Here is a 69294-nt window from a genome sequence, read left to right on the forward strand (position 1 = left end):
CTCTCCGGCGTCGAGGCTTGTCACCGTAGTTCCATCGTCCACCGCGATTTGAAGCCTGGAAATTTACTCGTCGCCGATGACGGTACTCTCAAGCTCGCTGATTTCGGCCAGGTAAAATTAAAAAAAAAAACCGAAAACCTAAATCCAAACAACGAACAATCAAACGATGTAATGAATGATTTCTTTTAAAAAAATAAAAATCGAAGGCGAGGATGCTATCGGATCCGATCGAAGCTCCGACGGCTCCGCCGAGAGAATCAGCGGAGGATCACGGAGGCATTCTGAGCAAGGCGGAGGAGTACCTGAGAGTGTTGGACGAGGTCAAAGCCAGAGACGGAGAAGCCGGAGACGGATCTTGCGCGGCGACATGCACGGCGAGCGAGGCGGCGGCGGAAGACGACCGGATTCCGGAGGAGGAGTACGGCGGCGAGAGCCAGGGTTTGTGCCTGACGTCGTGCGTGGGAACACGGTGGTTCAGAGCGCCGGAGCTTCTGTTCGGATCGACAAACTACGGGACGGAGATCGACCTGTGGTCCGTGGGGTGTATCTTTGCGGAGCTAATGACTCTGGAGCCTCTCTTCCCGGGGAGTGCTGACGTGGACCAGCTGGCGAGGATCATCAGCGTCCTCGGGGACGTGACGGAGGAAGCCTGGCCGGGCTGCACGGCCCTCCCAGACTACCGAATCATCTCCTTCGCCCACATCGAGTCCCCGCTCGGCCTCGGGGCCCGCCTCGTGGGCCGATCCCCGGAGGAGGTCTCCATCGTCCACAGCCTCGTTCGGTACCATCCATCTGCCAGGGCTTCGCCCGCTCAGCTCATGGGGGACGAGTATTTTTGCAGCGAGCCTCTTCCGGTCCAGCTCTCCGAGCTCAGCGTTCCTCTTGCTAGGATCCAAGACGACTCCACCGCAAGGTATGACTGCCACGACGACGATACCTCCGATGATGATTTTGGTGCCTTCCAGTTTTCCTGAGGAGTTTCCGCTTCTCTTGTTGTAATTTCCAAAGGTGGTATTTATTTCTTTATTTATTTACTCTCAACGAAAACTAAAGGCATAAAATTAGTTAAAACACTTTTTTTTTTCTTTCCTTTCTTTGAAACACTTGTACATCTGTCTTGTCTTCGAAAGACTTTTACTCTGGTCCAATTGCCATACTATAGGACAATTCACTCTTTACAACATAATAGCAAATGGGAATCTAAGAAGTAAGAACTGCTATCCGCATTTTCCCAAAATATTATTCTACATTTTGGTATAATCCTGAAAATTTCTTGCAAATGACACCCTGCTGGTACCAAAAGAGAGAATCAGCCACACCACAAGCCGAAACAAAATTCTTGCACATATCTTCAACAACGGCGGTGTTGCCAACTGCCGTGTATCACTACTATTCCTGTGGAAGAAGAGCGATCTCGATCTCTTGAAGCGATTTCCCTTTGGTTTCAACCACGTTTCTCTTCACAAAAACCACCGCCAGCGCGCAGAAGGTAGCGAATATGGAGTACAAGAGCTGTGGCCCGAGTTGCTCCAGCAAGCGCAGGAACAGCAACCCGACAAAGAAATTTACGACCTGAAGAGAGCAACAGTGTGGCGTGAAATGCAAGTAAAAGTAAGTCCTGGTGTTAAGGTAAAGAGGAGAGTGGTGACCATTACCCAATGCACAGACATACAAATGGCCATTGCTTTTGCTCTTATTCGGTTGGGGAAAATTTCTGGGAGGAGGAGACCCGGTACTGGACCAGCTCCTAGAGCAAATGTAAACACAAACCTGTGGAACATTGTTCAATACACGAAATTATAGATTGCAGATCAGGTTTACTAATAACTGTTGAGATTAGCTGCTTATATTTCTAATGAGGGTATAGCACAATCACAATTCACAAAGATCGCTACAAAATTTTGCCTTATTATTGTTAAGTATTTTTGGCAAGAGAGAGTAACGTCAGTCCTTTTTGTTATTACTTTTTTTCTCCACGTTTCAAGTTTTGACTTTAAATTCCAGGAAGAGTTTTAAACAAATTGCTTGAGTGGAAGTAGAACTCACATGAGCATACCACCAACTGATAAGAACAATGATCCAGCTTCTGATGCGTAAGAACTTGCACCTGAGACTTGAAGGGCCATTGATGCGGACTGAAATATTCACACATGGGTCAATATATGCGCACATATTTATAAATTCATTAGAAAAGCAAGCAGCTTAATTTAGCTGGTAGGGCTACGCAACGTAGTTTCGATATCAAAATTTAGAACTGAAATGCTCCAACCCGGTCCCATAGAACTAAAGAACAAGGTATAGAGAATGGAGATGATACCATGCCAAGGAAGCTCCATTGAAGGAGCACTTTCCTTCCTAGCCTATCCATCAAAGCTGTGGCAATTACTGATCCTGAAGACAAACAAACACCCACTAGGAGGTCAAGATACAGGCTGAATGAGTCCAACACAAGACACAAATCAATTTGGGAGCAAATGTCACCTGTTAAGTTTGCAATTCCTATGAAGGTGTTTGCAAGTGTTGATGGCACCCCCGCTCTCTTAAAAACAGCCGAAGAGAAATAAAAAACAGCATTTATACCAGATAGCTGTTGTAAAGCAAACAGGGTTGATCCAATAAAAACAACTGCAAAAGGAAAACGTGAATACAAAAGAAACAACAACAAAAAATACAGAGCTAAGAACAACGAAGCAGACGTTGATCATTGTTTACAAACATGTTGATTGAAGAATTCATGAGTTCCATCAATAAATCCAAAATCAACCTCTAAAATGTTGACCATAGATCAATTCGGAATACTTGACGGAATCCGGGTCATCTCCCCTATCCCCCTTGGATAGTTCTGCCATTGCAGTTTTAACGTGTGATGCTCCTAGGAGCTTTTCAAATTCGATTTCTGCCTCGGCCGTTTTTCCTTGCTATTGATTATAAGATTAAAAAACAGATGGAAAAAGCATGAGAACGTGACATTGACTTCAGCAGAACCACGAACGTATAAAAGAACCCAAAAAATACAGTTGACTGGACGTTAACTTCGATTTTGTGGTTCAATATATTGGGATACAAATATAGTGATCAATATACCTTGTAGAGCCAGTGGGGACTCTCTGCACAGAAAAACATGGAAACAGCAAGTATAGTTGCTGGAATTGTAGAAACCCAGAAACAAATGCGCCACCTGCATGAAGAAACCAAGATGTAGTTTAAAATGACAAAAAAAGCAGCGATTGTTGAACCTTGAGTCCTCTCTTACCAACCAGCGATTTCCTTAACAGGGATTCCAATTAAAAGAGACCCCATGATCCCAAGGCACGTGGCGATTTGGATCAAGCTTCCATAAGTACCCCTAACAAAAGCGGGTGAAACCTGACCACGATAATGGAGAAACCGGCATGAGATTGACATACAGGTTTGAAACAAGAATGTGAAAAGCGATGCACGCTTAGTCGAAGAGAGCTGTGTACCTCTGTTACGTATAGTGAAGCAACAGGAGGTCCCAGACCCATACCAGCCCCAACAAATAATCTCCCTACAAGCATACCAGCTATGGTTTTGCTTGTTGCGCTGAAAGTGCAGATTGATTTTTAGAGTGTAAGTACTCGATTTGGAGTTTTGTTATTCAGAAAGGTTAATACTGAAACATACATATGGAGCGGCTCCTACGTTTATGTTACAGTACAGTACTTTGGCCTCCCCAATGTGACAAATAGAAACGCCCTTCCTCAACTAACTAATGTGACGACCCTTGTAAAACATAAAAATTTAAATCAAGGAACTTCTTGAGGGCATTGCTATATTACCTGATAACAGCGCCAATAATCATTGGCAGTGCACAAAGCTGAAATGCCCTTCGACGCCCAAGCCCATCAGCAATTGAACCGCTGAATAACGATCCGATAAAGGCACCACCAAGACATGTACTCACAACCAGACCTGCATTTCATGTACATAATAGAACATTATGAAACTGGAAGTACCCAAAATTAGAGGTCGGTTCAAAAACACAAACGCAGACGACATATATTCTAACCTTCTGCCAATGTATTGCCACTAAAACCAAGATCAACAGATATGCTTTCTAGCGGCTCGTTTACTACTCTGTAATAAGATTCAATCGTCTCAAAAGAGTGAGCATCTTGAATTGGGTTTTTCGTGAACCAAAAAGTAAATGGAGGCAGAAGATAGAAACCAACCCCAGATGATAGCCAAATAGGAACGAAGATATTGTTGCCACCACAACATGTGGGAGTGAAAGCCTCCACGAAGGATTTGAAGTTTCTAAACTTGCGCTGCCCAGTAAAAAATCTGTAACCGCAAGGCAGGTGTAAACCCAACATTCAGTCACATATATACGAATACAATGATAATTAACATAGACAACCAACCATACTCAGTTTAAAGAGCAAGTGCAATGCAAGGCGTCAATCATAAAACAAACGAATTCAGGTCTAGCCAGAGAACTCCCATGTTAAACGACAGCGAATGCACTCAATAAAGACAAGGGACTACATTACCAGATTTTTCTTCCAGAGCGGTATTCACATAATCTCTTGGAATCGATTCCACATCATCAGAGTCCGAGTAATCTCTAGAAAGCATTCGCTTGTACATTGCTGCAACTTCACGCTGGCGCGGCCTCATACCCACCAGGGCCGTATTAGTTTTTTTTTTTTTTTTTGCTTCTGAATGCCAAAAAACGGAAAGTATATAGGACTATGGAAACAATACGTTACATTCTTTGCAAGTGAGCTATCAAACTATGAAGAACTTGGGACTAACATTTAGTTCAAATATCAGATTTCCAATGCACACCAAACAGTACAAGAATTCCAATCATCAACCCATAGAGAAACACTGAGAACCCGAGAAACACTGATCCTCGAGATTCACCTATAAATTTGCAGACTCTTACCAAAGAGTTGCGATCATTTTATCACATAAAAAAAGGGAAGGATATTGTCAATAACTCTTATTTTATTTCTTCGATTTCTAAATTCTATTTCATCACTAGTAAGCTTCAAAGCACTCTGCTCTAATCTCAACTTCTAACCACATACACAAACAGCTAAATGTCTAAACAATGTAGACTCACCAAAATACTTAGACCTAGCCTGGTGATTTTCCGATACATAAACTCTACAGATATCAAGGTTTCTCTCATCCTCGAAACAACTATACACAAAAACTCGGTTTCGCGAACATTTCCCCGCTTTTCTCACCAGCCAACCAGGTTCAACAAAACAGAGCAACCAACAACCAGAAGGACAAAAAAAAAAAAAAAAAAAAAAAAAAAAAAAAAGCTAAACACAGCAATAACGGATCAGGAACAACCATGAATAAACTAAAAGAATCGACGATTATATGACATACCTTTCCGAAAGCTTCGATCATCCAACAGATCTCGATTCTCGGGAACTTTCTGTCTTGCCAAACACACAAAAGAAAAGCTCTCGAGAAATAAAATAGCTCTTCGAAGTAGTTTAGAAGGAAACTAGAAACTAAAAATTCCAGTGCAACTATTCTCTTGAGAAGAAGCGAAACAGAAAAAACCGTACGGATTCTATTTTCCGCTCCAACAAAAAACAAGGGAAAACGACGATATTAAATTAAATTAATAATACTATAAAGATTAGTCGGTAGAGAAAAGACACGTGTATGAGCGTCGCAGCAGATTGCAGCGACCTTTCTAGGATGCTGTCGGGTCACAGTTCGTGAAATCTCCACGTGTCGTCTCATTTCACTAGAAACGTGGTTGTCTCTGATTTAATGACATGGGAAAACGACGATATTAAATTAAAGGTTTCATAACATCCTCTCAGACCCACTTTACAATTGATCTGACAAAATAAAATTGAATATGCTTCAATCAATTATATTTCTCAATTTATTATAAAGTCAGTAAATAAAAAAAAAAAACTCAAAATATGAAGTTTTATTATTTATAATACTCTAAAATGAGTGGAATTTTAATATTATTTAAGTAATTTAATTCATTATAAAACGACCCCAAAATTTGTTATATTTTAGTATTTATTATGTAATTAAATTGATTCATCACCAAATCATTTTATGTTACACTAACTTAATGTTCGAACATTGATCAAAAGTAGTAATTAAATTACATGGCATATATACAAATTAAAACTCTAAAAAATAATATCCAACGAAATTTCACACGCTCAAATTAAGTTACACAAAATAAAAACAATAGTGTGTAGTATGTACTAAAAATATATAGAACTAAATATGTTATTATAATTGGCCCCTGAATATGGCAGTTTCAATGTCTTGCATGCACGTGTGTAATATATGCTATATGCAAATAATATAGAACTAAAATATATGTTGTTATAATCATACATTTTAAATCCAAATCTAAGAAGACTCAATTTGTTTATTTAAAAAAAAAAAAAAAATAGTAGTTCACATACAAATTCCATGGCCAGCTTGTTATACTCGGCGTGAACTAAAATTCGATGTTCTTATTATTTTTTATAGTGCAAATTTGACTTGGGTTTCATTACCTAATTCTAAGCAAGGAAATGTTGTTTTCATTGCCGTTTCGAGCCTCCTGATTTACGGAAAATCGTCATGTCGATGGAAAACCGAACGGAAAAATTGTGAAAAATGACAAGTGAAATACCGTTTTCAAATGTCGTTTTCGATGGAAAACCGACGTGCTAACGGAAAACCGAACGGAAATAATGTGACGAAACAAACACATACATATATATATATATATATATATATATATATATATATTTAAATGTAATTCAATTTAAAACACTTCAAATCATACATATCTAGCATAAATGTTCCATAATTAATGAAATACAATGAAATTGTTCATGAAATAAATATGTTTTACAAACATATAGTTACAACATAAAATAAAATGTATCAATAGAATCCCGATGGACGTCTCGGTTGGATAAAACTCGGTTGGTTTTCTTGAAGCTCGCAATACTGAGACCAAGTGAAATTCTCCTGGTACGATTGTCGAAAGTTTTGAACATGCCTGTCGTAGTCGGCTTGATCGTACCCCACAGCTTCACTTATTAGTGGACATCCTGGTGCACATGCTATAACGTGCTCGGCACGGAACCGATCTACGCGTACACCGAACATACGACGTCCACGTCCTTGCGGATCACTTGTGGCTGTGGCACTCCTATCGGATTAGGATAACGATAAGAATGACAAGTATACGAACCGTCAATCTGTGTGTCTGACGTAGTGAATGACATTGTGACGAACTGAGACATCAAGTGATCGACGCTGTATTCACTGCTAGATGACATGTACGCTCCATATTCTTGTTGGAAGTCACCGCCGTAATCACTAACAGAAGACATGTATTGCATGGGCGCTCTTTGTGTTCCACCACCGTAATACGATCCGGTCTCAAAGTCAAAGTACTCTCTGGGTCTCTTAAACATGTAATATATTACTTTTCATATTCATCTTACGTACATTGTTTGCGAACTCCGACATGAATAGATGCGAATACACTAACATGTCAGATCTTTGACGTCGTGACCCGTGATCAGAATCTTGCGTGGCTTAATAACCTTGCTCCATAGTCCACGGATCGTAATATTGGCTACCACCACCACCAAGGTCTTGACTCGCTGGATAACCTCCAAGTCACCACCGTCTCCACCATCATCACCGTCATTAAGACCACGTCCATCGTTTGATGATCCATGCGAACTGTGACCGACGTCTTTGCTCAATACGGTGTCGACATCAACACCTTCCGCCCGGGCCTGTAAGGCGACGCGTGGGTCGGGGTTCCGGTCTTCATCGTCGAGGTAAACTGGGCGGATCCATTGTAGGAGTTCATCATCGTCGACGTTGTCGCCCATTACCTCCATTGATCTTTGGATCATATCCAACGGATCCTTCCTATCGACGGCGTCGCTTTCGATATCTTGTAATTGCAGCTTCATGTTGTAGCTACAAAAGACGAGTTCCTCCAGTCTCTTATACACCAGTCGATTTCGTTGCTTAGTGTGGACAAGTGCAAACGTGCTCCAATTTCGTTCGCACGCCGATGATGATGCGGTCTGAGAAAGGATTCTCATTGCCAACTTTCTCAACGTGGGGGTTTGGATTCCAAACATCGCCCACCATTCTCCTAAGAAAATGAAGAAACTCCGTAAATATGAAACTATGATATATTAAAAACTCGGGAATAAGAAATAGTTCTTACCGGAAGCCATCTTCGTCCTTCCCGCTACTGCGGATTTATTACCGAACATGCCTTTCGCATCGCGGAATGCTAGAAGTTTGTTCCCGATGTTGTCGCAGTCATCGTTAGGAATAGCCGCTCAAACACTTATGTAACCGCCGTAAGATGCTCGGGTTGCTTGACGATCTCCGGATTATATTGAAATTTTGGATTTAGATAGTAAACTACAAGATAAATAATCATAGATATAAATTAAAAATTATACAACGACGTTCACAAAGAATAAGTTAATTGAGTAATACCTGCTTGGTGTAACGGATGATCAAGTTGTCTATTCCATCTCTCAACCGCAATGTCAACCATCCACTGCTTGTTTGGGATGCTTTCCAACTTCTTTTTCATTAAATCGAAGACGTGGTACATCAAACCCATCGTTGGAATAACTTCTGTATCAACGAGACGCAAAGCAGAGTACATAGGCTCGAACACCTTGCACACGCTATCAATAATGGAACCAAAAGTTGTTGTCCAATATTTTTTACTCCATAAATTGCCCAGCTGCAGTTTGACGGAGGGAACATCGGTCCCACAAATCCAACGTGAACATCTTCTTCAACCCCGGTCGATTGCTCCTGAGACTCGTTAGGGTCAAGAAGTTCGTGGCGAATCTCGTCGCATATGGACGGATTAGCTCTCCTTGTCCCTCTTCTCGCATCTTCGAGAGGACTATCCCATGATTGTAGATCAACTTCGTCACTTCTCTACAATTCTTAACAACCTCGGCGATAATCGCTCGTTTTTCCACGTCCTCGAGCATCAAGTCTATACAATGTGCGGCGCACGGAGTCCAATACAGATTATATCGACGAGCGAGTTTCATTCCGGCTTTCTTGTAAGCTGAACCATTACCAGTAATAATCTGAACAACATTGTGTTCTCCGACTTCTTTCACAACGGGCGACGGAATCTTATAGATGTACAAATAATTCTTGATATCATCTGACGCATCAACTGACTTCAAAAAAACAGTCTTACCCGCCGAGTACACCATAGCATTTATGATGCTCAAATGTGTTGGTCCCGTCCATCCGTCCGACATTATGGTGCATCCATATTCCTTCCACACTTCCCGTTGCTGGTCAATGTACTTCTTGACGGACGCAACCTCGTCTCTCAAATAGGTGTTATAAATCTCGTACGGAGTCGGAAGCGGGATACCTGGACATGTGAAGTTTGAAAATGAAAGTACAATTAGACACGATAATACTTGTCAAATTAAAATCGGTACTTCAAAATTCAAATACATGAGTCTTACCAACTGTCACGGCTTCATTGATCATGTGTCGAAAGTGCGGCGACTTTACTTTGTTCGCTGGTATGTTCTCATGGATGACGTAGCTACTAACGGCTCGTCCTAGACGTTGATTCAATTTAGGATTTGTGATTTCCGGAATAGTAGGTTGTCGTCCACTATCTGGCCGAAAATGAGGTGGTGATGGTGAAATCCTGGAACCCCCACTAGGTCCAGATCTCCAAGCATCCGGCTGTGTCTCTCGACGGCTTCTTTTAAGAGCTTGTATCATATCACGTTCGTATTGTTGGTCGGGGTCAAACTCTATGTGAGTCGGTCCGAAGCGTCCGGCCAAGTGCTCGTCTACGGTTTCATCAAGGACGGCCTTGCTTTTCTTCTTCTAGAGAGTCGCCGCTTGTAACGCTAACATCTCTTTGCGTACTTCTGTAGGAACACTCGGACATTTCTTCACGTTTTTCTTCGGATCGTTTCCACTTAAGTGTAACTTCATCCGTGTGATTCTTGTTGGGGAATCGAGCGCGCATCAGACACGAACAATCGCTCTGATGCGACTCGTTTGAGATGATTCCACCATATAACCATATTAATGCGGAAAAATAATTAATTACGCTGATCATAAGCTAATTAAATTATGGTTATAATTAACAAGATCTAGTTATGTTTAATTAATTTAATTCACGAGAGCATATTTATCAAGCAACCGATTTGAACGTAAAACGAATACTTACATTGATTTTCGGTTCAGCTACAGAACGCTCCAAACCAATCGCGTACTCCTTGCGTTGTCTTGATGAAGAACTCGAGGATGACACCTTAATCTTCCAAAACGTAATCTCCGAGACGAATAAGAAAGATGAGTGGGCACAGTCTTTATCTCACTAGATCACGAAACTAGGTGTTTCGAGATCTCGCGCTTATTTTACTAAGAATGGAAACAAATTTCCGAGGGAAAGAGAAGCAGAAGTGCACGGCCAAGGAAGGCTAGGATGCACGAAATTTTTCACAAAAATTGCTTATTTTTGCCTTCTCATGAACCCCTATTTATAGTAGTAAAATGAGATATTCATGGAATCTTCCATAATATTTTATTTTATTTTATTGTGTTCACACTGGTGGATTAAATCTAGGCCATTGGATCTCAACAAGTGAATCATACTTTTTCTCTCATCCATCAGATCAATATCTATGGGATATTATTCTCTATTTAAATAGAGAATATTTTATTTAGTGACATAATAAAGGAGAATATATTATTTCCCTTTAAATATATTATCATATATTCTCCTAAATACTTTCCTTTAAATAAGGAGAAAATATAGGACAATATCTTATATTATTATCTCTCCTTTATTTAAACAACTAAAGAGAAAATATTGGTAAATACCAATATCATGAAATTCGGATTTGATGGAACACGGCCAAGGGGATCTGCGCAACACCCTAGTGCCAAAACCCTAAATCCGATTTTCATATTTTGTGCAAGGCCCAATTGCTTAAAACCCAATTAATTATTTATTTACTTGGTCCAACAATAAACAAATAATTACTAATTGTTTATTTACTTGATCAAACAATAAATAAACAATTCTACCATAAATATTTATTTAATTCTGCGAATACCCGTTTTCCAGAATTAATGTTGTCAATCACAATTACAGCAAGTGAGATTAATAATGATAAACATTATTATACAAAAGTTCTTATCCGCCTTTATCAGAACCGAATCGGGACTATGGACCTAGTAATAGAAGCTTAACAAATCCGATGAAAAAGACGAAATAGTCCTTTCTCTTTTTCCATCGATTCGTCTAATCTTGGTCAAATACTCCACCTTGTAAGCCAAGACTGAACTCTCCTTTATACTAGAATTATATTTACTCATCGTGACGAGTGTCCACAGATATAGTCAGTACGTGATCAAGATCCTCCATGTTCAACCTGTGTCAAGAGAAGTCAATTTTTCCGTTATACTTCTCTTGATACATATCAGCCCTAAGCATTGTTGTTTCCCCAGCGAAAGATTCTTTCGAACGTTACTTACTTCGAAAGTGCTAGCAATCTATCGGTTCTGGAATCAACCCTTAGGTGAGTGAACATTAACCTTCTTTCAGGAAGGCTGGATTCCGTATCTGTAAATCATTTCCCACTCGAATTATGCTCTGAGAAAACTCCCAAGACATGAGCTGTGATTAGCATGAATAGACTTTTAGCGAATGAGTCAAAGAACTCAGTAACATAACCCAGTGTCCATGATCACTTCAGGATTTAGATCAAGTCTCACTGTGACCATCATAGTGGCCTCGGTTAGTGTGTCGTAACGGTCCTTAAACGACACATCTACAACCAAGACCTGTCCAAGTCGTACACTTACCACAAGTGTAGAATGCTTCCACATAGTGATCAGCCTTCACCTATGTGTTCCACATATATGACTTTAGATATAGCTTTCCAGGCGTATATCAGTCATCGACCTCGTTTTAGCTCCCCGCCCGAACTCAGGTGCCCAGCACGTGACTCAGTTTAATACGGAGGCTATGGAAGATAGTTGTTATTGATTCTAATTGTTTAGAACTCAACTCACTAATCATATAATGCTAATAAAGTAATCTTATTATCGAATTTAGTAATCATTTATTCATTATCTTCAAGTGGGCAATATTCCTAACAATTCTCCCCCATCCCCCCCCCGTAACGTGCCCACAATAATTGCACGTGAAGTGGTTTGAGTTTGTTGCAGCTGGGGTGCAATGCTTATGAACTCCTTCCTCGCTCATCTTCGATATACCTGCATATTGAATTCAACATTTCAATCCAATTTCAACTTGTCAAAAAATTCTAATCAAACTACTTTCATTTCAATATGTCAACAAATTTATTTCAACATATTAATAAATTATAGTCAAACTACTTTCATTTCAATTCAAAACGTAACAATTTCATTTCATAATCAAACTAATTTAATTTAAACATGTCAACAAATTTATTTCAACATGTCAATAAATTCAATTCTCACTACTTTCATTTCAGTTAAAAACGTAACAATTTCATTTCATAATCTAATTTAAACATGTCAACAAATTTATTTCAACATATCAATACATTCTAGTCAAACTACTTTCATTTCAATTCAAAACGTAACAATTTCATTTCATAATCAAACTAATTTAATTTAAAAATGTCAACAAATTTATTTCAACATGTCAATAAATTCAATTCTCACTACTTTCATTTCAATTCAAAACGTAACAATTTCATTTCATAATCTAATTTAAACATGTCAACAAATTTATTTCAACATATCAATTAATTCTATTCAATATCTCAACATGTGAATAAATTTTCATTTCTAACATAAACATGATAACTAAATTTCAATTCAAACGTTTCTACGCCTAACAAAATAAAATGTAATTAAAAATTTAAACACATAATATTACTTAAAAAAAGAGAAATAAAAACTTGAAATTCTGTTTTTTCAGTTACTGGAAAAATTCAATGTTCGCCGGAAAAAATGGTGTTTCGCTGGAAAAATTCAAGGCCACCGAAAGTTCTCCAAAAAATCTGAAAAAATATATATGATAGATCGTCACATTACAAATAACATTCATGAAGACGATTATATGAAAAAAAAATCAAATTACTCAGTAAATTGAAGATACAACTTTCAGAATCTAGGGTTTAAAAAAGAAATCAAATTTCCTTCAGATCCGAGGAATTTCGTCGAACAAATGTTGATTTTTTACTTCACCGTGACGAAACGAAAGGATATTCGCCGATTGTCCTGAAAATTCGCCGGCGAATGAGTCGTCTTCTTCTCCTCTTCGCTTAGTCGAAAGTCATTTTTTTTTCTTTTCCTTCGATTTTCGTGGAAATAAAGGAGTTTTAATACACAAAACTGAACGACAAACGACGGCTTTTGACGACCAAAACGGCATGTCGTTTTCTTGAATTTCGAACGACAAAAAACGAGAAAACGATATACAACGCTGTCGCTCGTCGTTGACTCACCGACAAGGAATTTCCAGCCGAAATTCCAGGAAATTCGGCGACATTTTAAACAATGACGAGGAACGCATTTTTGCTATGCTACTAATACTTGCTCCGGTATTTTGCCCCGCCTGGCTGAGGAAGAATTTCGGGGCGTAAAACAAAAAAAATATGACGGGTGGCATACTATATTTTTTGGTTCTAAGCAACTGGTTTGATTGGTTTTTTTTTTCAATACCCCATGTGGCCGTGTTTCACAATTGGGGAATTGACACAAATAATACCATCTCAATGTCACTTACAATATTTAGCCCAAAACCAAAAAATTGACAAAAGTAATACCAAAGTTTAGTGAGAGAAATAAATGTTGACCCAACTATCCCCAACCCTATTCTCAACCCCTAGAACTTCTCACGCTAAAAACTTAGACTCATTTGTTTTCCTTCTTCTTCCTCACGCCCAACAAAACTGAGACCCATTTATTTTCCTTCTTCTTCCTCACGCCCAACAAAACTGAGATGATATTTTTTGTTTTCCTTCTTCTTCTTCTGAAACCCATTTGAAACCCAACGTTTTTCTTCTTCTTCCTCGCCGAAATCTGCACACGTTGTCGCCGGAATCTCTTCTTCTTCCTCTGAAACCCATTTGAAACCCAACTCTCAATGTAATAATGATAAACTTATCTAAAACCCGAGCTTGAAGTTTGTTTTCTGAAAATCAAAAGTGGTTGTTCAATATTAAAGATCCAAGCTCATCTTCGTTCAAATCAAAGATCCAAAATTCTTCAAACAAATTTTGGTAAGTTCTTCCTATCTTTAACATACAAGAACATGTTTAATTGTTTTGATTCATGTTGAAATAGGTTCCATTGTGTTTGAGTGTGATTTGTTTGTCAAAATGGTGTTTTTTGTTGAATTCCCGATTTTTCTAGGGTGTCACGAAGTGGATCCAGTTCGTGACACTTCCCGATTTTTCCAGGGTGTCACGAAGTGAATCCAGTTCGTGACACTTCCCGATTTTTCCAAGGTGTCACGAACTGGATTCACTTCGTGACACTAGTGTCACGAACTGGATGTTTTTCCATGTTAATAACCATTTTTTAATACTCATATCTAATACGAGTGAACGTATACAGCTATGGCGGAAATATGTTTATATGCTAAGCATAGCGGGAAGTGGGTAAAATCGGGCGTATATCAAGAGGGTGGTTTTCTTACGCTTTTACTTCCTACCAATTTGAATTACCAAAGTTTGATGCAAACATTGTATGCTCGGTTGAACGTGACCCCTGCAACGCATTCAATCAACGTCAAACATGAAGCTGACGGGCTCATCCGGCGGGTAGACCTAAGAAGAGAAGGATTCCCTCTCTTGAAGAATCTGATGCCCCGCTTCATAAATGTTCCCGTTGTGGAGGTGTAGGTCACAATAGAGCTACGTGTCGCAACCCAATTCCACCAGAAATGAGGGCTTCGGGGATGTGTCATTGGTTTGGTTTGTAATTCGACACGTTTTATCCTTGAATATCTAGAACTTCCTTGGTGTTTTGCTATGTATTACATTTTGAATGTTTTGAACTTTATTGGTATTGAGTTTATTGTTAAAAATGGTTTATAAAACAATCTCATGTTGACTCGAAGTGATCTCAGTCCGTGACACTAAGGTCACGAAGTGATCTCAGTCCGTGACACGTCTGTCACGAAATGAGGTCAGTTTGTGATACATAAATTGATTTCGAAACAATACATAAAATTCTAAGATGTCAAGACAATACATAAAGTTCTAAGAATACATATATACAGTTATAAACACATGCGTACAATCATAAACACATAATTTTAAGTTGCCTCAACATTAACATTTCCACGCGTGTGTAGTTTTAGCGCTCCGTGTCGGTATAATTCGGTGGTCATCTTCTGTCGATACATGATCATGTCCTCCTGTTTCAAATCAGATAATGGAAGGTCGTGCGCCAAAAACTCGATAGTCTTCATCATAAACATGCCACAATCATTTCTGAAGGAACAAAAAACGCATGCTTTAATTAAAATGTGTTATTAAGAATGTAAAATTAAGAATTAAAAGATTTACCCATTGTCTTGTTGTGGCATTTGATCGTAGTGGACGACCTAAAATATTTCTCCATTGGAGAGTAGAACGCCGGCGACATGCAGAACATATGGCAAAATGGTAGTACTGATATAGTTCATCAATCTGTGACACACCTGTCACGAAGTCAGCGAGTTCGTGACACATCTGTCACGAACCAGGATCCAAATGAGTTTGTGACACTCACCTTTCGGGAAATAACAGTGGTAGGACTCTCCGAGGAGGCCGCAACGCCCGAGGACTCAGTCTTATTTTTTGCCTATATCAAACACAAAACAAAATCAAATAACCATACATTGCTCTAATTAAGTCACTTAATTTTTATTATACCTTCTTTATCTTTGGTGGTGCGACGATGAACGCGTCGTCTTCGTCGGAACGCTTGGACGGAGAAATTATTTTCCTTTTCGAAGCCGTCCTAGTACTTCTTCGTACACTTTTTGAGGCCTCCTCGACCTTGGTTCCTTTAGACTTCGTCATTGAAGATAAATCCTAAAACAAATCAAGTCACCAATTTTCAACAACTTCAAGACCAAATACAATCCGAGAACACAAAATACATCAATAATTCAAGACCAAAAGACTTCAATAATTCAAGGAATAATTCATGCAATAACACAGAAATACACACAAACACACACTCGCCCAAACACATACAAGTTAATTAACACAACAAGGTAAACTAGAAAAAGACTCTTAACACAACAAGTTAATTAATCTCACACACAAACAAACACATACAAAAATTAATCCGGAAACAAATTAAGCCGGCAACAAATTCAATAATCCCAACAATACCGAAATGGGTCGTCGAAACAAACATGCAACTCAACAATCCGGCGACCCATTTCGGATCAACAATCATACCCAATCTCAACAATTCGGCGACCCAAATCAAACACATACCAAAATTCTGGTCGCCAAAATCACAATCAAGGTCATACCTAATCTCCGACCTAAATCAAACCCAAACCAAAATGTTGGTCGCCCGCCCAAATCAAACCCATACCTAATCTTCGACCCATAACAAACCCAAATCAAAATGTTGGTCGCCCGCCCAAATCAAACCCATACCTAATCTTCGACCCATAACAAACCCAAACCAAAATGTTGGTCGCCCGCCCAAATCAAACCCATACCTAATCTCCGACCCAAATCAAACCCAAACCAAAATGTTGGTCGCCCGCCCACATCAAACCCAAATCAAAATCAAAACTAAATGTTGAGCCAAGATCAAACACACACAAACAAAGTCATACCTAAATGTTGGGTTGCGCCTAGGTTGAGTTCGCGTGGGTTGTGCCTTCGCCCGAGATCTGTGTTGCGTGTTTTGTTGAGTTCGCGTGGGTTGTGCCTGCACCCGAGATCTGTGTTGCGTGTGGGTTGAGTTGCACCTTCGTCGAGAGCTGGGTCGCCAACGGAAGAGAGAGAGAGAGTGAAGAGGATGGGTTCCGCGTTTTTCACCGAGAAAGAAAGAGAAAGAGAGGGAGAGAAAGAAAGAAATATGTGACCGACTGAGAAGAAGATGAAGAGAGAGCGAAATCGTGGGTTGGGTTGAGCGAAATCGTGGGTTTGGTTGAGTGAAATCGTGGATTGGGTTGAGCGTGGAGGTTGAACGACCGAGTGAGAAGAAGAAGATGAAGATGAAGATGAAGATGAAGAGGTGTGCGTGGGATGTTTTGAGAAAAAAGAGGGAATTGGTTTTGGGATGGTTTTTTTTCGTTTAAATGAATTTTGAGTAGAGATGGCAACGGGTACGGGTAAAGCCGGGTACACCTATTCCGTTACCCGTACCCGCTATAATTTTTTACCCGTTACCCGGACCCATTTACTCGGATTTTAAGACGGGCCGGGTAACGGGGATACCCGCCGGGTAAGCGGGTTAAAAATATTAGACCCGTTACCCGTTTACCCGGTTTAAAAAAAGGTAGCGGGTCGGATAGACCCACTCACCCGTTTACCCGTTTATAAAATAAAAATCTATCAACAATATAAAGTTTAAAAATAATAAAATTTAGGTGAAAAATATCTAAGTGCTACTACAAATTGATTATCTTCATTGTAATTTTGGTCATCTTCATTGCAACATATAAAAATTTATTATCTTTTTAAATATTTAAAAGTTAACGGGTCGGGTCCCGGGTGACCGGGTATGGATGACTATTCCGTTACCCGTACCCGGATCCGTTAAAACCGTAACGAGTATTACCCGTTTACCCAAAAAGAACGGGTATTACCCGGGGTAACGGGCCGGAACTCGGGTAGCGGGTCAAATTGTCATCCCTAATTTTGAGGGTATAATAGTCTTTACCCATTGGTCTAGGTACTACATCTGTCAAATTTTTCATTTTGAGCTATATTTAGTAAGTGACATTCATTTAGTATTATTAGTGTCAATTTCACTTCACAATTTTAAAAAGTGAGAGTTTTATTTTGCATCGTCTAAAAAGGGATTCGAGTCATTCTCTTTGACTATGCTTTAGTGCTTTACAAGCTCTACGATGGAAGTGTAAGGGTATAATTGGCAGAAGAAACAAAATGAGAGTATTATATTGAAGTTTACTTGTATATGACATAAAGGTCTTGCCCATTTCCGTAATTTCACAAAATGAAATGGCCTCGGACACGGTACGTATACTCTGTAACGAGAAGTCGGAAAGTTAATAGTCTAGTGGTCTCGTCTTAACGCCAAACCCTCTCTCACTGAATATCTTCGGCGATTCTTTCAGACCGGACAAAGGAAAAATGAGTTCGAGAGAAAAGCGCACGACCGAAACCACGCCTCAACTCAGCAGCGTCATCGTACGCCCACCGGCCAACGATATCGGCGACGGAGACGACTCCGGCGAGACCCGCCGCTACCGTCACTCCAGATCCGAGCGGCGCTCCGGCGAGTCTGGTTCGTCTTTTTGACTCGTTCTTTTCGTGTTCGAGCTTTGATCGAGCAAATTGCTAGCCTATTATATGGAGTTCGGAATTTATATTAAATGTAGTTGCTGAAGATTTTAAGTTCAGAGCTGTGTTTGGGAGGTTAAGTTTACTCTCTGGATTGTTAATTTGCATCAGGTTTGAGTTGAATTTTGGTACATTTTTTAAGCATTTTTGTCATTGTTGAAATCATTGTGGTTTGCCATTGAGGACTATATAATGCAGGTATAGGCGTCTTAGCATGCAATCTGATGTTTTACACGCCTTTTGTTCTTGGAGAGTGTTTTGGCTTTGTAAATTACAATTCTCAGGTCGAACTTTAGTTGCAGTTTAGAGTTTAGAGTGTCGAACTTTAAATAAATTTTGGTGTTTATGTGTTTACAACTTTGGTTGTTTGCCTGATAGAAATCGAATCTGGAAGAAGGCATGTCGATTTTGGTGTTAGTGCAGTCTTGGATCATGCTTTTAAGGAACGCTTTATTACATGATTTTTTAAGACATTAACTGAATAATGGTATCAATAATTTGGGTCGTGTGCTTAATAAGCCATATCGGAGTAGAAGTTTGCAAAAAATAGTTCATTAATGAAAATTTCTGTAGTATCACGTAGTCAATGTTGAATTCTAAAGTTGCGTGATCTATTCAGTGAGAAATCTGTCACGTTTTGTTTCGTCTTTGTTTGGTTGGTCAAGTGCTGGGAATTTGGTGCTTATGCTACCCGGTTGTGACATTTGATCATTGAATATGTTTGTTGGTTATCTACAAAGAACAATGGTTTAGTTTGTATTTTTTTTCCTGGTTAGCCGTGGGATTTTCAGTTATCTGTTTTCCTCTGGCTGTTAAGTAGTTTTGGTTCGGTTTCTTATCAGTATTTGAGCATTTAAATTCCCATGACCTCAGGAAATTTCAGCAGCGAATGTATTTATCACACTGTGTGTGGTGATTGGTATAGAAAGCAGCGATTGTACTCTTAGGACTGTTTGTCGGATGATGTTCCATCCCTTCATGAACAAAGTTTTCTTTTAATATATATATAACAAAGTTGAATCAAGTAACTTGTTGATTAATTTTTTTTTTTTAACTTGTTGATTAACATTGGTCTTTGTTGGCTGTGCTTTATTTCCATTTTGTTTTATTTTGTTATTGCTACATATGGGTTGTAGCAATATGCATAAAAATCTGTTTTACCCATGATGCGCCTTCATTTGCATATTGCAGATCTTGCTTAAGATATTATTTTCTTAGTACTATTTGAGAGATATTTCAAGTTGTGGTTACTCCTGAAAGATGGTGAGAGGTTGGTTTTGTGTATAACATATCTTTAAAATGCGAGGCAAGTGACAATGGTAGATGTATGTGGCTGTTGAATATAGGATTCTGAAATGGGCTGGTTTGGAAGCAAAAAAAGGCTACTATAAAGTACCATGTGAACTTCATGATCTGTTCCCTTTACTTTAATTTTGATAAGAGAATTTGTACGTTATTTGAATTGGCAATTTGGGACCCCCCAGGACCGGAAAACTCCATCTTCTATAAGTAGATCATATTATTCAATTTTCTTCCAAGTTTAGTTACCTATCTTTAGATTTTACGGCCTCGTTTCCAGGGCGTAAAGTACGCGCAGCTTCTAATTCTCCTGGACGGCAAAAAAGATGCGCGGATCGCCGTCACAATCATGAATTCGACCGTTCACGCAGCCGCGAGGCCGGCGGCTCGAGGAGCGCCGGAAGATTCTATGGTCGGGAAAGAGGCGGTGACAGGCCATTCCGCAGAGGCCCTGCTCGTCCGGACCTTAGAGGCGAGCCCATAAGCAGAAGCAATCTGAGCGTGCGGCCACAGGGAGGCAATTGGTATTGCCCGGACCCCTTGTAAGTCCATAATTCTCGTGATATATATTTGTCAATGTTTTTTATTTATTTATGATCTACGTTATTTAAAACAAAAACAATGGTTTCTGCAGAATGTGTCATAAGATGTTACGCTGCCATAGTAGATATTAATTTGGGACACTTCACCGTTTACCAAAAAAAAAAGAGGCGTCAACACCCTCCATTTCATTTATAATAATAATAATAATAATACAAATAATTAATAAATAAAAACATTACCAAGCAATGCCATAGATTTCTTTGACTCTGCTTGATCGTCAACTTTCTCCATCAAACTTTAGATGCAGGCACTTGAACTTTCCGAGACGAGATATCTGCCAAGCCTGCCAATTTCCTAGGAGGAGTTACCCGCCGCTCCCGGAACCCCTCCCACAGCGGTTTCGCAGCCCTCCGCGGCCCCTGAATCGCTTCCCCAGGTCGCCTTCTCGCGTGTTCTTCAGAGACGCCCCCAGAGAGTTCGGAGACGACATTCTTCCGCCTCCTCCGAGGCACGATGACGACAGGTTCGCCGATCACTATCTGCACAGAGACAGACCGGAGTATCTGTACGATCATCACTACAGAGGAACGCGTTTCGGGTTCGAAAGGCCAATATCGATGTCTCCGCCGCCGCTTTTGCTTTCGGATCACGGGCGGCCGTGGTGGGGACGTGACGTTGTCTGGCACCACCCCGGGAACGCTTACGTGGATCGAGACCGAGATCGCTTAGCCTATCGATGAGCGTCAGAATATATATATATATATATATATATATATATATATATATATATTTGCCTTCTGTTTAAATGAGACTTTTGAAACAGTTTTAAGTTTTAGATAATCGGATGTGCGAGGACGAGAACATAGCTTTGAGACAGACTGGCTGTCTTCTGAGTTTTTTTGTTTTGGGTCCTCTATGCACATTAAATTTTGTACATTTGCTAGTTTGAGAGCAGGTTATAAAGGTATGTCCTTTTTTTTTCTTTAAATATATATATATATATATATATATATATATATATACATATATATATATATATATACACACACGAAATTCCTTTGGCCGGATTGTTTTCTTATTCAATTTATTTTGTTTCATAATGTTCATATTCTATATTTGATATTGTTACCACTCCATCTCTTCTCTATTGATTTTTTTTTCTTCCATTTATTGCGAAATAGACATCTATCATTAATTGTAATAGTAAAGATTAACCATATACTCTTTTTTTTTTTTTTTGAAAACCCAAGTATCAGGTGAATTCATTAAGGCAAATCTGCCAAAGCTAAAACAAGCAGCTCAGGGGGAACAACCTCCTCCCAAACCAGGTTCGAGTCTAGGCTTAGAGCCTTTTTAGCTAGAGAATGAGCGACACCATTACATAAGCGGGAATGAAAAACAACATTACATAGATCAAACTGATTAGCTAGGTGGTGTGCAGCATCTATGAGAAGACCCTCCTCTGTAGATTGGCGTTTCTTCGTGTGAAAGAGGGCCACCGCAGCGGCGCAATCTGTTTGCACCAGGATTCTTCTGTAGCCTCTGTCCAGAGCGAACTTCAGCCCCTTGATTACTGCGTACAGCTCAGCCATGAGTGGAGAGAAGGGGCGAGCGCAGGGGAAAGAGAAAGCTCCTCGAACACGTCCCGTCTCCGTCCTGAGAATACCACCGAATCCACACCTAGCATGTGTCTCGAGTGTGGCTGCGTCTACCGATATCGCAGTCACTCCTGGGTCTGGTGGCGCCCATTTTTGGCTACGGTTATGGGTACCTACTTCCTTTGCCTCCGGACGGTTGGCCATCCGGAACTCGTCAAGGTAGTGAGTGGACCAATTTATGAGCTCCATCAGATTGCCCCCTTTACCATTGTGAAGGGTGTCGTTACGACGATTCCACGCGCTCCACATCAGGGTCACAAAGACCTCGAAATTTTCCGTCGAAAGGCAGCTATGTATGTGCATCAGCAGGCTGATAATATCTTCTCCGAAGCAGCCTTTTATGTCCCCCCACCAACCTGTAGCTTTCCACATCGGCTTGATCTCGCGGCAGCTCCATATTGCGTGGAAAACCATCTCCGAGGTGATCTTACAGCGGGGGCACCTGGTGTCCACCTGGATACCTCTCTTGGCCAGACTGGAATTCGTCGGGATCCATCCTCTCGCCACCCTCCAAACGAACATCCGGATTTTCATGGGAACACTAAGCTTCCAGACTCCTTTCCACCAAGTCGTTGTCGGCCCTGGATTCGAAGAGCTCCCTCCCTCGTGTAGATCGTTCAAGAGCCTGTACCCACTCTTAACTGAATAGTCTCCGTCCTGGGTAAAATGCCAGCAAAGTTCATCCCTTCCCTGTAACTCTCCATCAGGGATTTTTAAAATTTCAAGAACATCTTCGCCGAACACCAATCTCGGAGAAGCTCCAGGTTCCACGAACCGTCTTGAAGCTTGAGGTCTGCAACAGTAACACCCACTGGAATTCGGTTGTCGAAGCGGACTATAAAATCCCCCGATCTCGGGATCCATCTTCCCGAGCGAGCCTCAATCGAATCTCCGGAACCAATTCTCCACCTTGTTCCTCGTTCGACAACTCTTCGGTCCCACAGTAGTCCCATCCAGATGCTAGAGGCATGAGAAGATTCCGGAGCAAGAAGGATAGTCGTGTCGGGGAAGTAGCATGCCTTGAAGATCCTGGTTGCCAAAGAGGAGGGTGTCTTCAGCAAACGCCAAAAACTCTTCGCCAGAAGAGCTTGATTGAACCACAGCAAGTTCCGGAACCCGAGCCCCCCGGCCTCTTTCCGAAAACACAATTTCTCCCAGCTACCCCAGTGCATCTTTCTTTTTTCCTCACTGCTGCCCCACCAGAAATTAGCATCCATCCGATGGAGGTCCGAGATGATGCTAGCCGGGAGCTTAAAACAATGCATAACATAACTGGATATAGCTTGGAGAACAACCTTTATGATTACCTCTTTCCTGGCCAAAGAAAAATAGTTGCTCTTCCATCCCTTCACCTTATTCCATACTCTCTCTTTGATGTACCGGAAGAGTTCTGCCTTGCTCCTTCCCGTCGTCATTGGAAGACCAAGGTACCTCTCATGGCCGGGAGAGATCTTCATTCCCATAACCCGGGCTACCTCCTCGCTCTGCTCTTTAGACACCTTCTTGCCAAACCACACGTCCGACTTCTCGTAGTTGATCACTTGTCCGGGGGCTTCGGCGTAAAGTTCGAGGCCGTGTTTAACTGCCAGACCCTCCCGAACCAAGGCTTTGAAGAAGATCAAACTGTCGTCGGCGAAGAAGAGGTGGGAAACATGAATCCCCGGTCACCCAAACTTCACGCCCGTGATTGCTCCCTCGTTCTCCGCTTTCCGAAAGATGGCCGAAAGACCCTCGGAACATATTAGGAAAAGAAATGGTGAGAGAGGATCTCCTTGTCGGAGCCCTCGATGCGGCTTAATGTCTCCTTTCAACTCCCCATTAAGCACAAATGAGAACCTCACCGACCGCACGCAGCTCATAACGAGGGAGACCCATCTATGCTCATAACTCATCCTGATCATCATCGCTTCCAAAAAGCTCCACTCGACTCGATCGTATGCTTTTGACATATCGAGCTTAAGGGCACCAAAGAAGCCAATCCCGAATCTTCCTCTTCTCATCGTGTGCATACCCTCGAATCCGATCATAACATTATCGAAAATTTGTCTCCCGCTCACGAATGCACTTTGGTTCTCTGAAATAATCGCATCCATGGTAGGCTTCAGGCGGTTTACTAGACACTTCGATATAACTTTATACATCACGTTGCACAAGCTAATTGGTCTGAAATCTTGGATGCGTCTCGGTTCCTTACACTTAGGAATTAAAGTGATTGATGTCTCATTCAAGGATCCGAGCTCACGACCCTCGTTGAGAATTTCCAAACACACCCGAGTATACTCTTATCTGATTGAGTTTTTCACCTCTAAGAAAAGCCAAAATTGCTATATTATGACCTGTACAATTTCAATGGGATCGCAGATCGTCCTTGTGATAGGTCATGCCTGTATCCGAAAGCTTCAACTTTTTTTTAATCTGATCGCTTTACGAAGTTTTTTATTTGAATTTTTTTTTCAAAACTACTGATCATGATTTGTATTATTCGTGCATACAAGTCTTTGATGTAATGTCGTATATTTTGAAACTAATAATGTCATTATTTCGTATAAGTCGCTTGAGCCATCAATTTGCCGCTAATTGGGTACAAAGCCTCGCCATTATAGAAATATTATCATAGAACAATGTCAAAAGTAATCTTCGATGATGAATAATCAGTACTATACATGTGTGATTTAAATCATCATTTGATTTAAAATATCGCTTACCGCAGCGTGCCGCACTTCTGATTTTACTGGTAATCTATATATGGCGTACAATATATGGCTTACCGTATATATACCACAATTTTTCAACATACCGCAACTATTATACATAATATATATATATATATATATATATTACATATAAATATAAAAATAAAATATTTGCTATATTTAAGATAAATGCACGGTATTTGATGAAAATTTTAGTTTAAAAATGTGTAGTATGTGCGGTATTTTGCTAAATATGAGTGATATTTACGATATTTGGGAAATTTATGCAATTTTTGCTTAATATTGCAGAAAACTACCCACATCGCGAGATATTAACCTTCGATCTCACGTACGTGCGGGTAACAACAACTCGCGCGAGAAACCCCATCGCGAGATTTAAAACTTGGTTTGATTATCATGTCTTTTAGCAAAACAATCTCTTAAATCTATTCCATAAGGCAACTCAAGACTAACTCATAAACAAAGATAACCAACCAAACGCAAAGATGAATCCTAAGCCCCACACACACAAAAAACCCCTAAAATGATATAATTTTTTTTCTCTCTTTTTTCTAATTGGAATTTTTAGACCTTTTGAAGACATGTATGAAGTTTGATCTCGGCTTCAAGCGATGTACGCCTAAACTCACCATCTTCTTCAACACCTCACATCCATCGCATAAAAAAAGCTCGACGGCCATCCACTCAAGGGTAGTCGATGTCAAAAGCAGGAATTTGATCAAATTCATTTGAACTTTTATTCCAGTGACATAAAAACATTGTGACAAATTTAATATTTGACAATGGCTGCTCCACGATGTCATTAGTGTCCTACTCCACATCTCAATGTTTAATAATACGACATTTTTGTAAAAAAAAAAAACTGCATTTGAAACTCATCAAAATGAATATCATATGCTTATAACATTTTTTAGCCTATGTTGTTTGCATTTCACGCGACGTTCAGCCTATGTTCATGATTGCAGGCATGATTGTCGAGTTGAAGCTTTCACAAAGATTGTTGAGAAGCATATCATATCACACATCAACTCCGAAATGTGAGTTTTCTTCAAGGTCTTTCGTCAACAACCATAGATATGCTTTATTGTCCTCACATCCTTTAGCTCATTCATTCTCTATGTAAACTACGCAAGTGTAGTTGCTATTGTACACGCCCACAGTATTATTTGAGAAGCAAACCACTATGCTCTTTCTCGGATTTGGCTTGAAGATGTCACTACTACGAATATGACCTTTAGAAGCGGGCATCTTTTAGAAGTGACAAGTCACATATAACTAGAACCGACTTATCACTTCTATTTCTTCTTAATAGATTACATATAGTTAAAAAGTGACTTGACGTTTCTAAAGTCACTTCTACATTATGTAATGTTTTGAACAGTTTTAATTGCCCCCTTTTTTATTGAGAAATTGCTTAATTTGCCACCAATTTTATAATATTTTCTCATTTTCCACCAAAACGCTAATTTTTCCCAAAATGCCACCATCTATGTCAACAATGTTGACATCTATGTTTGCTCTACACTATTAGATGTCAACATTGTTGACATAGATGTCTACATTGTTGACATAGATGGTGACATTTTGGGAAAAATTAACATTTTGGTGGAAAATGGGAAAATGTTATAAAATTAGTGGCAAATTAGGCAATTTCTCTTTTTTATTTTGAAAGTCATTAGAAACAACTAGTCGCTTCTAACGTCGATGAGACATTTTTTAGCTAGTGACTTTGTATTATTTAAAGTCGTTGAAAAGAGACATTAGAGCTGGCTTGTCAATTATAAACAAAATAATCGACTATCAAATTTAAAAGCGACATTTGTTGCTTCTAAATGATACTAGAAGTAGCATTTGTGGCAAATGTCACTTCTTAAAAAGTATTTATTGTAGTGTGTTTTTACTTAGAATATGACTTCAAGTCTTCAACCCATAGAGAAAGTATGTCAATGTTTTTTCTAACCTTTTTTTTTTTTTTTGCATGCATCATGGTAAAAAAATTTGGGTTAGACATACAGATCTGCACGAAGAAACTTTTATAATTCATGTCCAAGTTATCGTATTTTGCATCTCAGCCATTGCAAAATACCACCGGATATTAAGAGAAGTTTGAGTTAATATATCAATAGCAGCTAATTACATCCCTTTTGATACCTTTCCAAGAAGCAACCATCAATCCTAACAATGGTCTGCAACCCTTGCTGAAACTATCCTTATACCCTTTCAAACATATATAAAGACTCTCAAACACTATTTTCCATTGAAGAGAGAGGTTTAAAGGAGAGCAATGGAACTTGGGTTTGTTGTTGTCAATTGCTTGCAGTAGTCATCGAGAATAGCATTATGATCCTTCTTCACTGATCCCTCTAAAGTCTCTCCTAGCTTTTTTTTTCTTGGTCTTGTATAACATGGTCTTTGACCTATTACTAAAATTCGTGAGTTGTACTCTCTCGAACTCTTCTTCCCTGATTGCTCATCCTCGTCATTACACAAGCTATCAAGGTTGCTCTTAAACCTTACTCTATCAGACTCGTCGCCGCTACGCTCTATGACATTTTAAACCTATTCACCACAGACTACCATCTTTTTTTGTTTCATCGTGTTCTGCTGATCATCTTGTGAATTTGTGTTCTCCTTCGTCGTTATACGCTTTCAAGTTTGATGATTTTGTATTCCAATTGGGGTCTTTGAATTAAGAAGTCGAAATGTTCTATTCGAGGCTCTAGTATTTTTGTAACTTAATTTTACTGTTTGTTTGATTCTTTAGGGTTCATATAATGTTAAATATAACATTTATTATGTATACTACAAAAAATAATATTTTTAAATGTATATATAAAACAATATTAAATATTTGCTCTAATTTTTTCTCCTTAAAGTTGTCAAATTACAAACAATTCCGTGAAATGAAGTATGAAACAATGTGGCATGACTGATTAGTACATTTTAATAAGGTTTAAACTTTTAGAAACAACAGTGGCTGTTCCTAGTTTTACAGTTTTACTTTGAAAATAATAAAAAAATAAACATTTTTTCTAAAAAAAAAAAAAAAAAAAAAACAATTAATAACTCCTAGTATATTTACTATCCCATGTGATTGAAAGGTACTTAAAACTTAAAAGTCAATACACTACCTAGGGACCCTTTTAGCGCCAAAATTCATTTTTTATTATAATATTTTTTCACTTTTAACGGAGAGGAATCTTTTATTAAAAGTTCCCTCGTAGTTTGTTTTTCTTTCCTGCGATCTGAACACCAATCTAAGCGTGACACGTGTACTAGGAGTAGCTAGAAACAAGTTATCTGCCACGTGACAATATTCAACCGCAGATCACTCACTCCCGTGGAGCCTCGACCACCGAATGATTTCTACTCCATTAGATGCCTCTCCAGTTAATACCCTTTTTTTCCCTTGTTTGTTATCCTACTGAATCGGACGGTCAATCACTCACCAGAGTTCCTTTCTATGAATTTCGCCGTCGGATATATGTTTGAAATCTCAGCCGTCAAAACAAAACAGAGACACGAATTGGACCGTTCAAATATTTACGAAATTGAATTTCAAAAGCTCGGGAGAGAGAGGGAGAGAAAAGAGACGAAGAAGAAGAAGTAGGAGGAAAAAAAAAAAAAGGCAAAGCCCTATGGCCATGAAATTTCTCTAAATATCATCGATACCTTTGCATCTCGAAAGTCTCTATCTACCTCAATCTATATTATCTATTCCCTTTCTGTCACTAGGTTATCTCGTGTTCGCGCTCAGTTCCGAAGATTCGAGCTTTGGAATCGCGGACATTGTTGAGCGAGCTCGGCAGCGAATCTTGAGCTTCCGAAATCGAGAATTTTCTGTGCTTTCGATCCCGAGGACTAGGTTTTCCCGGTTTTCGGATCTGAAAGACAGAATTCGAGCTGATTTGTTTTTATATATTTTTTTAAAAATTTCGGCGATTGTTGGTGAACAATCGGTGGATAATTGTATTCGCTCCCGGTGATTTTAAGATTATTTATTTATTCGCTTGCCTTCGAAGAGTTTTGAATTCGAATTTGTATGGGAGAGGGCGAGGGAGGCGGTTCGCCTCCGAAGAAAGTTCGATCAGATTCCGTGGCGGCGACTGATTTTCCGGCGAAGAAGCTGGCGAGGCAGCTCGATTTCACTGGTATCGGCGGCGTTTCGGGGAGCGTGGTATTGCCGGAACATCCTCAGTCTCAACCGGCGGTACCAACGCCGCCGCCGCAGCAAAGTCAGTCACTTCTGCAGCCTCGGCCGGCGCTGGCAGCGTCGCTTCCATTGACGCCTCCGCCGTCTGTTTCCTCTACGGCCGCGAGGATCTTGTAAGTATTCTCCAGACTTCTTAACGAAGAATTACTTTTTTTTGTTTTGGTGGCGATAGCTTCAGTTTGTGCATACACTCTATGAGAGTTTAGGAGAGCAAATTTGATGTTTTAGAGTTTGCAGTTTGCTTGATTGTTTATTTCTGGGATCCCCAAGATGATGGATTTTTGTGGTGGTTGAAAATTTATATCTTTAATCTAGAGATTGGATTTGAGAGGGTAAATAAAACTCAAAGGTCCTGTGCGGGGAATTTTTTTTTTTTTTTTTTTTTTTTCGCTTTATTTTCTTTCTTTCTTTCTCCATATCTTGGTGAACAGTTGTGTGTGCTATTGGGAGAGTTCTGTTTTCTTTGTGCCTTTCATTACCCATTTTAAAGCTGGGTAATTTTTGTTTTCTCCTTCCTGGATTGCGAAGACCTGAGGTATTTTGAGGGCAAATGTTGTTCCTGTATTCATTATTTATCAGGGGAAGGATAGTTTATTTTATTCTGCAGCTTCCAAAAGTTTCTCAAGGTTATTAATTATGCTGTTCAGATATTGATTCCTCTGTTGAACATGATTAAATGCCTTACGGCCAGTGATTTGTGAGCCTTAAATTCTCCTGGTTTGTGCTGAGAAAATAAAATACAAAGTGTTTCTTCTATGTTTGTAGTTTTAGAGACGCGTCTAAATGGACTGACCATGTTTAATTCCGATCTTCCAGTAGGAAGAAAAAATTGAACATACGCACAAAACATGTGCTTGCTTGCTATTCTGTCGGCATTATCAATTGTAAAATGGGGTTTCTTCATAAATTTATTGAAATTAGTTGTACCAGCCTAAATATTTGTATGAGCTAGTATGCGCAGAAACAGCTTTTAACACAGAAGCTTGTTACTTATATAAATTTCTTTACTAATGAAATTGTTGAATTTATTTATTTTCTCCTTCAGAAAACCCGAATCACCTATAGCAAGATCAAAAGCCAATGAAGTGAAAGATGGTACACCTAAGAAGCAAAAGCAGTGCAATTGTAGACATTCGCGGTGCTTGAAGTTGTAAGTTGAAATAGAGTCTGCAGTGGTCGGAAAGAGCATTAAACTAGAGAGTAGATGATACACAATAAATTCACGAATCACAGTTATCTTGTTAATTTAGTTTTGCTACGACTGTCATTTTACAGGAAGGATAAGGAAGTTGTAACTGTTAGTTGTTTCTGATATGAAGTTTATTTGGCAATGTTGTATCAGGTACTGTGAATGTTTTGCATCTGGAATTTTCTGTGATGGTTGCAATTGTGTCAATTGTTATAATAATGTCGACAATGAAGCGTTCAGACGAGAAGCGGTTGAAGCTACTCTAGAACGTAATCCAAATGCATTCAGGCCGAAAATTGCCAGCAGCCCTCACGGAACACGAGATATTCGGGTAAGTATCCCTTTCTGAAATGAGCTTATTTTTGCATGATTTGCATGTGTAATTCCATTTTCAGGTATTGATTATGCCTGCATAAATTACTGTAGTAAGAACGCACACACACACGAAAACTCTTTTGGAACAAAAAATCATTAGAGCGTGTGCAACAAATGATATGGTTTTGTATCCATTCCATTGTGCATGTCCAAAAAAATTAATATGCGTATTATCAGGCCATTCCAGTTGGGCAATATATGTTTTCTTTTTTCATCAACTGGATGAATTGTATGTGCTAAAACCAGGTTAAGTTAACCTATATAAATGGTTTCACTTGTTTCTTTTTGCACAAGCAAATCAAATTGTATGTTCTCCAGTTTTTGTGTTGGGTAGTTTGTCAATAACACGGACTCCTTTTGAAATTCAGGAGGAGTCTGGGGAGCCTTTGATTTTGGGAAAGCACAACAAAGGATGTCATTGTAAAAAATCAGGGTGCCTGAAGAAGTACTGTGAGTGCTTCCAAGCAAACATTCTCTGCTCTGAAAATTGCAAGTGCATGGACTGCAAGAATTTTGAGGGAAGTGAAGAGAGGCAAGCTCTATTTCACGGAGAACATGGAAACACCATGGCTTATATTCAACAAGCAGCTAATGCCGCCATAACTGGAGCCATTGGATCCTCCGGATTCGCAATCCCTCCAGTCTCCAAAAAAAGAAAAGGTCAGGAACTTTTCTTTGGACCTACAACATCCAAGGATACATCTAATCACAGGATTGCGCAGTATCAACAGGTAAATCTAATTGGCATATGGATACAGAGCAAGTGATTTCGAGAAAAGCTTAATTGATTTGCCTTAATGTTTCCCTTTGTATCTGTTTTGATTTTCTGAACGCTAAATATATATGGGTCTATGAAGGGTTTAAATTGAGCCATCTACAGGCTTCCTGATTCTATACGGTGTTATGGATTGTTTTCAAAGAAATTTTATGTGTTTTGTGTGTGCGTGATCACTCTACTCAACTTGTTACAGAGGATGAACACTTAGAACTGAAGTGCACATTTTTTATTATTATTGGTTTTTTAGGCAAACCATGCCAGAGCTCCAAATGCTTCTTCGTCGCCTTCAGTTTCTGTTGCTCGGCTTGGAAGTACATCTGGACCAGGGCCTTCCAAGTTGACATATAGGTACAAATTGCTCTGCTGTTTATGCTTTATCCAGAAGTTCAGAACTAACTTTGTGATTGTTGAAGATCTTTGCTAGCAGACATCATCCAACCACACGACTTGAAAGAGCTCTGCTCGGTTTTGGTGGTCGAAGCTACCAAGACATTTGCTGGTATGCATTTTGCATTATGCTTGTTTTGTTAGTTTCAGTGTCATTGTTTCTTATGCACATGCTCTCTCTCCGATGCATACCCACCCCCATCCCCGCCCCTTCACAAAGGCTTTATGTGATTGAATATCGATGAGTGAGAGTTTGGTCTCTGGGATTTAATTTTTCATGACGGACCAGCCTAATAATATTGCAGGTTCAGCATGGGAACAAAAAAAGTAAAACATTTTCTAGGTATCTAAACGAGGCGTATTACTATGTTCTGAATCCCGCCGCATGCTTAATGCCTTAACCAAACAATTTTTATCAATCTTTCTCTGCAATATCGTATCACCATAAGGAGAATGGTGATATTTACTACTCCCTTCTGTTTGAAAACAAATATTAAAGTAGTAGTCCTTTGGTATATCTGTATTGGTGTATGGTGTTTTGCTTTTTTAGGAATCTATCGCTTAATTGACTGTGTATATCTTTCAGAGCAAAGAAGGATAACGGAAAAGCGAGCTGAACAGCAGTCAGAAGCTTCCCTTGCTTCAATGGCTCAAGACAGGTTGAAGAGCCAGAAGGAGTCGGATCACGAGAAAGCTACGGCTAATGAAAGTGGCACTGGAAATGAGGCTGATAAAACCGGCCCCAACGATTCGGGTTCAGATGGCTCGGATTCAGCGAAAGGGAGACCAATGTCTCCCGATACGTTGGCATTGATGTGCGACGAAGAGGACACGATGTTCATGACCGGAGCTTCTCCTAGCGCGGCGAGTAACGCTCCCCCGACACTGCCTTGTGGACAAGGCGCGGCAGAGATCTACGCCGAGCAAGAACGGGTTGTTTTGTCAAAGTTCCGAGATAGTCTACAGATGCTGATTTCATTAGGAGAAATAAAAGGCAAGTTAATCCACTATTCATATTTCTGGGAAATATTTTTTGTAGGACACACTATAACTAAAATTTAAAACATAAATTATCAATTGATGATTATGTTAGACTTGTAACATGATCACATGATCGGGATGGGTAAATTACTGATTTTAGTATAAATAGGTTATTAGGGTGAGTCATTAAGGTGCATGAGAAGATTAAGTTAATTGTTGTAGTTTTTTTGGGAGTAGAGTAGTCCAGAAGGATAAAAGATAGATTACTCTATTTAGACTTGATTCTCTTCTAAATAAAGATAGCTACTAAACATGGTGCAGAGTTCTATAATCCGAAACATACAATTCCAAGTCAATAATTTCTATTGGTTACACAGTACAGAGAAATTCTGTTCCTCGTTGGCGAGAAGCGAATCAGGGACTCAGAGAGACACACTGAGCAACGGTGTTTCGAACTTCAAACCTGAGACACGAAATCAGCTGGGTTCTGCTGGGAACGGCATTCCGAAAGCTATTGCGCAATCCACTGCAGCCAAGACCACAGTAACACGGGCGCCATCGACCACCACCGTGCCCAGAGTTGATCTTCTCCCAAAGATCCCGTCTTTCCCCGGAAATGGCGATAGCAGACAAAAGAGTGAAGAAAAACAAAATTTGTAGAAAACATATTTAGAGCAGATGATTGGCCAAAATATATATATAATTTATATATTACTGCATATCTGTAGTAAATTTTCTTAATTTTATTGCAGTTAGAGAGGCAGTAACTACATGATGGCCACAGTGTTAGGAATATTTATTTTAATAATTTTATTTTTCTGATGTAATTTTATTCATCTCTAAATTAGATAACGAGTCAATGTATCCACAGTCCGATCACGTAATATTGTAAAATGCAGAGCTTTGTAATCGTTTAAATTTAAATATTATTTAGGTAATTTAGCATGCCCACCATTTACTAATACTAGTATGAGCTGGGATTGTTTATTCTTGCTTTATCCGTTGCATTAACTTCACGAATGTGTCCAAGGCTCCAAGCCAACTATAGCAATGGGTTTTGAAAATGCACAGCTTGGGGTTTTGAAGCAAAAAATTAAATAAATAAAAAAACTTTGGTTTTTCTACATTTCTTTCTTTAATGTCTATGGCGTATCTAAGCTTATTTCTTAATTATTCGAGAGTTATGCTATAACTTTAACATAAATAATCTAAATGGATCATAATATAGTGATATTTATAATAATTCATATTATGAATGAAAATTGTTTGATTTTATCCTAATGATACAAAATAAGCTATTTAGAATTAGAATCTTAATTTTTTTTTATATTAATATATTGACCAATGTCAAAGTTATATTTACTTTTTAGTTTGTAGAAAATTGTACACTAAAATGATCACTAATCAATATAACATAATTTTATATAAGGAAAATATCACGAGTATCCCTTGTGTTTAATCGAAATGCGAGATTTATCCCCTCTATTTTTAGAAATATCAGACATATCCCTCCAGTTTAATATAAATGACATATGCATCCCCTAAAAAATGTTATATTACAAATATCATCATTTTCGTTTATTTTTTATAAAGAAATAATTTGAAATCCCCTAAATACCCTTAATGAAATAATTTTTTATCTTCTATTCTATATAAAAAAAATTAAATTAAAAAAATTTCTTTATAAAAAGTTAAGGTTTTTTTTTATAAAGAGAGATTTTGATTTTTTTTTTTATTAAAATAGTAAATACATATTTATCCTATTAAGGGTATTTTGAGGAGTTCAAATTATTTTTTTGTAAAAAATAAACGAAAAGGGTGATATTTGTAATATAACATTTTTTTAGGGGATGTATATGTCATTTATATTAAACTGAAGGGATATATCTAATATTTCTAAAAATAGAGAGGATAAATCTCGCATTTCGATTAAACACGAGGGGTACTCTAGATATTTTCCCTTTTATATATCTGAAATTATCAAAGCGTAATTTGCAGTATTTGATTAATTATAAAAATTATTATAATATCTTTTAAGTATTATTAAATTCTTTCTAGTCTACTTGCTCTAGTTTAACACACTTTAATTTCATGCCTTCATGCCCAAGGAACAAGAGGTATACAAGTATAACCCAATATCTATATCTATATATATATATATATATATATATATATATATATATATATATATATATATATATATATATCAATCAATTTCGGTCTTCATAATCACACCAGCTTTAATAATTGAGAAATATATCACTTAATTGTTTCTTAGTTGATGCTTTTGCCATCCTCGACTTGAATACCGTGGGTTTCTCGAAAGATGTTTCAAGTTACTCCTCCAAGGAGCTCTATGGAGTGTATGGGACTAGGAGTTTTCTCATCGTTCATGGTGGTTCGTCAAGTGAAGTAAAGAATGAGGCTAATCTACATTCATACAAGAAAACTAGTTGCTTATCTTACTATGAAAATTGTTGATTTTAAATTTCGGATGGAATCCTACTTACTTGGAAAATAATTTTACTCATAGCAATAAAACTGAAGGGAAGTGTAATTTACAACGAATAAAGTTTTGCTTGATAAAAATTCACTAACCCAAACTTAATCGATTCGGTTCGGTTTTGGCTATTTTTCATATCCGAATCCGAATTTTCGATTTTAAAAAATTTGATCCAATAACCAGTCCAGTTTAGTTTAAAACCGAAATTTGGTTATCCGATTTCTTAAATCCAATATCCGATTTTAATACTCGATTTTCAGAATTCGGTTATCCAGTTGTTTAAAATTTGGATCCAATTTTAAAATCGGTGTAAAAAAATCGGTAATAAATTCTTAAAATTCATAATCACGTCAAAATCCTAGTAAAAATGAGTCAAACATCATAGCGTAGCTATTTATTTTATTTTATTTTTTTTAATAAAAAAACTAAGTTAAATATCTGATATCCTATCGATTTTGCCAAAATTAAAAACCGATATCCGGTTCAATTTTTGAAACTGGATCGATTATCTGAATCCAATTTTTGGTTAGATGACATGGTAGCCATCTTCGGGTTTGGATTGGTTCGATTATCGATTTTATCCAACTTTGGATTATTTTTTGTACAGCCTACCTTGTGATATCAATTCTAGCTTCTTGATAAAAGCTGAAAGACGAAGTTTTCAAAATTGACCAAATTTTACTCAACAATATTGTCCAAAGTACCAAGGATTTAAATACCGTTACCGTTACCGTTCCGAGGTTCATAATTTACTGGTAACCGCTGGTATAGTAAAAGAATACCGGGGAAAACAGGAAAAAAGGAAATCGGTACCGTTGAACTTACCATTACCGTTGAGGAATACCGTCAAATACCGTATTTACCGAATGGAATCCAGAAAAGAAATACACAAAAAACATACAAAGTACGTATGATAAAATTCATAAAATTAAAAATAGTGTATAGTGTTTCAATACATTACCAAATTACAAACACAACAAAAACTAAGTTCAATAGTACAAACCAAAATGATAAAGTTCAACACAATCCACAAAATACCATAGTTCAAATTCAACATAAAAGAAATAAAAAGACTACTCTGGATAACGACCGTATGCAGCGGTCATACAGTAATCATACCAACTTATGTAATGAGCATGTGCACGAAAGTATCTGTCCAAGTGATAGTCGTACTCATATTGAATTGCAGCATCAGACATGGAGTGGAGGGGATAATCTGGAAATGGTCGCACCATGTCGGGAGCTAGAGTTGATGGTGGATAGTAGTCCTGATTGTAACTGGAAGACCCGTCATCATACGAGGACTCCGTGCCTTGAGGACCAATTGATACCGATCCGAAGTTGTAGGACAAGTCATCAAAGTCATTGCTAAACGTAAATGACATGACATGATTCATACATATGCGTCCGTATCATGAATCACTTTTACTAAATTAAATTAGACTAACAGTCATGAATCATATTCACAAACTCTAATTCACAAACTCTAACATATTACCAGATCTAAAGTTCTAAACTAACATATTCCCGGATCTAAATAAAAATTGAAAATAATTCATAAGAAATTCGGAATAAAATAATAATGATTTTAAATATATGATTTTAACCATAATCATCACAAACTAACAATAAATTCAAAGATTAATTTGGATTAATAAAAAAAAAATTAGAAAACATGAACACAAAGTCTAACATATTCCCGGATGTAAAATAAAATTGAAAACATGAACACAAAGTCTAACATATTCCCGGATGTAAAATAAAATTGAAAACAAATCATAAGAAATTTGGAATAAATCAATAACCAAGTTCAACATAACCATAATCATCACAAACTAACTAAAAAATAAAAAAGAATTCGGATTAATAAAAACAAATAGAAAACATGAACACAAACTCAAAATCAACACTAGATTCATGTTCAAAACTACCAATTTATATTTAATCTTCAAGAATTATCAAGAAATTAAAAAAAAATTAAAAAAAAACTCAAAATCATCAAAATACAAATTCACATTGAGAAGCTCACCAATACCAGTGCCTTCTGGCGGTATCTGGAGAAGTTTGGCATTCGGAGCGTCGGTAAGTTGACGGGAAGCTTTGAATGTGGCGGAATTCCAGAAGATTTGCACTGGGTCGCGGCGGTTCCTCGGAGTCACCGGAAACCTCCGGTTTTGGTCATTCCGGTGCCGGACTCTTCAAAAAAACGGGAACCGGACTGGTTCCCGTCCGGTTTCCCCGGAATTTAAATCTATTGGGTCTCCAAATTATCATATAGTTGAAGTTCAAAGGCTGGGATATATATCGTGAGCAAATTATCATATTATTCTCAGCGAAAGTAACCAGCCCTGAAAAACTATAAATGAATAAATACAGTGCGTTGATATTGATTATGAATGTCATGTTATTCCCTTATTTGTAATGAAATATAAAAAGAAACAATAAACCACAATTTCATGGCTGTATTAAGACAGAGAAAAGGATTACAGAACTGTCTTCCCAAAAAAAGGTAAACAAATAAACACAACGGCAAACACGCTCGCAAGCAGACTTTATTACGACGATTATTTATAACTTATTCAACTCAATGCCCACTCTGCAAAGGCCTGGTTTTCACTGCTTACATACGTGCCCTCGAAGAAGAAGAAGAACCAGGTTCACTCTGCATAAAGTAGAACCAGATAAATATGGAGTGTCAGTATTCGGTTTCCATGAAGAAAAAAGTTAACCATATTGCAGTTTATCACATATGGAGGAAAACGAGAAGATAGTTTCTTACCAAAAGCATGCCTTTCATCGCTCGTTCTTCCAAATACTTTGACGGTTTGTAAAACTTGCCATACTTTTCAGACCACTTCTTGAGGCTTGAATAAACATGCTTAGGCCCAACCATGTCAGCCCAGAATACAATACCACCCCTGCAATAAACGATCCGATTGCTTGCTTTAAGATTAGACGCCCAACCAGGTAATTTAATTTTCTATGCCTGTATAATTCGCAAAGAATTTCATGAAATGATTTACCGGTAGGACGGGAAACTCATCCCAAAAACTGAAGCGATATCCAGGTCCGATGCTCGGACTACAATTCCGTCCTCCAAAACACGGCATGCCTCATTTACCACGGGAAAGAGAATCATCTCGAGAATTTCTTGGTCTGATACGGATATTGGCTGTGACCATCATACGATTCAACAAAATACATATTTAACACCAGTAAAAAAATATGTGCTCCAGAAAGAAATGTCTCACTGAGTGCGTTCCTAAATATCTCGAATCGGTTGTGTGTTTTGACACAGAAATAATACCTTTCCACCTGGCATGATGTTTGTCAACCGTCGCGATTCCTCAATAATTGGCAGTACTGAGAGATCGGGCTTTGGCGGGCTTCCCTTTACGTAACTGTAATATCCCTTTCCATTGTTCTTACCTGAAAGCAAACACCACAAGCGCAAAAGACAAGAAAAATAATAAGCATTCGCAAAACAGAAGGAAGAGGTACAGGCAAAAGCATTTCGGAAGTCTTGTCTTACCATTTCTTCCATTTTTCACTAAGAGGTCAACCAATGGGGAATTAAATGTCCGGTCAGGGAATGCAGTAATAAATTCCTTTGCTGTGGCAGTAAATACCCCATAGCCTGCTAAATCTTGAAGCCTGCAATCAGAGTTATTATGAGCAAATCAATATTATCCTCAAAAGCCAATGTGTAGTTGCATCCCATACATTATTAATGGCTAAAAACAAAGCGGAAGTGACAATAGATAAATGAGGGAAAGAAGATTACTGAAATGGACCCAAAGGGAGGCCAAACTTGGTGATCACTCTGTCAATTCTGAATAAATCCACCCCTAAATTGACCAAAACATGAGCACCTTGTGAGTATGGAAAGAACGTTCGGTTGACAGCGAAGCCAGTGCAGTTTCCAACTACAACAGGAACTTTCTTCATGATTTTGCCAACAGTCATAAGATCAAGAATCACTTGTGGTGAAGTCTTCTCTGTACGCACAATCTCCAAGAGTGGCATCACATGGGCAGGGCTTTTATATATAAAAAAAATAAAAAATAAAAAAAGCTATTTCAGCATTTGATTCCGTACAGAATTTTGATCAAATGTATATATGTAAAGAATATTTCACCTGAAAAAATGTGCCCCCACGATGCGATCTTGAGAGCTTGTTTTTTCCCCAACTAGTCGAAGGTCAATGGTGGATGTGTTACTCGCCAATATGCAGTGAGCAGGGCAAACTTTCTCAATCTCACTAAATATCGATTGCTTAAGAGGAATTTTTTCGATGACGGCCTACAAACAGGACAATCTTTCAGCTATTTCCTAACAATAAGACACAATCGATCCATAGGCAGAGCTACCATAAAGAAAATTAACAAATAAAAAGATCCCTACTGCGCAATGTAAATATGGGTCTACCTCTATGACCATATCGACATCCTTAAAGCTTGTGTAATCCAAAACGCCTTTAAGAAGTGAGAGAGCCTTGTCTGCCTTGTCTCGTGTCAACTTCCCTTTTGACACCAATCCCCGAACATTTGCTGCACCAAAACAATAACAGGGAAAAAAGAAAAGAAAATGATCACCGTTTACTACATACAGCTCAATGCTTTTCCGAAGGTTCAGTTTCCAGGAAAGAAACTTAGCAGTAAATTCACACTAAAAAACACAATAGAAAACGATGTATTTAATACTCATATTGTATGAACAAAGTAACCACCTTCTATCAATTTTGTGCCCCTTGAAAGGTATTCGGTATTGATTTCCTTCAGCACAACATTGATATTGCTCAGAATAAGAGCTGTAGCAATCCCAGAACCCATCAAGCCTCCTCCAATTACAGCAACTTTACTTATCTTTCTTGGTTTGAGCCCAATATCGGTAACATTTGGTATCTGTAGAAGTTGTGTGTCACAAATATTGCAAGGAAAAGAAACAAAAGCCAAAGCATATTTTTTTTTAAAATAATGAAACCAACATATATAATTTAATGCTACATGCAAGTGAAAACAGTATTCCCAGACAATTTTACCAACAAAAGAATATACTAAATTATCAGCTCAACCCTATAAACATGTACCTTGGATGTTGCACGCTGAGCAAAAAAGACATGAACAAGACCTTTTGAGGTGTCTGATAAAACCAATTTCTTAAAATCATTTGCCTCCTGCACTAAAAATATCAGTTGTCATTACAAGATAAGGTCGGTAGTTGGAAAACGGAAAACAAAAAGTTAGTCACACAAGTAAATCCAGATGGTTACAAGTCATCGTTATGTTACGCAAATTAGGGTAGAAAACTGATAATACCTTTAGAACTCCACTGTATCCTCCATGAATAATACCATCCTCTATCACCTCAAGACACACCTGGTGCTGAGGCATATTTGGAGCAGTTCTCTTGGCTTGTTGACGGGCAATTTTCAATATCTCACGAGCTTCAGACAAGGAACCAATTTTGTCTGTCCTGTGAAGGGAACGGATCCATGGTTTTCGTCTCTCAGCAATGGCTAAAGCCCATACTCGTGATGCTTGCAGCAACTCTTCAGAAGACACAATTGAATCAACAAGACCAAGCTTCTTCCCTTCTTCAGAAAGTATTGGCTTCGATGACTGAAAAGCATTCCATACAAAATTGATATCCCATCATACAGAGTGATTATCCCATCATACAGAGAGATTAAAAAAAAAAGGTGATGTTCTTCCTACCACAATCTACTGAGCAAACAAGCTCTGACGCATGAAAATGGTATATATTTCTTTAAAGCTTAAATAATCATCTTCGATAGTAAAATCAATTATAACTTAACAGATCATTGAGGAAAAACGAAACTAGGTCTAACTCCAAACACAAGGTGGAGGAAAAAAAAAAAAAAAACTAAGTAAAAGTTCAATTACCAGCATCATTTCAATTGCCTTTGAAAGCCCCACAAGCCTTGGAAGCCGTTGTGTGCCTATAAAGCAAATCAATTAGTACAAAGTTACAGTAAACCCATTATTTCAGAACTCAAGAACTCACTGCGGCAGAAACAAACCGTACCTCCAAAGCCGGGAATGATGCCAAGAGAAAGTTCTGGCAATCCAAGCTGAGCTCGGGGAGCTGAAATACGTGCATGACACCCCTAAAAAGTTAATTAACAGTTAGTATGAAACGTTACACGATCAGATTATTTCCCAAAACTTTCAGAGGTTAAAGTACCAGTGCCAGTTCTAAGCCACCGCCAAGAGCAAGTCCTTCTATGGCAGCAACAATTGGCTTCTTTGAATCTATGGTTACAACCCCCAAAATAAACACAAAACGAATACGTCACGTGTTTGTGAAAAGCAAAGTTAAAATGATCAATCAATCTAACCCAGATATATACAAATAATCATCCTCGTAGTTTGGCCGGGAAGAGACCTTCGATTACATTAACCACAAGATCAACAGACACATCGGGCATAAGTGAAACATCCCCTGCAACATCAAAGATCACAGCGAGCTGGATTTAATAATTTCACAGGTCAAACTAGATTCTAAGTTTCAAGTCACAAATATGAGTCTGAAGAAATCGCTTCACCGATCACATACCGGTCGCGTGAACTTTCTCGAAAACGTTAATGTCAAAACCACCAGAAAATCTCCCTCCTTTGCCTTCATTTATGGAAGAAGAAGAAAATTGTTATAAAAAAAGGACGATTAGAGCAGGTAAATAGTTTAAAGAGACCAATAACTGTACATCCGATACAAACGACTTAATGCCAAACACCCATAATCAGTGAAAACCACTCCAATTTACGTAATTAAAGAGACTTTACTCCTCAAAAACACACTAGAAAATCGAAATCCAAATCCAAATTCAATCACCGTAACAATGACGAATCAAAACTCACCAGTCAAAACAATAGCTTTCACATCGTTTCTCTTCGTCGCCTCGTCGAACTTTTCCCTCAACCCCGCAATAACTGAGACAAATCAACAAAATAAAAATAAATCGCCGAAACAACAGACTATCCACAACCGATGATCCAAGCAACGCGAACGAAACCTTACTGGGGATAGCCAAAGCGTTAACCGGAGGATTGGATATGGTGATGACCGCGACGCCGTCATTTCCGACCTCCATGCTGACGTTAGCCCTTGCCATGGCGTGATCTTGTATCGTATCGTCTCGATCTTGATAATTGTCTCGGAATTTTTGATAGGATCGAAAGTTTCGATTACGCTTCCCAACGATAAGGATAAAAAAAACTATAAATAGTTAAATACACTGATTCTGGAATGGAAAGTCGTGGTGTAATAATATTGTTTTATGAAATTCGTTATGAATCATTATTTTATTATTTTATGGGTTGTTGTGCAGACTCATCGTCGGAAGACCAGCTAGGCTTCTATAAGCGGCGGTTGGGCATCCAGGTGGGAGAGTTTTATTGGCTGGGTTCCTCCGAAGGAAAGGGTATTAAAGTAAATACGACCACGAGTCGGTAAAGGTAGAGTCAAACTGGATAGAGATGCTGCGCTGGTGGAACTTTCCTGCTTAAAATCCTTCCGGGCCTTCTAGAAGTTCTAAATGACCTTAATTCCGTTTAGAAAATACCGATACAAATATTTAAAGAATTTAAACACTCCGTTGGCTTGGAAAAAAAAAACAGGAAATATCACTTTCGGTAGTGTTTCATTGTTGCTGAAGTGATATTTTCATTAGGTAATTTATTGTCATTCATTATTTAATGGTAGTGGTATCCATTGAGTAATTTATTGTCTTCTATTGTTTAACGGAAGTGAAATTTCCGTTACGCTTGATAGAAGTTAGCATTTTCGTTAATTTCTATTATGTAATAAAAAAAAATTGAAAAATCAAATTTAAATGGTAAATTAAAGGGACTCAAATGTTAAAATTTTAAAAGAAAATACTAATATGTAAAATGAATTGAATCTTTATTAATAGTCATGTTTTGAAAGTTTATATCAAAATTATTAACAAGATCAATGTTCACAAATATTTCTTGAGAAACGTGATTCGTGTTGACACAAATCTTTGTAAACGGTGAGTGCTTCGATCATTACGGGTTTCAAACTATGCATTCGATCATCAATGATGCAACCCGAGCTGCTAAATGCAACTCGGACGACACCGTTGCTATATCTCGGAACATTCATTTACTTGTTGATGAGTGTCAGGATAGACTCGGCTCGGGAAAATTTGAAATTTGTCGTTGGTAAAACTTGAAAAAGAGTAAAACTCTTCATCGACCCTAATATGATCATGTGCCACATAATCTTGTTCAGTATGACGTTTTATATATTGTAAAAATGTAGGATACCCTCAAATTTTATTCGGGGGTCTAAAATGCATGTAAAACCATATAAGAAAGGAATCTTTGAAATTTCCCAATATTAAAAAAAAAATTGCTCTCATAGATGTGACACATGGTTGAAATATTTCAAAATAGTTGCAATCGTGAACATGTTCGGCAATTTTTGTAAACTATATATCGCTAAATAAGATGTGGGTATGTAAACGGTGAACAATGCACATGTTTCATCGTAAAAAACGTGAAGAAAATTAATAAAGCACTTAGCTACTGCGATGTCTAATTCGATTATGTCATGGTCTCTGTTTCTGTTCACAAATTCACGTGTAACTTCTACAGGCCAAGAAAGAATTCATCATTAAAATGTTGAGTTCCACCTATTCCTGTTATCGGTGTGGAAGGTCCTCTCGTCAAGACTGCCTCTTGAGTTCGTCCATTCTTTGGGTTGAAATGTTTATTCAAGCCATGGCTTCTCTAATATTACTAATACAAAATGCCCAAATCCGGCTTTCACTATAAAGTTTATGATATGGATAGCACATCTTTGGTATAAAAGAGAGTCTTGATTGAGTATCTTAAGGCGTAAAACTCTCACCATGGAGTCGTTGTTTATGGCATTATCAAGAGTTATAAAAATTATTCTCTCATAAAAGTTCCACTCTTATATAACATCTAGAAAGATTCCTAATATGGCATCTGATGTGTGACTACCCTCTATTCTCTTAAAGGCTATGATCCTCTTGTTTAGATTCAAAGCCTCATCTATGTTATGAACTACAACACTCATGTAGTCCATTTTGACGTTTCCGACCAAATATTAGAAGTCAGCGCTACATTAAATCTAGCAAACATGAAACAGACTCTAAGTGTGTCTTTTCGTCTAATTTTTTATTTATAATTTCTTTATGAAGAGTTTTTCTTTTAATAATATTAATACCAGGAACTAGATAGTGCACAAATCTTCCAAAGCCTTCACTTTTTACGTGAGAAAATGATTGGTCGGTAGAAACTATGTATTTAACAAGTTCTTTTCTAAATTCAACGGGATCGTGGGTAATTACCTGAGATGAAGAAGATCCGGCTTTGATGCACATCTTGTAGTGGTGGCGCAACGAGGAAGTCCCGTGAGTAGAAGAGTCGGCTTAGATAAGCTTCCCACATTTGCTATATAGACCATTCTTTCCTTCATCACCGTGGATCTTCTGGAAGTATTTTCACATTCCGGTACCTGATTTTCTTTTATTTTTTGGTTGTTGAGCTTGTGGATTTTATTGGTCTTCGTGATTTGGTGGATCTTGATGTGGAGGAGGTGGAGGTGACTCGTGTTGAGTTGGTGGAGGAGGTGACTCGTGGTGAGGTGGTGGAAAAGGTGACTCGTGTTGAGGTGGTGATTGATGTTGAAATCTACAAAGTTGTTCTTGATATACGAGGTAAGGGTATTCGTATGGATATTGTTGAGAGCTAGAAGGTTGGTCATGAACATGACGAGGATGAGGATATTGTGTATAGTATTGTTCTTGAATTGGAGGAGGAGGAGGTGAAGTTTGTTGTGAAAGAAATTGTGGTGGAAAAGGGGAGATCGAGGTGAATCGAGCTAATTCTATAGGGAAATTTGGAGGATGGCATTGTGGTGATTGCTATTCGATATTTTGTAGTTGTGTATTTGAGAAATGTTTAACCAATTTATTGAAAATTGACGTGGTGGGAATGGTTGTTGAACTTCTTCGTGTTGCTCATCTTATTGTTGTGATTGTGATGACGTAAGAGTGCGATTAGAATTTCGACGCGATTCATGTGAATCTCGACTAGAAACTCAGTGAGATGGTGACTCGCCAGGGATGCTTGTAGAGTATATAATACTAATCAAAATATAGACAATTTTTTTATTTATTTATTTTTATAGATAATAACTATAAAACTATAATTTAAAAAGGGGAAATGTCGGCAAAAATACTCGAAGTTTGCTTTAACCGATATTTATATAGTCAAAGTTTGCTCTAACCGATATTTATATACTCATTCTTTTTATTCTTGGGCAAAAATACATCATGTTACAAATTTAGTTACACGTAAGTACTTCCGCCGTTAAAATTTCTGTTTGAACTTAACGGTGCAAGTAGTTACGGCGCTACTAAATAGTCAAATGTGGTATTTTTCCTGAAGAAAAAAGAATGAGTATATAAGTAGTGTTTTGTTTAAACATTGAGTATTTTTGCAACCATTTTCCTTTTAAAAAATTTAACTATATTTTTTTTTATAGATAATAACTATAAAACTAAAATTTTAAAAATTTAACTATACATAATATAATAATTTTTTAGATAATAACTATATACTAATTTTAGAAATATTAATTTTATAAATGTAATTATGTTGATAATACTGTAGAGAAATGTTTGTAGAGAATATTGTAGAAATGAAATGTAACTTGTGAGATGAGTTGTGAAAAATGAATTAAAATGAGGTCTATTTATAAGGAACGATCTGAAATGAACTGAAAGTGTAAATGTTTGATTAATATTGTGGCTCAATGGTAAGAAACGGTCAAAAAATCTAACGTTAAAAAATATATATTCCTTTCATCAATCCAACTGTAAATAAATTAAAGGTTGAGATTGAATTACAAAAAGCCATCTCCAAAGAAGAAAACGTCTGCAAAGCCAACATTCACCTAATGGACTAATGAAATTAACTGCGCATCACTGTCAACCATAACCCCACTGCCACTTCCGACAGTTGTTGGAAGTTTTTCTGCCATTTCCGTGCCACGCGAATGACGGTACTTCCGTCAGGCACACCAAACCATTCAGCACGCTTCTTTTCGTTACCTTCGGTGCCAAATGTCAGGATGATGTTCTAATTAATTAAGAACTGTTCACGAAGAAAAACAATATAAAAATTTTAAACTCGAACATTATATTTGAAAAAAAAAAGTTTAATTTTTTTTTTGGCGAAGGATCGGTGTATGTTATTTCTTCACTTGATAATATTAAGAGCAACTTAAATGGGGGTTGCCCATGTTTATGTGGAACTTAGTTGAAAATCAACTTAAGTTGTTCATGCATTTTGAATAACTTAAAATAGCATAATCATTATGGTAATGATGCTTATATTTGACACCAATGCTCACTATTATTTTTATATATAAATAATATAAAGTTTATATAAAATAAATAAAAAAGAAATAATATGTATTTAAATAGTATTATAGTTGACAATTTTTATAAGAGTAATGCTATTTGTCACGGGTCCGACTTTTAACGATCCACTGAGTGTGTGACAAGTGGAATCATTTTAAACAGTTTTTGCTATTTATCATTTTTTATGGGGGAAGTCGTCAGTCGCCACTCGTAACAAAAATCATTTCCCTTTTTATAATGATTACATTAGAGTATTTTATCTAAAAATTTCCCATTAATAATATAAAAATAATATTTAATAATATATATTATTTATGATGACATTGGAGTTGCTCTAATACTTGATACTGATGCTACTTCACAATATTAGTTATTATTTTTTACTATAGATACATAAAAAGGTAAGTATAGTAAGTTTTACTACTTACATCTATAGTAAAAAGAGCAATGCTATTTGACACTACTCACTACTTTGAACTATCCATTCAACTGTTGACACGTGGACAAATCTGTCCACGTGTCAACACTTGAGTGGGTAGTTCAAAGTAGTAATGTAAAGCAAAAAGATTCAAAAATGATGAAGTTTACACAATTAAATTTACCAAGGTTATAATATATGACGCGGCAGTCTTTTATTGGTTCTGAAAAAGTGGGACCCACAGCCATAATCAGTATATTCATAATATTTTCTGAGCAACCTCTCTCGGAAAAGACAAAGTTAAGTATTAATCAGTTCACTTCCAACTCCAAAGTTCAAACACACTCTCTCTGTCTCTCTCTCTCGTCTTTCTCTGGTTACCACTACCGAACCCTAAAATGTCAGACAACTCTCCTCATGAACCTCTTTTCCACCAGCCAAACAAGTACTACTTAAGCGAAGGCTCGCATGTCGAGGTTCGGGGCGAGGAAGAAGGTCTGCAAAATTCGTGGCTTCCAGCGACGGTCTTAGAGTCGCCAAAGCCGTCGGAATATCCAACTCCGGCGAGACGAACGAAGGCCAACAAGACCGCGAGGGTTCAGTACACGCACATGATCTCCGGCGACACGGGAGAGCTTCTGGTGGAGACGCTGATGGCTTCGTCCGTCAGACCAGCTCCGCCGGAGGATCCGGAGCCTCTCGCGCCGGTGGAACCGTACGAGATCGTTGACGCGTTTCACGAGGATGTTTGGTGGAGTGGCTACGTGGTGAGGTGTGACGTGGATGATGACATGTACGCGGTTGCTTGCAAGAATCCGCCGGATGTTCTTAGGGTTCGGAGAACTGATCTGAGGCTTCACTGGGATTGGGTTCATAACCCTACTCGCTGGGTTAGGCCTCACAAGGAGGTCAGTGATTTATTTCTTTCTTTTTCTAGACTTGCATTGCATGGAGGTATATTTTGTTGGGAAGGTGATCTTATTTTTTATTTTCTTTGTTTAAATGTGTGTGAAGGTGATAGGTGATAGCTTTTTGGGTTTTTGATACGCGATGTTTAGTGGGAAATAAGGATGTATAGTTTCTTGGGAAGGTGATCTTTTTTTTTTTCCTTGTTTAAATGTGTGTGAAGGTGATAGCTTTTTGGGTTTTTGATACGCAATGTTTAGTGGGAAATAAGGATGTATAGTTTGTTGGGAAGGTGATCTTTATTTTTTTTCTCTGTTTAAATGGGTTCTAGGGTTTTCAAGGTGATAGCTTTTTGGGTTTTGATATGTTATGATTCGTGGGGAAAAAAAGGTTATAGCTTTTTGTGTTTTATTGAATATTGATATCTTCGGGTGTTTTTTTTTTTTTTTTTTTTGGTGTCATTTCTGGTTTTCAAAGCTTTTGTTTTTTTGTTAGAAGTTTTAGATTTGGGGTTTGGAAGAATACAACTGGACTTAAATGGTGTGTTTTTTTTATTTTTTTATTTTTATTTTTTTTATGTGTTGCATAAGATGTTCACTTTGTCCTTTTTTTTTATCCTTCTCATAAAATCACTAAACTAAATTCCATTTATTTCTGTTATATCTGAAGATCTTGGATCGATGCCTAAGGCCTATGATTATATTTTTTTAGTCTTTTGGGTTTATAACTACAGTATGACAGTCGTGTAACTGATTACTCACTGGATTGTAGAAGGTTAAAAAGGGATCACCATGGTTTTTCACACCGGCCACGGAAATAGAACAGGACTACGATGAAGGAAAACCCGGGACTACTTGGAAGCCTGCCATTTACGTTGGGAAATCTAGGCGAGGTTTACACTTCATTAAATTTTCATATGAAGGCACGTGCTTTGAAGCTTTCTCCGGCCGTATCCGACCCCGCCCACCTAAAACGGCTCGTGAGGATTTCGAGTGGGCCGAGAAGGTCGAAGCATTCTGTGATCCGTTGTGGACTGTTGGAGTGGTCACAGGAGTTCTTAAAGGAAAGAGGTACATCGTTGCCCTCGAGCTTGAGAACAAAGAGGCCGAATTTGATCACTCACAACTCAGGCCTTGCCTGGATTGGGCTAATGGACAATGGGTTTCTAAACCATCATCGAAGGTACGCCTCAATGTTTGATTGCTATAACATATGGAGGTTTTACAAAGCTTTATTGATTAAAAAAGAAAACACTTATGAATTTTTTTTTATATATATATATATATATATATATATATTTCATTGTTTTCTGGCTACTGGGTACAGGTTAGAATTTGCTTTTCTTGTCATTATTAGCTATTTTATTGCAACGGTGTTTGGAAATGTTGGAATTAGCTTTTTATGGTGACGAGGTTTGCTCAGTTATGGTATTTTTGTAACCGACTAACGGTTTCTGTTTCGGTGTAACAGACTTCAGAGAGGGGCCGGAAGCTGAAGCGTGCACGTGATCTCGAAAAAATCATCTCCATCGAAGATGATGCCGATTCTCTGAAGAAGCAGGCTGTTATTAGAGACGACAACGAGCCACTGAAGGAATGTGTTGTCGTCAGAAACGGTGACGAGTCTCTGAACGAGGAACCTGTGAAAGACATTGTGATTAGAAGCGATGATGAGTCTATGGCACAAGACTTTTCCATGGGAAACAATGACGAGCTTGCCGGAAAAAGCATTGACATTATAGACGATGACGAGTCTTTGACAAAACATGTGGCCGTTGGGAACGATGACGAGTCTCTGGCGAATGTGAACAAGTCAGGTAAAACAAAAAAATCTTAAATTCAAGCAGAAGCTCGTTAACTTCATATAACATCCGAAATTGGTTTCGCAGATGTAATCGAATCTACACCTTTCGTGAAATGCTCATCGATTTGGCGATATCTCGTGGAAGCGGAGGACGTATTCAAAAGATTCCCTCAGAGCCCTAATTTCCTAGCATTGGAAAACTGCGACGAGGAGAAGCGAGAAGGGCTCGCCGTCGGTCACATGGTCAGCTTCTCCAATTTGGTCCGCCGAATCTCGAATCTGCAGCGAAACGACACCCCGAAGTGCGTCGAGGGTTTGAAAGAGAGGCTCGTAGAGTACGAACACATGGGATTTGAGGTGAACGAAATTCGGGGCATTCTTGACGAGTGGTTGGGCAAGAAAATGGAGTGGGAAGGATATGAGCGGGTGTTGCAAAAGAATACTAGTTGGATAGCTTCCGTGGAGGAGGAGCTCGAGAAGATTAACAAAAGGCGAGCAATCTTGATGGAAGAGAGAGAGCGACTGGGGTCGGAAATTGCGAGTTTGAAGGAAGAAGCTGAGTCGCTATTGGAAAGTGGAAGAGAGCTGCTCAACTTTTTTCCTTGTTCTGCGGATGGAATGAAGAATGGTAAGCTTGGCTAGATCTGGCTTTATTTACGAGGTAAATAGTATATATATGTTTTGTGAATGTAGGCAAACCATTGAACACTCGTACCAACCTATGTGAAGAAGTGTTCAATATACTTGCAAATAACTAACGGCTGGCTAGGAGAGTATTACTAGTGTGTGCGTGACTTTGCTGTTGAATTTTGTATGTACATTTTGCTACGAAAAGCCAAGAACTTTTCCAATTTGAACTGCCTCTGTATTATTTCGCGTCTCTGTATCCCAAATATCCTCCGTTTCTTCTTACAGCCCAAGTAACTACTTCAATTTCACTAACATTATGGTTGAGCCGGAATGTTTAGTCTATATCGGCCAAGCCGGCTTCAGTGATTATAAGATTTAGCTATTAATTCTTATATTATGTTAAAATTAAGAATCTAATCTTTAGGGCTTAGAATATTGTATCAAAACCACAGCAAATAAACCAAGGGATGAGTTGGGGAAAAAACAAAATGAAAAGACCTTACATACATCAATTTTAATCAGGCAAAGAGTCAATACTAGCCGTGGACGACGAACTCTATGGTATTTTGCTATGAAAAATATGGATGAATGTTTTTTTATTAACACTGAAAAACAATATTTGTGAACGATTAAAGTATTTAAATTTGAAAAATAAACGACCATAAAGTCTGATATATATTTATTTTTAGGTTAGATAATCAAATTTACGTTATTAGATCAACAAAGTCATTTTTCTATTTAAAACATATGAATATTCACATATTTATCTGCAAATACTATTCAAATCTGATAAAGTTTGGGAGTAGTACTGCGGAAATTTGAAAAAGTCAGTGGCTTTATACTAGAATAAGATAATAAATACTCGTAGTAACTCAGACCCACTAACTTCCTTTCCTTGGGTAACAAGCAAGGAAGCTCATAGCTACATGAAGCCGAGATATCTACCAAAAACACAGATAGTGCTCGTTTTTACTACTACATTACATATATATATATATATATATATATATATATATATATATTATATACACGCAATCAATGGCGAGCCGTGGGACTTCTGAGGCTAAAGTTCTCGAGCTTCTCTAAGTAAGAGAACCTCTTGGTGTTGATGTTCGCAGGTTTACCGGGAAGCTTATTCAGGTCGTTCAAGTCTTTGAGCCGACTCTCCTTAACGACCTTCAAACCCATCTTCTTTGGGGTCCCCTCTTCGTGGGCCGAGCCCCAGCCGAGGCCCAAACCCGTCTTCTTATTGCTGTTGCTGTTTCTTTCGGGCTCTTCGTGGGCCGATCCCCAGCCCATGAACTCCGACAGGGTTTTCGACGGCGTGTCCGGCGACGGCGAGCTCATCATCATCATCCCCGCTCTTTCTCCGCCGTCCGATTCGTCGTGCCTCGGTGATCTCTGAGGCGTCGAAGCCGGCGCCGGAACGACTGGCTGTTGGCTCTGAATCAGCGAATCAGCGTAGAACACGTCTTCGATTCTCGAGATGACATTGAAAGCCAAGCTCTCTATCACTCTCGAATAGCTCTCAAGGATCGCGTATCCAATGTCCTGTGGAAGGAAATTGTTTTTTTTTTGTTTTTGTGAGGAAAAGAAGACGAAATACGAGTTATAAGAGGACTTGGTCGCAAATGTGATGATCTTACTTTGTTGTATTGGATTTTGCTGATGTCTAGTGCAGATTGCGAAATCCCTGGGTATCGCTGTTTGAGGAGGATCAAGATCGTCTCTGCTCTCTCTTCGAAGAGCTCTCTCTTCTCCAAGCTCACTCCCGATCCCCATGAGGATTTCCCGTGGTCCTTCTGCGTCATTTTCCTCTGCCATATCACCACGGAAGCTTCGATCTTGTTCTTCAGGTCCAAGACTTTGTGCTCCGATGATAAGTCCACCGATCCAAGCAATTGCTCAGGGTCAAAATAGTCATCTGTTATGCTCTTGTAGATCGAATCTCCCAGGCAGTATCTGCCATTCTAAACACAGGGAAGCATATAAACCTGTTATTGATATTCCTGGCTGTGTATCTAAATACGAATCCTTCGTATGTACGTGTATTATACCTTAGGAAGAGAGTCGATGTAGTTTTCAGGGATCTCCATTTCGGAGAGTACTTGTGCGTTTATTGCCATGGAGGCTTTCAACACTTGGTTGACCGAGTCCTTCTGAAAGCTGAGCCATTTACGGCAAACCTCCGATAATCCGTCCGGCGAGACTTTGACCGTCGGTAACCACCACTTGTCGTCGTTTCTGTGGAAATCACCCTTTTCGGTGTCATCAGCATCTTTCGCGATGTACCAGAACTCGGACTGCGTCGAAAACTGGTCTAGATAGCCCTAGAATTGCAGTAACTTGTTCAGCAAGGTATGCATAAATCCAGGTATGCAACGGTAATATATTATATATGTATGTGCGTACCATGAGCATGGTGTCTAGCTTTCTCAGCGCGGGTATGTTGATGTGAAGATCGTTCCTTTGGCGCGTCACCATTATCTGCCGAAACCAAAGGCCGAAATGGTAAATTTAACAAAAGTGTTTGAGAGAGAGAGAGAGAGAGAGAGAGAGAGAGAGAGAGAGAGAGAGAGAATGAACCTACATCCATGTGAACGCCGTCCTTAGATAGCTGTTGAGAGGGGACAAACTCGACAATGTGATCGGTGACAGACAAAAACCATTCCATTTCTTTTCTCCACCTTGTTTTCCTGTCCGGAGACATCGGCTCGAGTTTCTTCTGTTCTCCGAACACAGACGCTGTAACCCGACATTTTTTTCAGAATTAAAAAAAAAAAGAATCTTGATGGGTTTGGGGAGGAAAAGATGGTTGATTAATCATTAAGTTAATTATTTATACCTGCAAGGTTGGTTATGGCATTTGACAAAGCCAAAGCTGAGGAAACACCTTTTCCACCACCAGACATATCTTCACCCAAAAGAAGCTTTGAAAATCTCTCCTTCATCATCTCCATATCTGAAACATTCAATCAACCAATCAATCAGGGTATGTTTGTTTGAAACCCGAAAAATCTATAAGAAAAACATTGAGAATTCTTTTTTCCAATGTTGTTTAGATTTAGGACAATCCGAGAGAAAATGTATAACTGAATTCGAGATTTCATTCTCCTTCGTACAATATGTGGAAAATGAAATCCAAGCAACCCTTGATTCTTATAAGCCACATGTATATGACTCTTTTCGCCTTTTTTTTTTACCTTCCCAACACAATGCAGAATTTTGATTTACTCTCATAAATTTCTTTTGAATCTTCATTTTCAAACGGTCTAGACCAAACACAAGCATGAAAAACAGAATCCCAGACCTTGATGACTGGAAGTCTTGGCCTTGACGGTCTCCAAGCACGAAACCGGGGCGTGATAATCGTCCTTGAGCGAGCTTCCGATGTTCAATGGGCTTCGTGGCGGCTCCGGGCCCACGCGGGGACAACAGCTCCGGGCCCGATTCCCGGCGTCCTCGTTCCCGCTTCGAATATCTGCTGACGTGTAACTATGAGCGTTCCTACTAGAACCCATATCAAACATTTTCATGAGCTGGAATGACTTCAACTTTTGGAAGCTTTCTTGCCGAGAAAACGCCCGAACCATTTTTCGTGTCACTGCCTTTCCCAGATTCTGAAAACTCTTTGCCTTGTTTTTGTCTTATAAGAGTCAGAACCAGAAGAGCATGAAGGGAAATGTTGGGTGTCTTTTTGGCTTTGTTAAATTTTAGGAAAAAAAGACAGCAACGAGAAGCAATGCAACACCTTTCCTAGTAACCCAAATGAGAGGCCAGAGAGAAAGAAGGAGACAAAATAAAATATTTGCTCGCTTATTATTATTATTGATGAGTTGTTGGAAGACAGGGATTTAGGAGAGACAGAGAGAGTTTGTGTGGAACTTTTATTTTGTTTTTGTTTTTGTTTTTGTTTTTGTTTTTTTCCCTCTTAAAACGTGGGTACCAGAAAGGTATAAGAAAAAGAAAATGTGCATTGTGTAACAGAAAGAAACTGAATAGATTTGAATACTATATTTTGAAGTCTGTTTTTTCTTAAAATAAGAATATTATATATTTAGTGGTTGGGAAGTCAGCGAAAGCCAAAAATTCCCGGGACGCCGTGCAGGCAAAACCATAATCTATTTTCAGATTCTATTTTTTATTTGATTTTTCTTTTGTACTGTTAGAGATTCCATTGTCTTTTCATCGGAAAGTCAAATATATTAGCCTCTTTTAGTAAAAATTAAGTGTTCGTTTGGAACCGTCTTATTTTTTTTTTGTTCTTCTTTCTTCCTGGGATTAATAGTTTATTTGACTTAAAGTCAAGAAAGAACATATAAGCATAAACTATTTTTGTTAAATTAGTTAAATTAAAATAGAAAATTTCTTAAAAGTCAAACTCTGAAATACACCACCATTAACGAGCTAAAAAGCCAGGGGCTTTGACATTAATTTTTTTTATTAAAAAAACATAAATTACCAGAGATTATGCTCTTTAACCCCTAATAGATTTATAAATATTTATATAGATAATATATACTTGATAAAATGACGGTTTGAGACGTGTTACCCACATACAGACTAATAATTTATTTTGTGTTCATATTTGACTGCTTCATCTTATTGCTGGAGCACTAAAACAAAGCCGACAACACGCATAGCACTAGTGTTTACTTCTTTTCGTATTTATTATTTTTGAAATAGATTAAAATAAACGAAGTTAACCACGAGATAGAAAAATATGTATACACATGTTTGCAATTGCATAGCAAAATTATTTTCAAACAAGCCCACATATATTTATCTGTAAATAGTTGTATGATTCAACGACAAACTCAGTACTTAGACACGGTTCTCTCTCCTCTCTCTATATATATATTTTACACGGAAAAGCTATTACAAGGCCCTCTTGTATATTTGACAAAGCAACGGTATTTATAAGCACAAATATTGACATGACACACACAAACAAAACAAACACAAAACTCTCACAGAGACAGACAGACAGACTCAAACTATCTGCAACTTTTCATCAAATATGATGAACTTGAATTGCTTGAGGAAACGGAATTCCCGGGTAACTTCTTGCTCTCACATCCACTGAAGTCAAGTACACGACGCTCCATCTGCCATTTTTGTAATTGTTAAAGAGTGAAAGCTAAAATGTAACGAAAAGAAAATAGAAAAAGATACCAGTTTGCTTACCAATGTATTTGGTGGCACGTTTTCCTTCTCGTCGTGAAGAAAAGAGCCGTCTTTGCAGTTCATATCGTCGTCAGCGCAGAGCATCATCTTCTTGGATGGAATTTCGGGATAATCTCCTTCCGTTACCTGTCTCATCATCCCCGGGGACATGAAGTCATCCAGATCCTGCAATACAGTTTGATAAAGTGGGGTGATAAAGAATGACTTGGAAAGAATTGCCACACAAACAAAAAATTTTAAAAAAAAGCTACCTGGAGAGTTATGTCTGTATCGATCCCTGTTCCCTGGAGAAACGAATGAGCGAACCATGGAGATTTCCATGCCGACGGAGATTCAAACCCTCGTTGTTTTCCGGGGGTTTCGCAAAACCTGAGACAAAATTGTTAGAACAAATATCATCAAGGGCTTACACAAAATGTCTTAAATCATAGAGTAAGTAAGGCAATGTCATACATGTAAATGCTTTGCAAATCAGCGTCGTTGCCAGCGACTTCACTGGTGTTCTGGTTCTCCACGGGCCCTTCATCGTACGGTTCTTCTTTTTTCTTTATTGCTGAGTCAAAAGAGCCGCCACCTCGGTCCAATCTACTTGACTTTCTAGAATATTGACTTCTGGGACTCAAAATCGCGTAAGTGAAGCTTCTAGTTGCTTGATTTCTATATATCGGAGAAACAATAAACTGACCCTCCAAAGGATGCTCCATAAGTAACCCACCACCACATTGATGTTGCTGCAGTGTTGTCAAGATAAAATAGAAATAAAATTTAAAAAAAATATACGACTTTTTTTTTTATAAATAACTTGGCTTAAAAGTTTTAACGTTTCACCTGTTCAAGTTTGCCATCACTTATATGATCCGAGTTCTTGCAATCCAGTTTGTCTGCCCTCTTTGTTTCATCTTCAAAACCGTAGTCCACAATAGTTATATCTTGCATCGAATCATCGAATGACGATATGGACATCCTACACGCACCATTGTCATCAAAGATAGACTCTAGAGACGAAAACTCCCCCGACAAAGTAGACGACCTCAGATTCAATTCCCTATCGGCTCTCGTATCTCCCTTTCTTCTTTCTTCGGATGGTGACAGAATTTGATGAAGCCTCTTCCTCGTCAAAGATGGTGTTGTAGCGGAAACGAAGCTCTTTGAAGCGTGCTTTGATGAAGTTCGTGGAGTTCGATCCCGGATGGGAGAATCCAATACTAAGCAGCGTGGCGATGAGGTGTTCATCGATGACATCATGAGTTGGCGGATCCCAAACGGGCTGTAGTTGTGAGGAATATCTCCGGCAGACTCCATGAGATCAGAGCTAAAGAAAGGAATATCTAATCTCGGGAAACGAGAAGGCTCGCGAGAGAGCGTTTTCAAATGATGCTCTTCTTCTGCTTGTAAAGTCCCGTTATTGTTATCTACCGAGGGAAGAGATTCCGATGAATCTGCTTCTGGGGGTTTTTCATTTCCAATAGAATCAGAATTTGGCTTGCTAAATATATCCACAGACACTAGTTTTGGACCCTTCTTCGCCTCGTCTAGCTGATAACCATCTGTTTTATTTGCTGCGATTGGAGAATCGACACATATGAAGTCATCTCTTGAAGTTGGTAGCTCTAGACTCTGGTCTGAAACATGGTTTTCAGGGACAAATGTCTTCAACGGCGATGCAGTTGAGGCTAAAGAACATTCAACATCACATTGATCTATGTTCTGTTGTGGAAAGCAGCCAGATTCCTGAGGCCCTTCCCATATAGCTTCCGAGCAGTCTCTCTCTGATATCAATAGACCCTCGAAATTCATAGACTCAATAAGCACATTTTCTGCCTCAACAGAAGCACCGAATCGAACTGGACTCTCATTTGAAGTTTCACAGAGCTGTGAAGAAGAAGTGTTGACTAATTCAGGGGAACCATAGTTGCTATTCTGGAACCCCGGTGTCACATTTACATTGCTTGAGCCTTGGGCAAATCCCAAATCGCCTTCTTCTTCTATTCCATTTACATGATTTGGTAAATGAAGCTGACCTTCGAATTGATCGAGTAAACCTGATGCCAGATAAGTTTCCACCTTCTTCTTCACGGAACTATTCCAGTGATTTTTTATTGCATTGTCTGTCCTGATGCAAGAAAAAAAAGGAGGAAATTTTTTTCAGAAATAAGCAAACCATCAATCTATATATGGCCATTCATTGTGTCAGGTTTGTTACAAAAGAGACTCACCTTCCAGGCAAAACTTTCGATAACTCGGCCCACTTGTTCCCATAGACTTGATGAGCACGAATCAAAACTAGCTCTTCCTCCTCGGTCCATGGCTCCTTGTTTATTGAAGGATTGAGATGATTATGCCACCTGTATGAATGCATAGATTATTTGTGATATCAGCGAAACATGATAGTGATACATTACAAAAGATAGAGACTAGATTATAACTAGATGTATTCTATAGCGGTCGTTACCTTTCTCGGCATTGCTTTCCAATACGTCCAGGTAGCGATTCTGATATCATTGACCATTTTTTGGCCCCATATTTCTTCACTAACTGGACTATCGCTTCATCCTCCTGGTTATATAGATATAAAACATATTAGTTAATGACAAGATCCTCGCCTAAAAAAGGAAGTAGTTTCGGCCTCTAAAACAATTTACCTCTTTAGACCATGGACCCTTGATAAGTTCAGGATTTAAGACCTTCTGCCACCTATGAAGGCATTGAACATCCGATCGGTCTTTGAAACATTCGGCTATATGTTACACAGCATTAACATTAAGAAACAATAGTCAGTATAAGGATTCAGAGTAAACAGAAATAACCCTGCAATCTATCCCTTAAAACTCGCTAAATTTATGTGCTTAAATGGGCTTTCCTATAAGTAATTTTTGCGAGACAATTACAGAAGTAATAATCAAAATAATGTTTGGGCTTTCCAACAAATATACCTATCTTTTTCCAGTTTTTGCCATTGTAATGCTTGACGGCCCTTCTCAGCACCTCATCCTGATTAAAAGTCATGCCAACAAGTTATCATAAATAACGAACAAGCCTGAAAACAGTTAGGAAAAAATATGTACATAACAAGGTGAAGATCAAAGAAACATGATATATCTCAATTGAACATTAGGCTGACTATATTCCATACAATTCCCAGTTTCATATCTCGTCCCAAATATGTACAAAGATATAGATGATGCTGTAATACCTCTTCGACTGTCCATTTACCCGTTGTCGAACGTCTTGTGGGACCACTGATTCTCCTATTACAAAAAAGGAAATGAATTAACATTCACAAGAGGAACAACATCAGAATATTTCACAGAAAAATCATCAACGTAACACTGTTACAAATTGGAAAAACAAAAAGAGCTTTTCAAATTTACCCTCTCAAAGGCTTGATGTTCTGATAGACACTATCCGGTACACCAGGATCACCAACTCTCTTCGCACTTGTTCTTCTCAACCTCGTCATCAGAAAAGCTTCTGAGTCACCAATCGATTAACGAAATCCAATTCACATAAACTCCCCAAGAACATCTTTTGCTCTGATCACCCAAAAACAATCAGCTCTTCAGATATCCCCTTTTTTCATTGAAATTGAAACAACTAGTAAAAAAAAGACCTAAAAGCCTCGTGAAATGAAGCTGAATCGAAGCTCGGAGATGAGATAACGAGGATTTACAGATCGAAAGTAATCGAATCGCTTGAGAAATCGGAGCTTCTAAGATTAGGTTCAATAGTTATACGACTTTTTTGTTTGCGATTAAAGAAGGGGAAAAGAATAAAACGGTCGAGAGAGAAATTTGAAAAACCAGGAGCGAAAACAATCCTGGCGTTAAATCTCGAGCAAGTTTGGTTTGCATGGACGGTCGAGATTACTTTTGCCTGAGTCCAAGTTGCTCGACTAAGTTCAAATACTTAACGGGTGACTAGATGAGAAAAAGAAACGTATTATCTTCAATTTAAATCCAAATCCTATATAGCTAAAATTAAGGAACGGGAACTTTATTGTGGATTTTGATTTAAGTCACCTAATGTGGATTCTTTATTTAATTTTTTTCCTAATATGTTGATACATTAGATTATATAAGATATATGAATAAATTGTGTTAAGATAATTTTCATTACCCAAAATGTATGTAAGTTAAAATAAATTGGATGTACTAGCTAAATAGCCATTAAAACTAGAGTCTAGTAGAATTGTAAAATAGATACGAACTGTGTAAAATTAGAAAAATAATAATTGTGATAATAATAAATTTTGAAAGTACAAGAATAAATAATATAGTTACAATGTATAGAACTTCAATAGCATAATATATTTTAGGGCAGTTTAGTTTAATAGCTAACAACAATATTCATGTTTTCAAAATAGCAAACGTTTGCAAATTTTTAGAAAAATAGCCAAACAGCTTAGGTGGCATTAGTGATAACTAAACGGTGCCAAAAGGAAGGAACACAAGTTCTCTTCTCCTTTGTTAGACAATTCCCTAAAATAAGGGAAGATAAATTCTCTTCCCTTATTTTAGGGAATTCTCTACTAAAAGGGAAGAGAAATTCTCTTCCCTTAAAAGAGAATTCCCTTCTCCTAAAATATATTTTTGATTTAAAGTTAATGGTATTTTATTTGTAGTGTTTTTAATTGAAGAGACTAAAAAGCAAAGATATTTTTATGTGTGTGTAATTATTTCATGACTAAATGTGTTGTTCTATTTAATTGTATGTAAATATTTTTTTTAAGGGAAACGTGTTGTTTTTATTAATAACCCTCGCTTATAGCAAAGGAAAACCGTGGTTACACAAGATATTACAAAGCAATAAAAAAAAAAAACAAAATGCAAAGCAAAATTAAAAGGAAATTACAAATAAAATACTAAGGGTTGGTAAGGTTTATGTTTGAGAATCGAGTATCAAAATCATCAATGATTTCAATTTCGCGAAATGTCTCTTGTGCTCGTCGGCTATGTAGAATCCAATCTTTGCCCATCGTTAAAGCCTCGACCATCTCGGGTGATAAACTACAACGCCTATCATCAATAATGTGCCCCGAAGAACTAAATTCGGATTAAGAGGAAACGGTTGAAACAGGAATCGTCAGAATATCACGAGTCATACTTGCTAAAATGGGAAGTATTCCTTCGTGTTGCCTCCACCAATCCAAGAGGTCAAGTTTGGTGTTCGAGTACTCAACGTGAAGATGAGTAGTGTATCTTGATATTTCGTCATATATCGGTCGAGACGGTTGTGGGGATCCTCTCCCTCCTCTCCCTCTTGGAGACGATTGTGGAGATCCATCAACTCCACGAAAGTGTCGGTGAACAGACAAGAACATATACTCTTCTTCTTGCCTTGCATTTCGTGGTGAGCTAGGTTCGGGGGGCGGTGCAACTCGTTCTTGATAGACCCTGAAAAGATCATAAAAACCCTCCACGATCCTATTGTGATCATGTGTAATATAATCTTCCCCGATGAACATATCTTGTAAAAAAATTTAAAAACATTTTAAAACCATCCATTTGAATACGAGGGTCTAAAATACAAGCATACCCATACAAGTAAGGAATTTTGCCTTTACCCCAATATTTTAAAAATTTGTCTCTCATAGAGGAAATACAATCTTGAAAAATTACATAGTCCATATTGGTTTTAAAATGTTGAGCAATCGCACAAAGACTATGAATTGCTAAATGAGAAGTAGGTTTATAAACAGCAGATAAACAACAAGTTTGGTCATAAAAAAGTTTGAGAAAAGTAACAAAAAATTTAGCCATGTTAATATCTTCCTCGCTTAGTGCACCTTCACCTTCACTCAAACTTGAATTGTAAAAAGCTACAATAATCTCATAATAACCCTCGGATAAGAAATTTGTTAACATCAAGTATGTGGAGTTCCAACGAATTTTATTGTCTACATGAAAGGTTCTTTCATGTAGTCCATGAAGTAAAAATCTCCTCTTAAGTTCATCTACCCTAGGGGTTGAACTATTGATCCAATTTCTAGCATGTCTAATTCTCTTAATCCCATAATGAAAAGCTCGTGCCCCACTTTGAACTATAAGGTTAATGATGTGTGTGGCACATCTTTGGTGCATAAGGTTTTCCTCACAGAGTATTTTGGTTTGTAATCCTCGAATCATGGAATCATTGCTAGTGGCATTATCTAGGGTCACGGAAATAATTCTAGCACTAAGTTCCCACTCTTGAATAACACCTAATATAATCTCTAATATGTTATTCGCGGTGTGCTTTCCTTCTATTCTCCTAAAGGCTATAATCCTTTTGTTAAGGTTCCATTGTTCGTCTATGTTATGAACCACCACACTCATAAAATCCATCCTAGATTTACCCGTCCATATATCAGAGGTCAAGACTACACTAAACGTTCCAGAAGATAAAATGGCTTTCATTTTTTCCTTTTCTTCCAAAAAATATTTGAGTACGTCACGCCTCAATGTTGATCAAGAAATAATTTGAATACCAGGTACCAAATAACTAACATATTTAATAAAAACATTCATCCTCAACATGACTAAACGAATGGTTAGTGGAAATGATGTACTCAACTAAATGTGTCCTATGTTCTAAGGGATCGTGAATACTTACATTACTTGAAGAACCAATCGAGGAACACTTCTTGTAGTGGTGTTTTAGACAAGAAGTTCCTTGCACGCCATTTTGAGCTTTGATGACATTTCCACGTGCTAGACATTTTCCTCGACGGGTAGAGCCTTCGCCCATTTTCTCGAAGAATTGCCATACGTGGGATCGAGCCTTTCTTTTCTTTCGGGGCCTTTGCTCTTGTTGTCTTGGTTGTGGTATTTGGATTGGAGGATGATGTGGTTGCACCTCTTCGGTCTCCTCCTCATCGTCTTCCTCCTCATTGGCCTCCTCATCCTCCTCCTCGGGGTTAATATGTTCACTTTCATATTGTCGATATACTATATAAGGATCTTGGGTTTCATCATCATCCTCTTGTGGTATTCGGGCTTGTTGGGAATTTTGGACTTGAAATTGGATTTGACTAGGTGGTTGAACATAAGGGGGATTTGGGTTGAACTCGGTTTCGTATTGGGTTATGTTGAATGATGGAGGTTGGTAAGAAGATGAAGGTAATGGAGTTGGGTCAAACTCGGTGTTTTCAAAATTAGGAATTTGGTTTAATCCTAACCAATTTTGAGGAAATTTGATGGTCGGGGAATGTTGGGGTGGTGGAGGAATTGTGGGAGGTGTGTTTTGGGGTAAAGGAGGCGGATGATGGGATCGGGATGAGTTAGACGATTTACGGGGCATTGAAGTGTATAATAAAATTATTACTATATGATAAAATTTATAACTATGAGAAATGAATTTTGAGAGAGATGTAGAAGAATGAGAGAATTTGAGAGTGTTTTGTGAAAAAAGATTGGAGATATATGGGTGTATTTATAGAGAAAAAAATGAGGGGGTTAAAAATGAATTTTTTAAAATTTTTTGGGGTTCCAACGGATATAAAACGGTAATATTTGGGCTGAAACGGTAAAAAAATCTGAGCCATTGGATCTCCAACGGTCATAAATCCAATGGCTCAGATTTAAAAAAAAAAAAAAAGACCTACGGTTTGGAGGAGAAAAGAGAGAAGATAATATATTTTGGGGTTTTTTCCCTTCCCTTAAATGCAAAGAGAAGGGAAATTCTCTTTCCACATTTAAAGAGAAGAAACATTTCTCTTCCCCATAAAGAAAGAGAAGAGAATATAATTCTCTTAAATTCCCCTTCCCCATGACCACGTTTAGTGATAACTAATAAAAATTACTTTTATGACCTTAGCTTTTTAAATTCGTCACTTTCTCTCTCCTGTTTTTAAATTCGTTACTTTCTCTCTCCTATTTTCTTTCCTATTTTTTTTCATAAAAACTTCGAAAATTCATATATATCTCATACGAACTCGAAATTGAGTTATTCCAAATCCTAGGGATTCGTGGCGTCGAGATCTTAAAAAATAAATTATATTTAATGCATCATGTTTACGTGTGTTTATAATGACTTTTATTTCCGAAAATTTTCAGTTATTTTCATATTTAAGGAAGTAATATGATTTTTCTACATCCATGGCATTAGAAATTATTTTTCATCTAACACAATGGGTCTATTTTTGAAGATATCGGCGGTACGAATACGTAGGATTCGGAATCACTCAATTTCGAGTTCATATGAGATAGATATGAATTTTTTAAGTTTTGATAAAAAAAAATGTTTGAAAAAAGTAGGAGAGAAAAAATGACAGAATTCAAAACAAAGAGAGAGAGAAAGTGATTAATCTAGAAAAAAAATCCGCTAAATTGATTTAAGGATACATTTGGAATTTTAACCCATTACCCTAACTGTCACCTCAAACATTTGGTTATTTTCTCATAATTTTTTAAACGTTGGCTAAATTTCAAACGTTAAGATTAAGTTGACTTATTTAGTTACAAATTGCTATATTTTATTTTAAAAAAATGAATTACATAAAGTGATAAAACAAATTCTAAAAAATACATATAGAAAGTAAAACATGGATCATGTATAATTTAAAACTAAACTAATCACATACAATATAAAAAAATTTAATTAAATTGAAATACACTAGTAAATATTTTATATATCCTTAAGATTATAAACCTTGAATTTTTATGAAAAACATTAAAATTTTACTAGTGTACTTGAAAAATGTTGCCATTTTGTTCATTAATTAAGTAAAATGAATAATGCTATAGATAATCTTACCCGATGAGGAAGAATTCCATCAAAGGTACCTAGGGTGAAAACGGGATTGGGTACAACAAAGAGAAGGAAATTCTCAATGTTCTTGAGAGATGAATTTTTAGCAATATTTTACTTCTCACCAACCATTGGAATTTCAATATGATCATTTCCTGATGCGCTTCAGACTTTCACGAAACCAGTGGGGGAACTTGATTCATATTCATGGCCAATGACGTTAAGACGGTGGTCTTCAATATCGATGCAAACAAATCTTCGATTCCGGACGACTTTCATTGTGTGTTTTACTATAAATCTTGGGTTATTGGTTGGGCCCAAGAATTACTACAAATATAGGTTCGATGTCCAGAATGTCGCACCCGAAAGTTTTTCGAGTGCGACTTTAGATGCGACATTGTCGTATCCGAAGTCGCACCTATTTGGTTTCAGGAAATCTAAAAAAAAAAAACGAGTATTAAGTGAGACATGTCGCACCTAATACTTTATTTTAATTAAATTTTTTTACAAATTTACAATTAGGGTTGAGCTGGCCGACGAGAGCGAGACCGGCGAAGGCTGAGGCCGGTGAAGGCGAGGCCGACGAGAGCGAGGCCGGCGAAGGCTGAGGCCGGCGAGAGCGAGGGAGGAGGGGCGGCGAGGGCGAGATCGACGCTGTGACGGGGAAGACACAGCCATCGCGGTCTTGGATGGCGGAGGTGCTCTATTGGAGGGCGGAGAGCAAAAGAGGTCGTGGTCTTGGGCGGCGGAGGTGCTCGGCACGCAGAGGTGTCGAAGGAGGAGCTCGACGGAGGTGGTCGAATGAGAAGATCATGTTTGACGACATGTGAACAGCAAGCTCCGGCGTGGAGGATGGGCGGCGAGCAGAGAGAGAGAGAGAGAGAGAGAGAGAGAGAGAGAGAGAGAGAGAGAGAGAGAGAGAGATAGGCTATGTGAAGAAGAAGAAGAAGAAGAAGAAGAAGAAGAAGAAGAAGAAGAAGAAGAAGAAAGAGTGGTAGTTTATAATTTTAATCTAATACTATCAGGTGCGATATGTCGCACCCGTTGAGTGTATTGGGTGCGACATGTCGCACCTAAATGAGCATTAAGTGCGACATGTCGCACCGGATACTAAAAAAAATTCAATTCAGGACAGTGAAAATAAGAGGAGGGATTTTAAGCCCGCCTAAAATTTTTAAAACTTTTAGGTGCGACATGTCGCACCGGATAGTTTTAAGTGCGACATATCGCACCCAATAACACTTAAAATGAGCGAAATTTTTGGTTTTCTGAGAAGGTATTCAGTGCGACATGTTGCACTCAATGCCCATTTAGGTGCGACATGTCGTACTTGGATACTCTTCCACACTAGAAAATGAAATTTGTAGTAGTGAAGTCTCCTTGGTATGTCTTTCAATCCTCAGCAACGTTATCTCAATAAAATACTTCAACAACATGGTGGTTTCTTATTCCGAAAGTAAAAATTCAAAGAAGGCTACCGATATCGACCAATCAGCTTATGTAATGTGATTTCTAACATTATCAAAGACCCTATTATGATTTCTCTTATATATCCTTCTCAGAGTTCTTACATTCTCGACTGATATATCACCAAAAAATTTGTTGCGCCTTAAAACGCATTCACCATTGTAAACGTACGTCATAGAGGCCTTCGCCAAGGTTACCCACTACCTCGTCATTCTTCTCTAAAGTGTCTTGGGATAGAGACATTATGGGCCTTTCATGTGGTCGCAACGATCCTTAGGTAAATCACTTGTTCTTTGTTGGTTAGTCATTACTCTTCTGTCGGTTAAAGGTGGCGAAGTCATGACTTTTTGATGAGCTCTTGATATTTACTCTCAATCATTATGCACGTGCATTAATTTCCAAACATTGGCGACCTGTTGCAGCCCAAATGTCGACATTCAACTTCACTCATGTATGGCACTAATCCACGACGTCAAGTAGGTAAGCACTTTTAAAAAAATGGCTCTCTAGATATATAGCCATATGAAAACTCAAATTTTGCTATATAGCCACATTTGGTAAATTTTAAGTAAATAGCCGCAAAATTTATTAACAAAGCAAAAAAAAAACATTAATAGTTGTAAATATTCGTTTATAATTGTATATAAAATGCTAAACACGTCCAAACAATGTCACATCATCATAATGACTATTTACTTAAAATTTACAAAAGGTTGTCTATTTATCTGATCTCCATTAAATAAGGGGGTGAGTGGCAAGCTTGTAACCCCAAGTCTTTTGAGGGCTCATGTTTAAGGAGTAATATGGTATTCTTGATGGCTCATTTCTCTTGGATAAGCAAGGCTGGAGAATTATCAAACACGCCCATCTTCCCTCTTTGTCCAAACTCTTCGAATCCTGTATTTTTTTGTTGGAAGACTTGGTATTTAATACCAATATAATGGTTGATTTGTGGCAACAATTTGAGTGGGGTCTACTCATCGAAATTTGATAATTCCAAGTGCTATGTATTCCTTATACCGAGGGGTATAAGATAGTATATTTAGTTGTCAAAATCGGACCTAGAATGAATGAGAAATTGATGTTCAAAGTATACTAAAAGAACACATTTGTTATGTGTAAGTGAAGTGGAAAACAAGAGTCCCACATGGGTTGGGTTAGTATGTTGTGTAGTGTATATATACTCTCCTCTTTCTTTAGTGGTCAAGCAAGTGCAAGAGAGGAGAGTGTGAGTGGGTTATCTCTCACTACAACAAATACGACATTTACCGACGATTTTTTCCGTCGCTAAAAACCCCATAATCGTCGCTAAATCTCTTTAGCGACGATTTTAGCGACGATAATAATCGTCGCTAAATGTGCGTGCCTAAATATATTTAGCGACGATTTTTTCGTCGCTAAATAATTACCGACGATATTAGCGACGAGAAAGTCGTCCCTAAATGTCGTGACGAGAAGTTTTTTTCCATTTTGAAACAGGAAATTAGCGACGACTTTGTCGTCGCTAATTCACACGCGAAAATTTCCCGCGTGAATTAGCGACGACAAAATCGTCGCTAATTTCGTCCCTAATTATTTCGTCCCTAATTTTTTTTTTATTTTTTTCGTCGTTAATTATTTTTTTTTATGAAATTCTAAAATGAAAAATCAAATAAAAACTAAATTATATTATCCAAATCAAGAAATAAAAACTAAATTATATTATCCAAATCAAGAAATAAAAACTAAATTATATTATCCAAATCAAGAAATAAAAACTAAATTATATTATCCAAGTCAAGAAATAAAAACTACTCGCGACGTTTGTTTTGTCGTCCCGCTCGTTTTCCTCCTCCTCGACGTGAAACGTTCTTTTGCTGGCGCTGAAGTTTTGCAGGCTGCGGCGTCGGAGTAGACTGACTTGGTCCGCCGGGCGTCGTCTGCTGGCTGGCGTCGGGAGTCCTCTGATGGCCGCCCGTCGGAGTGTGGACGTCGCCCGTCGGAGTCTGCTGGCTGGCGTCGGGAGTCCTCTGCTGGCCGCCCGTCGGAGTGTGGACGCCGGCCGTCGGAGTCTGCTGGCTGTGGGATGACGGAGCCTGCTGCGAACTCTGCGAAAATTGGGACATGAACGAGCTAAGGTTGATGCCGGGCACCTGACTCTTTATTGTCTCGGCGAACGCGGCGAGGGTCGATGTCAACACCTCATGCGAGACATATCCTGGTTGCGACGTCCCAGCCTCCGAACCGTAGACTTCGGCGACTTCAGCCGCCATCCGTGCTCCCTGTGGCACCAAACGTCCGACGCCGGTCAAGTGATCAGCCCGCGAACCCATAATATCGCGGATCGCCTGCTGCTCTAGGACGGAAATATCGACATCCGCTCCTTGTTGCTCAGCCTCCGCTCGCAACGTGTTGAACGTAGCGACCAGTCGATCCTGATATAATTAACTAGTTAGTAACTAATTAGCTCCTGTAGCCGCAGCCATCTGAAATTCAAAACAAAATACGATCCTACCAAAATTTCGGCAGAACCTCCCCTATAAACTTAACAACCCGGCATCAGCCTTTAACTTTAAAACCTGCATAGAAACATCCTAAAACTAACAATAAATCCAAACTCAGTGGTTCGATCATTTTTAAATCTATAAACAACTAATTAATTTCACATTTTTAGTCATTTCTAACAAAAATTAAATCCAATTTCAATTTCAATCCATAACCAATTAATTAATTTCACATAAACTACCTAATTTTCGTTAAACTAATTCATTAATTTAAGTTTGTTACCTTTAGAGAATCGGTTAGTAATTACCTTTAAACTAATTCGTTAAATTACCTTTAATTCATTAATTCATACATAAACTACACAAACTTAAACCATTTTAAATTTTCTAATCGTAATTAACAAAATTACATTTCCTAATTGGGGCGGCTAGGTATCTAGCCCAAATTGAACCCCTCTATTAAAATTATAGCCCAACTATCACAAAATTTAAGTAAGTAGCCCAATCTACTACCAAACAATTTAATATTCTTATATTACCCTTAGTTCAAATAATAGAGCGCAAAACACAATTCCCTCATTCGAAACAAACCTCTCCGCCAAACGAATTTCTTTTACCCTCATTCGCGAACACGAAACCGACGATCTCTCCACTTCCGAAGCCGACGAAGAAAAAATGGTGAGTATCTCAACCTTCAATCTCTGGTAATTTCAAATCCTTCAATCTCTCCACTTCCGGCGCCGACGAAGTAAATTGGTTAGTTAATATTATTGACAATTCTTTGCGATCTCATAAAACACCCAAACTGAAACCCTAGACCTCATCCCCGCTCAATTTTGTGTTAGATTAACCATTAAATTGTAAGTAAATATTATTAACTGAACCCTAGACGTCATCTCCGAACGATTTTGGGTTAGATTATTCATAAAAATGATAAGTAAATATTATTTACAAATCGTCGTTCGATAGTAAATAATATTTACAAATCGCCGTTCGATAGTAAATAATATTTACAAATCGCCGTTCGATAGTA

General features: G+C 38.1%; 9 protein-coding genes across 13 annotated transcripts in view; 4 read left to right on the plus strand and 5 right to left on the minus strand.

Annotated features, from left to right (window-relative positions):
- Positions 1 to 1814, plus strand: part of CAK1AT (CDK-activating kinase 1AT) — a 2290-nt gene extending 476 nt beyond the window's left edge. Inside the window, exons 1-2 of the mRNA XM_089611666.1 lie at positions 1 to 111; positions 207 to 1814. The exon at positions 1 to 111 is cut by the window's left edge and continues 476 nt beyond it. Of these exons, the coding sequence (XP_089467792.1) occupies positions 1 to 111; positions 207 to 974 (879 nt within the window). The 3' untranslated portion in view covers positions 975 to 1814. The remainder of the gene's footprint in view (positions 112 to 206) is intronic.
- Positions 1207 to 5603, minus strand: LOC149400828 (putative plastidic glucose transporter 2). The gene is made up of 14 exons (XM_089611664.1): positions 5371 to 5603; positions 4515 to 4682; positions 4194 to 4305; positions 4031 to 4098; positions 3801 to 3933; positions 3465 to 3564; positions 3254 to 3366; positions 3085 to 3178; positions 2765 to 2918; positions 2482 to 2625; positions 2318 to 2391; positions 2047 to 2135; positions 1656 to 1770; positions 1207 to 1572 (listed from the first exon to the last, which is right to left on the minus strand). Exons 2-14 carry the CDS (start codon positions 4639 to 4641, stop codon positions 1390 to 1392), a joined length of 1506 nt encoding a protein of 501 aa, XP_089467790.1. The 5' UTR covers positions 4642 to 4682; positions 5371 to 5603; the 3' UTR covers positions 1207 to 1389.
- A 2738-nt stretch (positions 5604 to 8341) lies between these two features.
- On the minus strand, positions 8342 to 9534 carry LOC149400829 (uncharacterized). The gene is made up of 4 exons (XM_089610520.1): positions 9510 to 9534; positions 8749 to 9412; positions 8497 to 8693; positions 8342 to 8418 (listed from the first exon to the last, which is right to left on the minus strand). The coding sequence occupies exons 1-4, from the start codon at positions 9532 to 9534 to the stop codon at positions 8342 to 8344; spliced, it is 963 nt and encodes a 320-aa protein (XP_089466646.1).
- Positions 9535 to 18188: 8654 nt separating this feature from the next.
- On the plus strand, positions 18189 to 21387 carry LOC149400830 (RNA-binding protein-like protein). The gene is made up of 3 exons (XM_089611665.1): positions 18189 to 18501; positions 20137 to 20398; positions 20701 to 21387. Exons 1-3 carry the CDS (start codon positions 18348 to 18350, stop codon positions 21137 to 21139), a joined length of 855 nt encoding a protein of 284 aa, XP_089467791.1. The 5' UTR covers positions 18189 to 18347; the 3' UTR covers positions 21140 to 21387.
- A 6810-nt stretch (positions 21388 to 28197) lies between these two features.
- Positions 28198 to 33658, plus strand: LOC149400831 (Tesmin/TSO1-like CXC domain-containing protein). Of its 2 annotated transcripts, none has more exons than XM_089611661.1 (8): positions 28198 to 29097; positions 30030 to 30134; positions 30327 to 30504; positions 30917 to 31279; positions 31574 to 31674; positions 31740 to 31825; positions 32300 to 32707; positions 33072 to 33658. In XM_089611661.1, the coding sequence occupies exons 1-8, from the start codon at positions 28814 to 28816 to the stop codon at positions 33131 to 33133; spliced, it is 1587 nt and encodes a 528-aa protein (XP_089467787.1). In that variant the 5' UTR covers positions 28198 to 28813; the 3' UTR covers positions 33134 to 33658. The 2 variants fall into 2 exon arrangements, with proteins under 2 accessions (XP_089467787.1, XP_089467786.1); XM_089611660.1 differs by having other exon boundaries at positions 33077 to 33658.
- A 3898-nt stretch (positions 33659 to 37556) lies between these two features.
- AIM1 (Enoyl-CoA hydratase/isomerase family) lies at positions 37557 to 42584 on the minus strand. The gene is made up of 18 exons (XM_089611654.1): positions 42239 to 42584; positions 42079 to 42150; positions 41777 to 41839; positions 41606 to 41662; positions 41405 to 41472; positions 41246 to 41327; positions 41104 to 41159; positions 40516 to 40818; positions 40287 to 40373; positions 39927 to 40101; positions 39626 to 39747; positions 39336 to 39499; positions 38982 to 39236; positions 38730 to 38851; positions 38505 to 38626; positions 38221 to 38369; positions 37977 to 38115; positions 37557 to 37859 (listed from the first exon to the last, which is right to left on the minus strand). Exons 1-18 carry the CDS (start codon positions 42330 to 42332, stop codon positions 37818 to 37820), a joined length of 2172 nt encoding a protein of 723 aa, XP_089467780.1. The 5' UTR covers positions 42333 to 42584; the 3' UTR covers positions 37557 to 37817.
- Positions 42585 to 47417: 4833 nt separating this feature from the next.
- Positions 47418 to 50635, plus strand: LOC149400833 (DUF724 domain-containing protein 2-like). The gene is made up of 4 exons (XM_089611659.1): positions 47418 to 47966; positions 48736 to 49146; positions 49435 to 49780; positions 49853 to 50635. The coding sequence occupies exons 1-4, from the start codon at positions 47457 to 47459 to the stop codon at positions 50407 to 50409; spliced, it is 1824 nt and encodes a 607-aa protein (XP_089467785.1). The 5' UTR covers positions 47418 to 47456; the 3' UTR covers positions 50410 to 50635.
- A 797-nt stretch (positions 50636 to 51432) lies between these two features.
- On the minus strand, positions 51433 to 53990 carry LOC149400834 (rho guanine nucleotide exchange factor 8-like). Of its 2 annotated transcripts, none has more exons than XM_089611662.1 (7): positions 53708 to 53990; positions 53243 to 53359; positions 52988 to 53142; positions 52810 to 52884; positions 52455 to 52727; positions 52044 to 52367; positions 51433 to 51948 (listed from the first exon to the last, which is right to left on the minus strand). In XM_089611662.1, the coding sequence occupies exons 1-7, from the start codon at positions 53988 to 53990 to the stop codon at positions 51433 to 51435; spliced, it is 1743 nt and encodes a 580-aa protein (XP_089467788.1). The 2 variants fall into 2 exon arrangements, with proteins under 2 accessions (XP_089467788.1, XP_089467789.1); XM_089611663.1 differs by having other exon boundaries at positions 53243 to 53374; positions 53705 to 53990.
- Positions 53991 to 55133: 1143 nt separating this feature from the next.
- LOC149400835 (transcription factor MYB3R-4-like) lies at positions 55134 to 59344 on the minus strand. 3 transcript variants are annotated; one of them, XM_089611651.1, is made up of 12 exons: positions 59195 to 59344; positions 58956 to 59117; positions 58778 to 58832; positions 58518 to 58575; positions 58227 to 58321; positions 58037 to 58140; positions 57801 to 57929; positions 56413 to 57697; positions 56038 to 56315; positions 55836 to 55953; positions 55585 to 55749; positions 55134 to 55505 (listed from the first exon to the last, which is right to left on the minus strand). In XM_089611651.1, the coding sequence occupies exons 2-12, from the start codon at positions 59042 to 59044 to the stop codon at positions 55395 to 55397; spliced, it is 2487 nt and encodes an 828-aa protein (XP_089467777.1). In that variant the 5' UTR covers positions 59045 to 59117; positions 59195 to 59344; the 3' UTR covers positions 55134 to 55394. The 3 variants fall into 3 exon arrangements, with proteins under 3 accessions (XP_089467777.1, XP_089467778.1, XP_089467779.1); XM_089611652.1 differs by having other exon boundaries at positions 59255 to 59341; XM_089611653.1 differs by lacking the exons at positions 58518 to 58575; positions 58778 to 58832; positions 58956 to 59117; positions 59195 to 59344 and having other exon boundaries at positions 56413 to 57692; positions 58227 to 58315.
- Positions 59345 to 69294: the final 9950 nt, after the last annotated feature.

This window comes from Urtica dioica, chromosome 4 (assembly GCF_054948205.1).
Source record: "Urtica dioica subsp. dioica isolate 48M chromosome 4, U.dioica_male_clone48M_v1_H2, whole genome shotgun sequence".
NCBI lineage: Eukaryota > Viridiplantae > Streptophyta > Magnoliopsida > Rosales > Urticaceae > Urtica > Urtica dioica.

Coding starts and splice junctions, on each gene's coding strand:
- LOC149400833 (XM_089611659.1), top strand. CDS start 47,457: ATGTCAGACAACTCTCCTCATGAACCTCTTTTCCACCAGCCAAACAAG. Junction 47,967..48,735: donor GGGTTAGGCCTCACAAGGAG/GTCAGTGATTTA, acceptor ACTGGATTGTAG/AAGGTTAAAAAGGGATCACC. Junction 49,147..49,434: donor TTTCTAAACCATCATCGAAG/GTACGCCTCAAT, acceptor TCGGTGTAACAG/ACTTCAGAGAGGGGCCGGAA.
- LOC149400834 (XM_089611663.1), bottom strand. CDS start 53,990: ATGGTTCGGGCGTTTTCTCGGCAAGAAAGCTTCCAAAAGTTGAAGTCA. Junction 52,728..52,809: donor AGCTAGACACCATGCTCATG/GTACGCACATAC, acceptor CTGCAATTCTAG/GGCTATCTAGACCAGTTTTC. Junction 52,368..52,454: donor ACATCGACTCTCTTCCTAAG/GTATAATACACG, acceptor CCCTGTGTTTAG/AATGGCAGATACTGCCTGGG.
- LOC149400829 (XM_089610520.1), bottom strand. CDS start 9,534: ATGATCAATGAAGCCGTGACAGTTG. Junction 8,694..8,748: donor CTCCGTCAAACTGCAGCTGG/GCAATTTATGGA, acceptor CATTATTGATAG/CGTGTGCAAGGTGTTCGAGC. Junction 8,419..8,496: donor TCATCCGTTACACCAAGCAG/GTATTACTCAAT, acceptor TTTATCTTGTAG/TTTACTATCTAAATCCAAAA.
- LOC149400835 (XM_089611651.1), bottom strand. CDS start 59,044: ATGACGAGGTTGAGAAGAACAAGTGCGAAGAGAGTTGGTGATCCTGGT. Junction 58,833..58,955: donor AACATCAAGCCTTTGAGAGG/GTAAATTTGAAA, acceptor TTTTTGTAATAG/GAGAATCAGTGGTCCCACAA. Junction 57,930..58,036: donor GGAAAGCAATGCCGAGAAAG/GTAACGACCGCT, acceptor GCATTCATACAG/GTGGCATAATCATCTCAATC.
- LOC149400828 (XM_089611664.1), bottom strand. CDS start 4,641: ATGAGGCCGCGCCAGCGTGAAGTTGCAGCAATGTACAAGCGAATGCTT. Junction 3,179..3,253: donor GTTAAGGAAATCGCTGGTTG/GTAAGAGAGGAC, acceptor TTCTTCATGCAG/GTGGCGCATTTGTTTCTGGG. Junction 2,392..2,481: donor AGGAATTGCAAACTTAACAG/GTGACATTTGCT, acceptor GTTTGTCTTCAG/GATCAGTAATTGCCACAGCT.
- AIM1 (XM_089611654.1), bottom strand. CDS start 42,332: ATGGCAAGGGCTAACGTCAGCATGGAGGTCGGAAATGACGGCGTCGCG. Junction 38,627..38,729: donor AGTGAAAAATGGAAGAAATG/GTAAGACAAGAC, acceptor GTTTGCTTTCAG/GTAAGAACAATGGAAAGGGA. Junction 37,860..37,976: donor CGATGAAAGGCATGCTTTTG/GTAAGAAACTAT, acceptor TACTTTATGCAG/AGTGAACCTGGTTCTTCTTC.
- LOC149400831 (XM_089611660.1), top strand. CDS start 28,814: ATGGGAGAGGGCGAGGGAGGCGGTTCGCCTCCGAAGAAAGTTCGATCA. Junction 30,505..30,916: donor ACGGAACACGAGATATTCGG/GTAAGTATCCCT, acceptor TTTGAAATTCAG/GAGGAGTCTGGGGAGCCTTT. Junction 31,826..32,299: donor AGCTACCAAGACATTTGCTG/GTATGCATTTTG, acceptor TATATCTTTCAG/AGCAAAGAAGGATAACGGAA.
- LOC149400830 (XM_089611665.1), top strand. CDS start 18,348: ATGAGTTCGAGAGAAAAGCGCACGACCGAAACCACGCCTCAACTCAGC. Junction 18,502..20,136: donor GCGGCGCTCCGGCGAGTCTG/GTTCGTCTTTTT, acceptor CCTCGTTTCCAG/GGCGTAAAGTACGCGCAGCT. Junction 20,399..20,700: donor TGGTATTGCCCGGACCCCTT/GTAAGTCCATAA, acceptor ATCAAACTTTAG/ATGCAGGCACTTGAACTTTC.